This window comes from Petromyzon marinus, chromosome 50 (assembly GCF_048934315.1).
Source record: "Petromyzon marinus isolate PM22_M1 ecotype Great Lakes invasive population chromosome 50, UKy_Petmar_22M1.pri1.0, whole genome shotgun sequence".
Taxonomy (NCBI): Eukaryota; Metazoa; Chordata; class Hyperoartia; order Petromyzontiformes; family Petromyzontidae; genus Petromyzon; species Petromyzon marinus.
Window position 1 is genome coordinate 9,102,915 of NC_133716.1, and position 69,388 is coordinate 9,172,302.

The following is a 69,388-nucleotide window of genomic DNA, read 5'->3' on the forward strand; positions in this document are numbered from 1 at the left end:
GCGGTGAGGTGAGGTGGGCGGTGAGGTGAGCGGTGAGGTGAGGTGGGCGGTGAGGTGAGCGGTGAGGTGAGGTGGGCGGTGAGGTGAGCGGTGAGGTGAGATGGGCGGTGAGGTGAGCGGTGAGGTGAGGTGGGCGGTGAGGTGAGCGGTGAGGTGAGGTGGGCGGTGAGGTGAGCGGTGAGGTGAGGTGAGCGGTGAGGTGAGGTGGACGGTGAGGTGAGCGGTGAGGTGAGCGGTGAGGTGAGGTGGGCGGTGAGGTGAGCGGTGAGGTGAGGTGGGCGGTGAGGTGAGCGGTGAGGTGAGTGGTGAGCTGTGGAGAGTGGTGAGCTGAGTGGCGAGCTGAGTGGCGAGCTGAGTGGTGAGCTGGGTGGTGAGCTGGGTGGTGAGCTGAGCGGTGAGCTGAGCTGAGCGGTGAGCTGAGCTGAGCGGTGAGCTGAGCTGAGCGGTGAGGTGACCTGAGCGCTGAGGTGAGCGGAGCGGTGAGGGAGCTGAGCGGTGAGGTGAGCTGAGCGGTGAGGTGAGGTGAGCGTTGAGGTGAGCGGTGAGGTGAGCGGTGAGGTGAGCGGTGAGGTGTGAGGTGAGGTGAGGTGAGCGGTGAGGTGAGGTGAGCGGTGAGGTGAGCGGTGAGGTGAGGTGAGCGGTGAGGTGAGGTGAGCGGTGAGGTGAGGTGAGGTGAGCGGTGAGGTGAGGTGAGGGTGAGCGGTGAGGTGAGCGGTGAGGTGAGGTGAGCGGTGAGGTGAGGTGAGCGGTGAGGTGACGTGAGGTGAGCGGTGAGGTGAGGTGAGGTGAGCGGTGAGGTGAGGTGAGCGGTGAGGTGAGGTGAGGTGAGCGGTGAGGTGAGGTGAGCGGTGAGGTGAGCGGTGAGGTGAGCGGTGAGGTGAGCGGTGAGGTGAGGTGAGGTGAGCGGTGAGGTGTGAGGTGAGGTGTGAGGTGAGGTGAGCGGTGAGGTGAGGAGCGGTGAGGTGAGCGGTGAGGTGAGGTGAGCGGTGAGGTGAGGTGAGCGGTGAGGTGAGGTGAGGTGAGCGGTGAGGTGAGGTGAGGTGAGCGGTGAGGTGAGGTGAGGTGAGCGGTGAGATGAGTTGAGGTGAGCGGTGGAGGTGAGGTGAGCGGTGAGGTGAGCGGTGAGGTGAGGTGAGCGGTGAGGTGAGCGGTGAGGTGAGCGGTGAGGTGAGCGGTGAGGTGAGGTGAGAGGTGAGCGGTGAGGTGAGGTGAGGTGAGAGGTGAGCGGTGAGGTGAGGTGAGAGGTGAGGTGAGAGGTGAGGTGAGAGGTGAGCGGTGAGGTGAGCGGTGAGGTGAGCGGTGAGGTGAGCGGTGAGGTGAGGTGAGCGGTGAGGTGAGCGGTGAGGGGAGTTGAGCGGTGAGGTGAGGTGAGCGGTGAGCGGTGAGGCGAGAGGTGAGCGGTGAGGTGAGCGGTGAGGTGAGGTGAGCGGTGAGGTGAGGTGAGGGGTGAGCGGTGAGGTGAGCGGTGAGGTGAGCGGTGAGGAGAGGTGAGCGGTGAGGTGAGCGGTGAGGTGAGGTGGGCGGTGAGGTGAGCGGTGAGGTGAGGTGGGCGGTGAGGTGAGCGGTGAGGTGAGGTGGGCGGTGAGGTGAGCGGTGAGGTGAGGTGGGCGGTGAGGTGAGCGGTGAGGTGAGGTGGGCGGTGAGGTGAGCGGTGAGGTGAGGTGGGCGGTGAGGTGAGCGGTGAGGTGAGGTGGGCGGTGAGGTGAGCGGTGAGGTGAGGTGGGCGGTGAGGTGAGCGGTGAGGTGGGCGGTGAGGTGAGCGGTGAGGTGAGGTGGTCGGTGAGGTGAGCGGTGAGGTGAGGTGGGCGGTGAGGTGGGCGGTGAGGTGAGCGGTGAGGTGAGGTGGGCGGTGAGGTGAGCGGTGAGGTGAGGTGGGCGGTGAGGTGAGCGGTGAGGTGAGGTGGGCGGTGAGGTGAGCGGTGAGGTGAGGTGGGCGGTGAGGTGAGCGGTGAGGTGAGGTGGGCGGTGAGGTGAGCGGTGAGGTGAGGTGGGCGGTGAGGTGAGCGGTGAGGTGAGGTGAGCGGTGAGGTGAGGTGGGCGGTGAGGTGAGCGGTGAGGTGAGGTGGGCGGTGAGGTGAGCGGTGAGGTGAGGTGGGCGGTGAGGTGAGCGGTGAGGTGAGTGGTGAGCTGTGGAGAGTGGTGAGCTGAGTGGTGAGCTGAGTGGCGAGCTGAGTGGCGAGCTGAGTGGTGAGCTGAGTGGTGAGCTGAGTGGTGAGCTGGGTGGTGAGCTGGGTGGTGAGCTGAGCTGAGCGGTGAGCTGAGCTGAGCGGTGAGCTGAGCTGAGCGGTGAGGTGACCTGAGCGCTGAGGTGAGCGGAGTGGTGAGGTGAGCTGAGCGGTGAGGTGAGCTGAGCGGTGAGGTGAGGTGAGCGGTGAGGTGAGCGGTGAGGTGAGCGGTGAGGTGTGAGGTGAGGTGAGGTGAGCGGTGAGGTGAGGTGAGCGGTGAGGTGAGGTGAGCGGTGAGGTGAGCGGTGAGGTGAGGTGAGCGGTGAGATGAGGTGAGCGGTGAGGTGAGGTGAGGTGAGCGGTGAGGTGAGGTGAGCGGTGAGGTGAGCGGTGAGGTGAGGTGAGGTGAGCGGTGAGGTGAGGTGAGCGGTGAGGTGAGGTGAGGTGAGCGGTGAGGTGAGGTGAGCGGTGAGGTGAGGTGAGCGGTGAGGTGAGGTGAGCGGTGAGGTGAGCGGTGAGGTGAGCGGTGAGGTGAGCGGTGAGGTGAGGTGAGCGGTGAGGTGAGGTGAGGTGTGAGGTGAGGTGAGCGGTGAGGTGAGGAGCGGTGAGGTGAGCGGTGAGGTGAGGTGAGCGGTGAGGTGAGGTGAGCGGTGAGGTGAGGTGAGGTGAGCGGTGAGGTGAGGTGAGGTGAGCGGTGAGGTGAGGTGAGGTGAGCGGTGAGGTGAGGTGAGGTGAGTTGAGGTGAGCGGTGAGGTGAGGTGAGCGGTGAGGTGAGCGGTGAGGTGAGGTGAGCGGTGAGGTGAGCGGTGAGGTGAGCGGTGAGGTGAGGTGAGAGGTGAGCGGTGAGGTGAGGTGAGAGGTGAGCGGTGAGGTGAGGTGAGGGGTGAGCGGTGAGGTGAGAGGTGAGGTGAGAGGTGAGCGGTGAGGTGAGCGGTGAGGTGAGCGGTGAGGTGAGCGGTGAGGTGAGGTGAGCGGTGAGGTGAGCGGTGAGGTGAGCGGTGAGGTGAGGTGAGCGGTGAGGTGAGCGGTGAGGGGAGTTGAGCGGTGAGGTGAGGTGAACGGTGAGCGGTGAGGCGAGAGGTGAGCGGTGAGCGGTGAGGTGAAGTGAGCGGTGAGGTGAGGTGAGGGGTGAGGTGAGGTGAGCGGTGAGGTGAGCGGTGAGGTGAGCGGTGAGGTGAGCGGTGAGGTGAGCGGTGAGGTGAGCGGTGAGGTGAGCGGTGAGGTGAGGTGAGCGGTGAGGTGAGGTGAGCGGTGAGGTGAGCGGTGAGGTGAGGTGAGCGGTGAGGTGAGGTGAGCGGTGAGGTGAGCGGTGAGGTGAGGTGAGCGGTGAGGTGAGGTGAGCGGTGAGGTGAGCGGTGAGGAGAGGTGAGCGGTGAGGTGAGCGGTGAGGTGAGGTGGGCGGTGAGGTGAGCGGTGAGGTGAGGTGGGCGGTGAGGTGAGCGGTGAGGTGAGGTGGGCGGTGAGGTGAGCGGTGAGGTGAGGTGGGCGGTGAGGTGAGGTGGGCGGTGAGGTGAGCGGTGAGGTGATGTGGGCGGCGAGGTGAGCGGTGAGGTGAGGTGGGCGGTGAGGTGAGCGGTGAGGTGAGGTGGGCGGTGAGGTGAGCGGTGAGGTGAGGTGGGCGGTGAGGTGAGCGGTGAGGTGAGGTGGGCGGTGAGGTGAGCGGTGAGGTGAGGTGAGCGGTGAGGTGAGGTGGGCGGTGAGGTGAGCGGTGAGGTGGGCGGTGAGGTGAGCGGTGAGGTGAGGTGGGCGGTGAGGTGAGCGGTGAGGTGAGGTGGGCGGTGAGGTGGGCGGTGAGGTGAGCGGTGAGGTGAGGTGGGCGGTGAGGTGAGCGGTGAGGTGAGGTGGGCGGTGAGGTGAGCGGTGAGGTGAGGTGGGCGGTGAGGTGAGCGGTGAGGTGAGGTGGGCGGTGAGGTGAGCGGTGAGGTGAGCGGTGAGGTGAGGTGGGCGGTGAGGTGAGGTGGGCGGTGAGGTGAGCGGTGAGGTGAGGTGGGCGGTGAGGTGAGCGGTGAGGTGAGGTGGGCGGTGAGGTGAGCGGTGAGGTGAGGTGGGCGGTGAGGTGAGCGGTGAGGTGAGGTGGGTGGTGAGGTGAGCGGTGAGGTGAGGTGAGCGGTGAGGTGAGGTGAGCGGTGAGGTGAGGTGAGCGGTGAGGTGAGGTGAGCGGTGAGGTGAGCGGTGAGGTGAGGTGAGGTGAGCGGTGAGGTGAGGTGAGGTGAGCGGTGAGGTGAGGTGAGGTGAGCGGTGAGGTGAGGTGAGGTGAGCGGTGAGGTGAGGTGAGCGGTGAGGTGAGCGGTGAGGTGAGGTGAGCGGTGAGGTGAGGTGAGGTGAGCGGCGAGGTGAGGTGAGCGGTGAGGTGAGGTGAGCGGTGAGGTGAGGTGAGCGGTGAGGTGAGGTGAGTGGTGAGGTGAGGTGAGCGGTGAGGTGAGCGGTGAGGTGAGGTGAGCGGTGAGGTGAGGTGAGGTGAGCGGTGAGGTGAGGTGAGGTGAGCGGTGAGGTGAGATGAGGTGAGCGGTGAGGTGAGGTGAGCGGTGAGGTGAGCGGTGAGGTGAGGTGAGCGGTGAGGTGTGAGGTGAGGTGAGGTGAGCGGTGAGATGAGGTGAGCGGTGAGGTGGGGTGAGGTGAGCGGTGAGGTGAGGTGAGCGGTGAGGTGAGGTGAGCGGTGAGGTGAGGTGAGCGATGAGGTGAGGTGAGCGGTGAGGTGAGGTGAGGTGAGCGGTGAGGCGAGGTGAGCGGTGAGGCGAGGTGAGGTGAGGTGAGCGGTGAGGTGAGCGGTGAGGCGAGGAGAGGTGAGGTGAGCGGTGAGGTGAGGTGAGCGGTGAGGTGAGCGGTGAGGTGAGGTGAGCGGTGAGGTGAGGTGAGCGGTGAGGCGAGGTGAGCGGTGAGGCGAGGTGAGGTGAGGTGAGGTGAGCGGTGAGGTGAGGTGAGCGGTGAGGTGAGCGGTGAGGCGAGGTGAGTTGAGGTGAGCGGTGAGGTGAGGTGTGAGGTGAGGTGAGGTGAGCGGTGAGGTGAGGAGCGGTGAGGTGAGCGGTGAGGTGAGCGGTGAGGTGAGGTGAGCGGTGAGGTGAGGTGAGGTGAGCGGTGAGATGAGTTGAGGTGAGCGGTGAGGTGAGGTGAGCGGTGAGGTGAGCGGTGAGGTGAGCGGTGAGGTGAGGTGAGCGGTGAGGTGAGCGGTGAGGTGAGCGGTGAGGTGAGCGGTGAGGTGAGGTGAGAGGTGAGCGGTGAGGTGAGCGGTGAGGTGAGAGGTGAGCGGTGAGGTGAGAGGTGAGGTGAGAGGTGAGCGGTGAGGTGAGCGGTGAGGTGAGCGGTGAGGTGAGGTGAGCGGTGAGGTGAGCGGTGAGGTGAGCGGTGAGGGGAGTTGAGCGGTGAGGTGAGGTGAGCGGTGAAGTGAGCGGTGAGGCGAGAGGTGAGCGGTGAGGTGAGCGGTGAGGTGAGCGGTGAGGTGAGGTGAGGTGAGGGGTGAGGTGAGGTGAGCGGGGAGGTGAGCGGTGAGGTGAGCGGTGAGGTGAGCGGTGAGGTGAGCGGTGAGGTGAGGTGAGCGGTGAGGTGAGCGGTGAGGTGAGGTGAGCGGTGAGGTGAGCGGTGAGGTGAGGTGAGCGGTGAGGTGAGGTGAGCGGTGAGGTGAGCGGTGAGGTGAGGTGAGCGGTGAGGTGAGCGGTGAGGTGAGCGGTGAGGTGAGCGGTGAGGAGAGGTGAGCGGTGAGGTGAGCGGTGAGGTGAGGTGGGCGGTGAGGTGAGCGGTGAGGTGAGGTGGGCGGTGAGGTGAGCGGTGAGGTGAGGTGGGCGGTGAGGTGAGGTGGGCGGTGAGGTGAGCGGTGAGGTGATGTGGGCGGTGAGGTGAGCGGTGAGGTGAGGTGGGCGGTGAGGTGAGCGGTGAGGTGAGGTGCGCGGTGAGGTGAGCGGTGAGGTGAGGTGGGCGGTGAGGTGAGCGGTGAGGTGAGGTGGGCGGTGAGGTGAGCGGTGAGGTGGGCGGTGAGGTGAGCGGTGAGGTGAGGTGGGCGGTGAGGTGAGCGGTGAGGTGGGCGGTGAGGTGAGCGGTGAGGTGAGGTGGGCGGTGAGGTGAGCGGTGAGGTGAGGTGGGCGGTGAGGTGGGCGGTGAGGTGAGCGGTGAGGTGAGGTGAGCGGTGAGGTGAGGTGGGCGGTGAGGTGAGCGGTGAGGTGAGGTGGGCGGTGAGGTGAGCGGTGAGGTGAGGTGGGCGGTGAGGTGAGCGGTGAGGTGAGGTGGGCGGTGAGGTGAGCGGTGAGGTGAGGTAGGCGGTGAGGTGAGCGGTGAGGTGAGGTGGGCGGTGAGGTGAGCGGTGAGGTGAGGTGGGCGGTGAGGTGAGCGGTGAGGTGAGGTGGGCGGTGAGGTGGGCGGTGAGGTGGGCGGTGAGGTGAGCGGTGAGGTGAGTGGTGAGCTGTGGAGTGTGGTGAGCTGAGTGGTGAGCTGAGTGGCGAGCTGAGTGGCGAGCTGAGTGGTGAGCTGGGTGGTGAGCTGGGTGGTGAGCTGGGTGGTGAGCTGTGCGGTGAGCTGAGCTGAGCGGTGAGCTGAGCTGAGCGGTGAGCTGAGCTGAGCGGTGAGGTGACCTGAGCGCTGAGGTGAGCGGAGCGGTGAGGTGAGCTGAGCGGTGAGGTGAGCTGAGCGGTGAGGTGAGGTGAGCGGTGAGGTGAGCGGTGAGGTGAGCGGTGAGGTGTGAGGTGAGGTGAGGTGAGCAGTGAGGTGAGGTGAGCGGTGAGGTGAGCGGTGAGGTGAGGTGAGTGGTGAGGTGAGGTGAGCGGTGAGGTGAGGTGAGGTGAGCGGTGAGGTGAGGTGAGGTGAGCGGTGAGGTGAGCGGTGAGGTGAGGTGAGGTGAGCGGTGAGGTGAGGTGAGCGGTGAGGTGAGGTGAGCGGTGAGGTGAGGTGAGGTGAGCGGTGAGGTGAGGTGAGGTGAGGTGAGCGGTGAGGTGAGGTGAGCGGTGAGGTGAGCGGTGAGGTGAGCGGTGAGGCGAGGTGAGGTGAGGTGAGCGGTGAGGTGAGGTGTGAGGTGAGGTGAGCGGTGAGGTGAGGAGCGGTGAGGTGAGCGGTGAGGTGAGGTGAGCGGTGAGGTGAGGTGAGGTGAGCAGTGAGGTGAGGTGAGCGGTGAGGTGAGGTGAGGTGAGCGGTGAGATGAGTTGAGGTGAGCGGTGAGGTGAGGTGAGCGGTGAGGTGAGCGGTGAGGTGAGGTGAGCGGTGAGGTGAGCGGTGAGGTGAGCGGTGAGGTGAGCGGTGAGGTGAGCGGTGAGGTGAGCGGTGAGGTGAGCGGTGAGGTGAGGTGAGAGGTGAGCGGTGAGAGGTGAGCGGTGAGGTGAGGTGAGAGGTGAGCGGTGAGGTGAGGTGAGAGGTGAGCGGTGAGGTGAGGTGAGAGGTGAGAGGTGAGCGGTGAGGTGAGCGGTGAGGTGAGGTGATCGGTGAGGTGAGCGGTGAGGTGAGCGGTGAGGTGAGCGGTGAGGGGAGTTGAGCGGTGAAGTGAGCGGTGAGGCGAGGTGAGGTGAGGTGAGCGGTGAGGTGAGGTGAGCGGTGAGGTGAGCGGTGAGGTGAGGTGAGCGGTGAGGTGAGGTGAGCGGTGAGGCGAGGTGAGCGGTGAGGTGAGGTGAGGTGAGCGGTGAGGTGAGGTGAGCGGTGAGGTGAGCGGTGAGGCGAGGTGAGTTGAGGTGAGCGGTGAGGTGAGGTGAGGTGTGAGGTGAGGTGTGAGGTGAGGTGAGCGGTGAGGTGAGGAGCGGTGAGGTGAGCGGTGAGGTGAGCGGTGAGGTGAGGTGAGCGGTGAGGTGAGGTGAGCGGTGAGGTGAGGTGAGGTGAGCGGTGAGATGAGTGGTGAGGTGAGCGGTGAGGTGAGGTGAGCGGTGAGGTGAGCGGTGAGGTGAGGTGAGCGGCGAGGTGAGCGGTGAGGTGAGCGGTGAGGTGAGGTGAGAGGTGAGCGGTGAGGTGAGCGGTGAGGTGAGAGGTGAGCGGTGAGGTGAGCGGTGAGGTGAGAGGTGAGCGGTGAGGTGAGAGGTGAGGTGAGAGGTGAGCGGTGAGGTGAGCGGTGAGGTGAGGTGAGCGGTGAGGTGAGCGGTGAGGTGAGCGGTGAGGTGAGCGGTGAGGTGAGCGGTGAGGGGAGTTGAGCGGTGAGGTGAGGTGAGCGGTGAAGTGAGCGGTGAGGCGAGAGGTGAGCGGTGAGGTGAGCGGTGAGGTGAGGTGAGGGGTGAGGTGAGGTGAGGGGTGAGGTGAGGTGAGCGGTGAGGTGAGCGGTGAGGTGAGCGGTTAGCGGTGAGGTGAGCGGTGAGGTGAGCGGTGAGGTTAGCGGTGAGGTGAGGTGAGCGGTGAGGTGAGCGGTGAGGTGAGGTGAGCGGTGAGGTGAGCGGTGAGGTGAGGTGAGCGGTGAGGTGAGCGGTGAGGTGAGCGGTGAGGTGAGGTGAGCGGTGAGGTGAGCGGTGAGGAGAGGTGAGCGGTGAGGTGAGCGGTGAGGTGAGGTGGGCGGTGAGGTGAGCGATGAGGTGAGGTGGGCGGTGAGGTGAGCGGTGAGGTGAGGTGGGCGGTGAGGTGAGCGGTGAGGTGAGCGGTGAGGGGAGTTGAGCGGTGAGGTGAGGTGAGCGGTGAAGTGAGCGGTGATGCGAGAGGTGAGCGGTGAGGTGAGCGGTGAGGTGAGGTGAGGGGTGAGGTGAGGTGAGGGGTGAGGTGAGGTGAGCGGTGAGGTGAGCGGTGAGGTGAGCGGTGAGCGGTGAGGTGAGCGGTGAGGTGAGCGGTGAGGTGAGGTGAGCGGTGAGGTGAGCGGTGAGGTGAGGTGAGCGGTGAGGTGAGGTGAGCGGTGAGGTGAGCGGTGAGGTGAGGTGAGCGGTGAGGTGAGCGGTGAGGTGAGCGGTGAGGAGAGGTGAGCGGTGAGGTGAGCGGTGAGGTGAGGTGGGCGGTGAGGTGAGCGGTGAGGTGAGGTGGGCGGTGAGGTGAGCGGTGAGGTGAGGTGGGCGGTGAGGTGAGCGGTGAGGTGAGGTGGGCGGTGAGGTGAGGTGGGCGGTGAGGTGATCGGTGAGGTGATGTGGGCGGTGAGGTGAGCGGTGAGGTGAGGTGGGCGGTGAGGTGAGCGGTGAGGTGAGGTGCGCGGTGAGGTGAGCGGTGAGGTGAGGTGGGCGGTGAGGTGAGCGGTGAGGTGAGGTGGGCGGTGAGGTGAGCGGTGAGGTGGGCGGTGAGGTGAGCGGTGAGGTGAGGTGGGCGGTGAGGTGAGCGGTGAGGTGGGCGGTGAGGTGAGCGGTGAGGTGAGGTGGGCGGTGAGGTGAGCGGTGAGGTGAGGTGGGCGGTGAGGTGGGCGGTGAGGTGAGCGGTGAGGTGAGGTGGGCGGTGAGGTGAGCGGTGAGGTGAGGTGGGCGGTGAGGTGAGCGGTGAGGTGAGGTGGGCGGTGAGGTGAGCGGTGAGGTGAGGTGGGCGGTGAGGTGAGCGGTGAGGTGAGGTGGGCGGTGAGGTGAGCGGTGAGGTGAGGTGGGCGGTGAGGTGAGCGGTGAGGTGAGGTGGGCGGTGAGGTGAGCGGTGAGGTGAGGTGAGCGGTGAGGTGGGCGGTGAGGTGAGCGGTGAGGTGAGGTGGGCGGTGAGGTGAGCGGTGAGGTGAGTGGTGAGCTGTGGAGTGTGGTGAGCTGAGTGGTGAGCTGAGTGGCGAGCTGAGTGGCGAGCTGAGTGGCGAGCTGAGAGGTGAGCTGGGTGGTGAGCTGGGTGGTGAGCTGGGTGGTGAGCTGAGCGGTGAGCTGAGCTGAGCGGTGAGCTGAGCTGAGCGGTGAGGTGACCTGAGCGCTGAGGTGAGCGGAGCGGTGAGGTGAGCTGAGCGGTGAGGTGAGCTGAGCGGTGAGGTGAGCTGAGCGGTGAGGTGAGGTGAGCGGTGAGGTGAGCGGTGAGGTGAGCGGTGAGGTGAGCGGTGAGGTGTGAGGTGAGGTGAGGTGAGCGGTGAGGTGAGGTGAGCGGTGAGGTGAGCGGTGAGGTGAGGTGAGCGGTGAGGTGAGGTGAGCGGTGAGGTGAGGTGAGCGGTGAGGTGAGGTGAGGTGAGCGGTGAGGTGAGCGGTGAGGTGAGGTGAGGTGAGCGGTGAGGTGAGGTGAGCGGTGAGGTGAGGTGAGGTGAGCGGTGAGGTGATGTGAGGTGAGCGGTGAGGTGAGGTGAGGTGAGCGGTGAGGTGAGGTGAGGTGAGCGGTGAGGTGAGGTGAGCGGTGAGGTGAGCGGTGAGGTGAGCGGTGAGGCGAGGTGAGGTGAGGTGAGCGGTGAGGTGTGAGGTGAGGTGAGCGGTGAGGTGAGGAGCGGTGAGGTGAGCGGTGAGGTGAGGTGAGCGGTGAGGTGAGGTGAGGTGAGCGGTGAGGTGAGGTGAGGTGAGCGGTGAGGTGAGGTGAGCGGTGAGATGAGTTGAGGTGAGCGGTGAGGTGAGGTGAGCGGTGAGGTGAGCGGTGAGGTGAGGTGAGCAGTGAGGTGAGCGGTGAGGTGAGCGGTGAGGTGAGGTGAGAGGTGAGCGGTGAGGTGAGGTGAGAGGTGAGCGGTGAGGTGAGGTGAGAGGTGAGCGGTGAGGTGAGAGTTGAGGTGAGAGGTGAGCGGTGAGGTGAGCGGTGAGGTGAGCGGTGAGGTGAGGTGAGCGGTGAGGTGAGCGGTGAGGGGAGTTGAGCGGTGAGGTGAGCGGTGAGGCGAGGTGAGGTGAGGTGAGCGGTGAGGTGAGGTGAGCGGTGAGGTGAGCGGTGAGGTGAGGTGAGCGATGAGGTGAGGTGAGCGGTGAGGCGAGGTGAGTGGTGAGGCGAGGTGAGGTGAGGTGAGGTGAGCGGTGAGGTGAGGTGAGCGGTGAGGTGAGCGGTGAGGCGAGGTGAGTTGAGGTGAGCGGTGAGGTGAGCGGTGAGGTGAGGTGAGGTGTGAGGTGAGGTGAGCGGTGAGGTGAGGAGCGGTGAGGTGAGCGGTGAGGTGAGCGGTGAGGTGAGCGGTGAGGTGAGGTGAGCGGTGAGGTGAGGTGAGCGGTGAGGTGAGCGGTGAGGTGAGGTGAGCGGTGAGGTGAGCGGTGAGGTGAGCGGTGAGGTGAGGTGAGCGGTGAGGTGAGCGGTGAGGAGAGGTGAGCGGTGAGGTGAGCGGTGAGGTGAGGTGGGCGGTGAGGTGAGCGGTGAGGTGAGGTGGGCGGTGAGGTGAGCGGTGAGGTGAGGTGGGCGGTGAGGTGAGCGGTGAGGTGAGCGGTGAGGGGAGTTGAGCGGTGAGGTGAGGTGAGCGGTGAAGTGAGCGGTGATGCGACAGGTGAGCGGTGAGGTGAGCGGTGAGGTGAGGTGAGGGGTGAGGTGAGGTGAGGGGTGAGGTGAGGTGAGCGGTGAGGTGAGCGGTGAGGTGAGCGGTGAGGTGAGCGGTGAGCGGTGAGGTGAGCGGTGAGGTGAGCGGTGAGGTGAGCGGTGAGGTGAGGTGAGCGGTGAGGTGAGCGGTGAGGTGAGGTGAGCGGTGAGGTGAGGTGAGCGGTGAGGTGAGCGGTGAGGTGAGGTGAGCGGTGAGGTGAGCGGTGAGGTGAGCGGTGAGGAGAGGTGAGCGGTGAGGTGAGCGGTGAGGTGAGGTGGGCGGTGAGGTGAGCGGTGAGGTGAGGTGGGCGGTGAGGTGAGCGGTGAGGTGAGGTGGGCGGTGAGGTGAGCGGTGAGGTGATGTGGGCGGTGAGGTGAGCGGTGAGGTGAGGTGGGCGGTGAGGTGAGCGGTGAGGTGAGGTGCGCGGTGAGGTGAGCGGTGAGGTGAGGTGGGCGGTGAGGTGAGCGGTGAGGTGAGGTGGGCGGTGAGGTGAGCGGTGAGGTGGGCGGTGAGGTGAGCGGTGAGGTGAGGTGGGCGGTGAGGTGAGCGGTGAGGTGGGCGGTGAGGTGAGCGGTGAGGTGAGGTGGGCGGTGAGGTGAGCGGTGAGGTGAGGTGGGCGGTGAGGTGGGCGGTGAGGTGAGCGGTGAGGTGAGGTGGGCGGTGAGGTGAGCGGTGAGGTGAGGTGGGCGGTGAGGTGAGCGGTGAGGTGAGGTGGGCGGTGAGGTGAGCGGTGAGGTGAGGTGGGCGGTGAGGTGAGCGGTGAGGTGAGGTGGGCGGTGAGGTGAGCGGTGAGGTGAGGTGGGCGGTGAGGTGAGCGGTGAGGTGAGGTGGGCGGTGAGGTGAGCGGTGAGGTGAGGTGGGCGGTGAGGTGAGCGGTGAGGTGAGGTGAGCGGTGAGGTGGGCGGTGAGGTGAGCGGTGAGGTGAGGTGGGCGGTGAGGTGAGCGGTGAGGTGAGTGGTGAGCTGTGGAGTGTGGTGAGCTGAGTGGTGAGCTGAGTGGCGAGCTGAGTGGCGAGCTGAGTGGCGAGCTGAGAGGTGAGCTGGGTGGTGAGCTGGGTGGTGAGCTGGGTGGTGAGCTGAGCGGTGAGCTGAGCTGAGCGGTGAGCTGAGCTGAGCGGTGAGCTGAGCTGAGCGGTGAGCTGAGCTGAGCGGTGAGGTGACCTGAGCGCTGAGGTGAGCGGAGCGGTGAGGTGAGCTGAGCGGTGAGGTGAGGTGAGCTGAGCGGTGAGGTGAGCTGAGCGGTGAGGTGAGGTGAGCGGTGAGGTGAGCGGTGAGGTGAGCGGTGAGGTGAGCGGTGAGGTGAGCGGTGAGGTGTGAGGTGAGGTGAGGTGAGCGGTGAGGTGAGGTGAGCGGTGAGGTGAGCGGTGAGGTGAGGTGAGCGGTGAGGTGAGGTGAGCGGTGAGGTGAGGTGAGCGGTGAGGTGAGGTGAGGTGAGCGGTGAGGTGAGCGGTGAGGTGAGGTGAGGTGAGCGGTGAGGTGAGGTGAGCGGTGAGGTGAGGTGAGGTGAGCGGTGAGGTGAGGTGAGGTGAGCGGTGAGGTGAGGTGAGGTGAGCGGTGAGGTGAGGTGAGGTGAGCGGTGAGGTGAGGTGAGCGGTGAGGTGAGCGGTGAGGTGAGCGGTGAGGCGAGGTGAGGTGAGGTGAGCGGTGAGGTGTGAGGTGAGGTGAGCGGTGAGGTGAGGAGCGGTGAGGTGAGCGGTGAGGTGAGGTGAGCGGTGAGGTGAGGTGAGGTGAGCGGTGAGGTGAGGTGAGCGGTGAGGTGAGCGGTGAGGTGAGGTGAGCGGTGAGGTGAGCGGTGAGGTGAGGTGAGAGGTGAGCGGTGAGGTGAGGTGAGAGGTGAGCGGTGAGGTGAGGTGAGAGGTGAGCGGTGAGGTGAGGTGAGAGGTGAGCGGTGAGGTGAGAGTTGAGGTGAGAGGTGAGCGGTGAGGTGAGCGGTGAGGTGAGGTGAGCGGTGAGGTGAGGTGAGCGGTGAGGTGAGCGGTGAGGGGAGTTGAGCGGTGAGGTGAGCGGTGAGGCGAGGTGAGGTGAGGTGAGCGGTGAGGTGAGGTGAGCGGTGAGGTGAGGTGAGCGGTGAGGCGAGGTGAGCGGTGAGGCGAGGTGAGGTGAGGTGAGGTGAGCGGTGAGGTGAGGTGAGCGGTGAGGTGAGCGGTGAGGCGAGGTGAGTTGAGGTGAGCGGTGAGGTGAGGTGAGGTGTGAGGTGAGGTGAGCGGTGAGGTGAGGAGCGGTGAGGTGAGCGGTGAGGTGAGCGGTGAGGTGAGGTGAGCGGTGAGGTGAGGTGAGCGGTGAGGTGAGGTGAGGTGAGCGGTGAGGTGAGGTGAGGTGAGCGGTGAGGTGAGGTGAGGTGAGCGGTGAGGTGAGGTGAGCGGTGAGGTGAGCGGTGAGGTGAGGTGAGCGGTGAGGTGGGCGGTGAGGTGAGCGGTGAGGTGAGGTGAGAGGTGAGCGGTGAGGTGAGCGGTGAGGTGAGGTGAGCGGTGAGGTGAGGTGAGCGGTGAGGTGAGGTGAGCGGTGAGGTGAGCGGTGAGGTGAGGTGAGGTGAGCGGTGAGGTGAGGTGAGCGGTGAGGTGAGGTGAGGTGAGCGGTGAGGTGAGGTGAGGTGAGCGGTGAGGTGAGGTGAGCGGTGAGGTGAGGTGAGGTGAGCGGTGAGGTGAGGTGAGGTGAGCGGTGAGGTGAGGTGCGCGGTGAGGTGAGCGGTGAGGTGAGCGGTGAGGCGAGGTGAGGTGAGGTGAGCGGTGAGGTGTGAGGTGAGGTGAGCGGTGAGGTGAGGAGCGGTGAGGTGAGCGGTGAGGTGAGGTGAGCGGTGAGGTGAGGTGAGGTGAGGTGAGCGGTGAGGTGAGGTGAGGTGAGCGGTGAGATGAGTTGAGGTGAGCGGTGAGGTGAGGTGAGCGGTGAGGTGAGCGGTGAGGTGAGCGGTGAGGTGAGCGGTGAGGTGAGCGGTGAGGTGAGCGGTGAGGTGAGGTGAGAGGTGAGCGGTGAGGTGAGGTGAGAGGTGAGCGGTGAGGTGAGGTGAGAGGTGAGCGGTGAGGTGAGGTGAGAGGTGAGCGGTGAGGTGAGAGGTGAGGTGAGAGGTGAGGTGAGAGGTGAGCGGTGAGGTGAGCGGTGAGGTGAGCGGTGAGGTGAGGTGAGCGGTGAGGTGAGCGGTGAGGGGAGTTGAGCGGTGAGGTGAGCGGTGAGGCGAGGTGAGGTGAGCGGTGAGGTGAGGTGAGCGGTGAGGTGAGGTGAGCGGTGAGGTGAGGTGAGCGGTGAGGCGAGGTGAGCGGTGAGGCGAGGTGAGGTGAGGTGAGGTGAGCGGTGAGGTGAGGTGAGCGGTGAGGTGAGCGGTGAGGCGAGGTGAGTTGAGGTGAGCGGTGAGGTGAGGTGAGGTGTGAGGTGAGGTGAGCGGTGAGGTGAGGAGCGGTGAGGTGAGCGGTGAGGTGAGCGGTGAGGTGAGGTGAGCGGTGAGGTGAGGTGAGCGGTGAGGTGAGGTGAGGTGAGCGGTGAGATGAGTTGAGGTGAGCGGTGAGGTGAGGTGAGCGGTGAGGTGAGCGGTGAGGTAAGGTGAGCGGTGAGGTGAGCGGTGAGGTGAGGTGAGCGGTGAGGTGAGCGGTGAGGTGAGCGGTGAGGAGAGGTGAGCGGTGAGGTGAGCGGTGAGGTGAGGTGGGCGGTGAGGTGAGCGGTGAGGTGAGGTGGGCGGTGAGGTGAGCGGTGAGGTGAGGTGGGCGGTGAGGTGAGCGGTGAGGTGGGCGGTGAGGTGAGGTTGGCGGTGAGGTGAGCGGTGAGGTGATGTGGGCGGTGAGGTGAGCGGTGAGGTGAGGTGGGCGGTGAGGTGAGCGGTGAGGTGAGGTGCGCGGTGAGGTGAGCGGTGAGGTGAGGTGGGCGGTGAGGTGAGCGGTGAGGTGAGGTAGGCGGTGAGGTGAGCGGTGAGGTGGGCGGTGAGGTGAGCGGTGAGGTGAGGTGGGCGGTGAGGTGAGCGGTGAGCGGTGAGGTGAGGTGGGCGGTGAGGTGAGCGGTGAGGTGAGGTGGGCGGTGAGGTGGGCGGTGAGGTGAGCGGTGAGGTGAGGTGGGCGGTGAGGTGAGCGGTGAGGTGAGGTGAGCGGTGAGGTGAGGTGGGCGGTGAGGTGAGCGGTGAGGTGAGGTGGGCGGTGAGGTGAGCGGTGAGGTGAGGTGGGCGGTGAGGTGAGCGGTGAGGTGAGGTGGGCGGTGAGGTGAGCGGTGAGGTGAGGTGGGCGGTGAGGTGAGCGGTGAGGTGAGGTGGGCGGTGAGGTGAGCGGTGAGGTGAGGTGAGCGGTGAGGTGGGCGGTGAGGTGAGCGGTGAGGTGAGGTGGGCGGTGAGGTGAGCGGTGAGGTGAGTGGTGAGCTGTGGAGTGTGGTGAGCTGAGTGGTGAGCTGAGTGGCGAGCTGAGTGGCGAGCTGAGTGGCGAGCTGAGAGGTGAGCTGGGTGGTGAGCTGGGTGGTGAGCTGGGTGGTGAGCTGAGCGGTGAGCTGAGCTGAGCGTTGAGCTGAGCTGAGCGGTGAGCTGAGCTGAGCGGTGAGGTGACCTGAGCGCTGAGGTGAGCGGAGCGGTGAGGTGAGCTGAGCGGTGAGGTGAGCTGAGCGGTGAGGTGAGCTGAGCGGTGAGGTGAGGTGAGCGGTGAGGTGAGCGGTGAGGTGAGCGGTGAGGTGAGCGGTGAGGTGTGAGGTGAGGTGAGGTGAGCGGTGAGGTGAGGTGAGCGGTGAGGTGAGCGGTGAGGTGAGGTGAGCGGTGAGGTGAGGTGAGCGGTGAGGTGAGGTGAGCGGTGAGGTGAGGTGAGGTGAGCGGTGAGGTGAGCGGTGAGGTGAGGTGAGGTGAGCGGTGAGGTGAGGTGAGCGGTGAGGTGAGGTGAGGTGAGCGGTGAGGTGAGGTGAGGTGAGCGGTGAGGTGAGGTGAGCGGTGAGGTGAGGTGAGGTGAGCGGTGAGGTGAGGTGAGCGGTGAGGTGAGCGGTGAGGTGAGCGGTGAGGCGAGGTGAGGTGAGGTGAGCGGTGAGGTGTGAGGTGAGGTGAGCGGTGAGGTGAGGAGCGGTGAGGTGAGCGGTGAGGTGAGGTGAGCGGTGAGGTGAGGTGAGGTGAGCGGTGAGGTGAGGTGAGGTGAGCGGTGAGGTGAGGTGAGCGGTGAGATGAGTTGAGGTGAGCGGTGAGGTGAGGTGAGCGGTGAGGTGAGCGGTGAGGTGAGCGGTGAGGTGAGGTGAGCGGTGAGGTGAGCGGTGAGGTGAGCGGTGAGGTGAGGTGAGAGGTGAGCGGTGAGGTGAGGTGAGAGGTGAGCGGTGAGGTGAGGTGAGAGGTGAGCGGTGAGGTGAGGTGAGAGGTGAGCGGTGAGGTGAGAGTTGAGGTGAGAGGTGAGCGGTGAGGTGAGCGGTGAGGTGAGCGGTGAGGTGAGGTGAGCGGTGAGGTGAGCGGTGAGGGGAGTTGAGCGGTGAGGTGAGCGGTGAGGCGAGGTGAGGTGAGGTGAGCGGTGAGGTGAGGTGAGCGGTGAGGTGAGCGGTGAGGTGAGGTGAGCGGTGAGGTGAGGTGAGCGGTGAGGCGAGGTGAGCGGTGAGGCGAGGTGAGGTGAGGTGAGGTGAGCGGTGAGGTGAGGTGAGCGGTGAGGTGAGCGGTGAGGCGAGGTGAGTTGAGGTGAGCGGTGAGGTGAGGTGAGGTGTGAGGTGAGGTGAGCGGTGAGGTGAGGAGCGGTGAGGTGAGCGGTGAGGTGAGCGGTGAGGTGAGGTGAGCGGTGAGGTGAGGTGAGCGGTGAGGTGAGGTGAGGTGAGCGGTGAGATGAGTTGAGGTGAGCGGTGAGGTGAGGTGAGCGGTGAGGTGAGCGGTGAGGTGAGGTGAGCGGTGAGGTGGGCGGTGAGGTGAGCGGTGAGGTGAGGTGAGAGGTGAGCGGTGAGGTGAGCGGTGAGGTGAGGTGAGCGGTGAGGTGAGGTGAGCGGTGAGGTGAGGTGAGGTGAGCGGTGAGGTGAGCGGTGAGGTGAGGTGAGGTGAGCGGTGAGGTGAGGTGAGGTGAGCGGTGAGGTGAGGTGAGGTGAGCGGTGAGGTGAGGTGAGGTGAGCGGTGAGGTGAGGTGAGGTGAGCGGTGAGGTGAGGTGCGCGGTGAGGTGAGCGGTGAGGTGTGAGGTGAGGTGAGCGGTGAGGTGAGGAGCGGTGAGGTGAGCGGTGAGGTGAGGTGAGCGGTGAGGTGAGGTGAGGTGAGCGGTGAGGTGAGGTGAGGTGAGCGGTGAGGTGAGGTGAGGTGAGCGGTGAGATGAGTTGAGGTGAGCGGTGAGCGGTGAGGTGAGCGGTGAGGTGAGCGGTGAGGTGAGGTGAGAGGTGAGCGGTGAGGTGAGGTGAGCGGTGAGGTGAGGTGAGAGGTGAGCGGTGAGGTGAGGTGAGAGGTGAGCGGTGAGGTGAGAGGTGAGGTGAGAGGTGAGCGGTGAGGTGAGAGGTGAGGTGAGAGGTGAGCGGTGAGGTGAGCGGTGAGGTGAGCGGTGAGGTGAGGTGAGCGGTGAGGTGAGCGGTGAGGGGAGTTGAGCGGTGAGGTGAGCGGTGAGGCGAGGTGAGGTGAGCGGTGAGGTGAGGTGAGCGGTGAGGTGAGGTGAGCGGTGAGGTGAGGTGAGCGGTGAGGCGAGGTGAGGTGAGGTGAGGTGAGCGGTGAGGTGAGGTGAGCGGTGAGGTGAGCGGTGAGGCGAGGTGAGTTGAGGTGAGCGGTGAGGTGAGGAGCGGTGAGGTGAGCGGTGAGGTGAGCGGTGAGGTGAGCGGTGAGGTGAGGTGAGCGGTGAGGTGAGGTGAGCGGTGAGGTGAGGTGAGGTGAGCGGTGAGATGAGTTGAGGTGAGCGGTGAGGTGAGGTGAGCGGTGAGGTGAGCGGTGAGGTGAGGTGAGCGGTGAGGTGAGCGGTGAGGTGAGGTGAGAGGTGAGCGGTGAGGTGAGCGGTGAGGTGAGAGGTGAGCGGTGAGGTGAGCGGTGAGGTGAGAGGTGAGCGGTGAGGTGAGAGGTGAGGTGAGAGGTGAGCGGTGAGGTGAGCGGTGAGGTGAGGTGAGCGGTGAGGTGAGCGGTGAGGTGAGCGGTGAGGTGAGCGGTGAGGGGAGTTGAGCGGTGAGGTGAGGTGAGCGGTGAAGTGAGCGGTGAGGCGAGAGGTGAGCGGTGAGGTGAGCGGTGAGGTGAGATGAGGGGTGAGTTGAGGTGAGGGGTGAGGTGAGGTGAGCGGTGAGGTGAGCGGTGAGGTGAGCGGTGAGGTGAGCGGTGAGCGGTGAGGTGAGCGGTGAGGTGAGCGGTGAGGTGAGCGGTGAGGTGAGCGGTGAGGTGAGGTGAGCGGTGAGGTGAGCGGTGAGGTGAGGTGAGCGGTGAGGTGAGCGGTGAGGTGAGGTGAGCGGTGAGGTGAGCGGTGAGGTGAGCGGTGAGGTGAGCGGTGAGGTGAGGTGAGCGGTGAGGTGAGCGGTGAGGTGAGCGGTGAGGAGAGGTGAGCGGTGAGGTGAGCGGTGAGGTGAGGTGGGCGGTGAGGTGAGCGGTGAGGTGAGGTGGGCGGTGAGGTGAGCGGTGAGGTGAGGTGGGCGGTGAGGTGAGCGGTGAGGTGAGGTGGGCGGTGAGGTGAGCGGTGAGGTGAGGTGGGCGGTGAGGTGAGCGGTGAGGTGAGGTGGGCCGTGAGGTGAGCGGTGAGGTGAGGTGGGCGGTGAGGTGAGCGGTGAGGTGGGCGGTGAGGTGAGCGGTGAGGTGAGGTGGGCGGTGAGGTGAGCGGTGAGGTGAGGTGGGCGGTGAGGTGGGCGGTGAGGTGAGCGGTGAGGTGAGGTGGGCGGTGAGGTGAGCGGTGAGGTGAGGTGGGCGGTGAGGTGAGCGGTGAGGTGAGGTGGGCGGTGAGGTGAGCGGTGAGGTGAGGTGGGCGGTGAGGTGAGCAGTGAGGTGAGGTGGGCGGTGAGGTGAGCGGTGAGGTGAGGTGGGCGGTGAGGTGAGCGGTGAGGTGAGGTGAGCGGTGAGGTGAGGTGGGCGGTGAGGTGAGCGGTGAGGTGAGGTGAGCGGTGAGGTGAGGTGGGCGGTGAGGTGAGCGGTGAGGTGAGGTGGGCGGTGAGGTGGGCGGTGAGGTGAGCGGTGAGGTGAGGTGGGCGGTGAGGTGAGCGGTGAGGTGAGTGGTGAGCTGTGGAGTGTGGTGAGCTGAGTGGTGAGCTGAGTGGTGAGCTGAGTGGCGAGCTGAGTGGCGAGCTGAGTGGTGAGCTGAGTGGTGAGCTGGGTGGTGAGCTGGGTGGTGAGCTGAGCGGTGAGCTGAGCTGAGCGGTGAGCTGAGCTGAGCGGTGAGGTGACCTGAGCGCTGAGGTGAGCGGAGCGGTGAGGTGAGCTGAGCGGTGAGGTGAGCTGAGCGGTGAGGTGAGCTGAGCGGTGCGGTGAGGTGAGCGGTGAGGTGAGCGGTGAGGTGAGGTGAGCGGTGAGGTGAGCGGTGAGGTGAGCGGTGAGGTGTGAGGTGAGGTGAGGTGAGCGGTGAGGTGAGGTGAGCGGTGAGGTGAGGTGGGCGGTGAGGTGAGCGGTGAGGTGAGGTGGGCGGTGAGGTGGGCGGTGAGGTGAGCGGTGAGGTGAGGTGGGCGGTGAGGTGAGCGGTGAGGTGAGTGGTGAGCTGTGGAGTGTGGTGAGCTGAGTGGTGAGCTGAGTGGTGAGCTGAGTGGCGAGCTGAGTGGCGAGCTGAGTGGTGAGCTGAGTGGTGAGCTGGGTGGTGAGCTGGGTGGTGAGCTGAGCGGTGAGCTGAGCTGAGCGGTGAGCTGAGCTGAGCGGTGAGGTGACCTGAGCGCTGAGGTGAGCGGAGCGGTGAGGTGAGCTGAGCGGTGAGGTGAGCTGAGCGGTGAGGTGAGCTGAGCGGTGCGGTGAGGTGAGCGGTGAGGTGAGCGGTGAGGTGAGGTGAGCGGTGAGGTGAGCGGTGAGGTGAGCGGTGAGGTGTGAGGTGAGGTGAGGTGAGCGGTGAGGTGTGAGGTGAGGTGAGGTGAGCGGTGAGGTGAGGTGAGCGGTGAGGTGAGCGGTGAGGTGAGGTGAGCGGTGAGGTGAGGTGAGCGGTGAGGTGAGGTGAGGTGAGCGGTGAGGTGAGGTGAGGTGAGCGGTGAGGTGAGCGGTGAGGTGAGGTGAGGTGAGCGGTGAGGTGAGGTGAGCGGTGAGGTGAGGTGAGCGGTGAGGTGAGGTGAGGTGAGCGGTGAGGTGAGGTGAGGTGAGCGGTGAGGTGAGGTGAGCGGTGAGGTGAGGTGAGGTGAGCGGTGAGGTGAGCGGTGAGGTGAGCGGTGAGGTGAGCGGTGAGGCGAGGTGAGGTGTAAATGTGGATTCAATCTTCAACACACCGGTGGGCTAAAGTAGTGAATTATTTGTCTTTTGTCAACGTGACACCTTTTTTTGCTGATTGGCCGTGTCGGGTGGTGGAGGGTTACGACACATTTATAAATAAACGCGATCTAACCCAAAAACCGTTATTATGAATAATATTGGTCGCGAAAGCCTACGTGTTAAACAGGAGGATGGTGATCGAGCGGTCTGAATCCCTTGGTGAGTAAAACGTTTCCCAGATGTGTAACTCTGATGATGATGATGGTGGTGGGTGACGAGGCGAGGCGACGAAGACGCCGCCACTGTCGTCATCGTCACCCTCTCGACGACTCTTGGTGACTTGCGGGGCGCGTGCTGTGCGAGGAGCGGTGGTGCAGCGGTTAGCGCTACGCTGCGCCACGAACCCAGAGTTCGATTACCGCTCACGGCCTCAAATGAGTACCTGGTGCGGTGCGTAAACATCTCTGGGGAGACAAAGGCGGCCGGGCGTGGTGCTGACCACCCACACCCCCCCCCCCCTCGTGTACCATTCCGGCCTTCAATAGGTGCTGCTCGCTAACAGCACTTGCCCCTTCAGTCTGTTACAGGCTACACGGGGGATCTTTGTCGTGTGTGTGTGTGTATCAGCAGCGTTGACAATTCGCACGGATTTACGTTCATCAACGTGCACACCGACTTGACACACCGACTTGCCGTTGACGATTTAAAAGGACCGCGGTGTCGGCAAGCGCGGTGTGGCACACGCAAGGAGGCCCGAAAACGACACCAGAGCGGCCGGCAACAAACATCGCCACTCTCTTCGTATTTTGTAGAATGGATTCGAGCTTGCGTGACACACCTGTACGTGCAGTACGCGTCCCGAGTTGAGAAAGGTTACACCGTGTTTAGGAACTTGGAGGGGAAGGGAGGATGATGGTGATAATGGTTTTCCGGTTTTGGAGAAAATAAACTCGGAATGCGTCTGATCTCGGAAGCTCAGCAGGTTTGAGACTGGATGCAACTGGCATCATAGATGCATCGCCATGCATGACTGCACGGTTAAATGGGCGAGCGGGGACTACTGTATGGTTTGACAGCACGGGACAGCCCTACGTATGAATGTTGAACTTCATTCGCATCTAATGCCAACCGAGGCATGGCCATCATCACTGTTACTATTGTTATTTCTGTGTTCTTGCCACGCGCCTGGGGGGAGTGGTGATGCAGCCGTGAGTGGACCACTGCCTTGTGGACTACCTGAGTTCCAGTCCCGTCCGGACGTAGCTGATAACAAACAACATCAAGTCTGCACTTACTAACGTGGACAGTACGGTCCCTTCGCCTGATGAAGGCCACTTGTGTTGTGGCCGAAACGTCGTGATTTTTGTTTTATTTTTTACCTACGTGACTTTACGGAATAGAACCAAAGAGTGTGGTGAAGTATGGTCAAATACACCCCCCCCCCTACCACGACCCGCACGGCGTGGAGAGGAGACCATCCAGCAGTGGATTAGCAAAACGTAACCGTACATGTACATTGGGTTTTATATGGACATTTCCAGGGCTTAATCTTTCATGACATTTTCCTGGGACCCCCCCCAAATCCCCAGACAACTGCCCCCTACCTCTGACCGGGGGTGGATATTTTTTTCCGGAGCTTAGCCTGGACAGCTCCATCTGAGGGAGTGTTCTGTGTGTGTGTGGCAGATTTTACTTGGCAACTGGGCGTGTGTCCCAAGACGCCTCACGTGCCCTGTCTTGCCACGACCACACGCGCGTCAACGTTTGGCATGTTCGACATGACGCTTATCGTTCAGACCCCCTGTACTTACACTCCTGGATGGAGGCTTCGTCTCCACGCCATGTAGACCGTGGAGGTTTTTTTGACGATACTTTATCTTGTTGGTCGGTACAGGTCGGTGAAGGTTAGTGAGGATCGGGGTTGCACAGTTATCGAACACCACTGGTTTGCCAAGGCTGGGAATCGAACCGTCATTAAAAAAAACAGTCGAGCTCAGTCCAGGCTTCACAGGATGAATACAATACGTATTATTGCTCAATTACAATTTCGACTGTCCGTTTAATATCCCACATATGTAATATGTTTGTACGGTTTTAGGGTACAAATTGTTTGGCAATTGTTAGAATACACGTACATTGTTATCGATGGAAGTTTTATTCATGAAAGGTCAGTCTTAAAATACAAAAATGCCCTTTATATTTACTTTTAGAAAACGCATTTAAAGAAAAAAACCACTATGAGCCACGGCACTGCATAAAGACATTTGCGAGTTATGTCAAACTGCACAGTGTCGTCTCGCCAGACACACTGAAATGGGATTATTTTGGTTCAGGTTAAAGCCTGAAATGCTCGTCTGTGAAAAGCCCTGCTTTTCTTATAATACATTGAATACATGCACGGTCATATGCCCTATGCTCTTAGTTTACAGATGTGAATGGGTCCTGGTGGTTTCAGATTTTCCCTGACACCGGCGGTAACCGGAGATGTGTCCCGTTCACCTGAAATGCACGCTGTTTAGATTTTTTGTTATATTATTTCTTCAGTGCTGCCAGACCTATACAAACAAGACAATATAGTTTTCCACATTTTCAAACTGATATATTTTTTTGGCATAATCGTGTGTTGTACAATTGTGCCTAAAATGTGCAGGTAAATATATTGCAATACAGTAGCATCTATAATATACAGGTAAATATGCCGTATGACATTATATGAGGGATTGGCCAAAACATTTCATTTAGCTCTTCTAATGCATTACTGTATAGCCTTTGATAAAATGGCCCAAAATGCACAGATCTCATCAATGCTGAGTGGGGTTGAACCTGGATAGTGCCTGGATGGGTGGCCATGTGCATGTCAGTTTCTTGTAAGTGGCTTACGTGTAGGGGAAGCAGAGGGCAGTGTAGTGAAATTCATGACATCGCTCTTTACTTCTCGGCTCGACTAACCCACGTTGACTACTAGTGCGTTGAAGTATGGGCAGCTAATCCCAGCAGCTCACGTGGCACGGTGAGGCCCTCATCCTGCACTGGATAACAAAAATTACCAAACATATGCAAGGTTTTATATTACTTGATACACTAGTAAAGAATACCGGTTTACCAAAAGATATTCCGAAACTTGCTGGCCATTGTTTAAATAACACTTACTTCTTATGGAGAGGGGATTTCTTTAAACAAAAGGAAGGAGCAGCAATGGGTTCTCCTTTATCCCCTGCTATAGCAAATTTGTACATGGAAAACTTTGAAATAAGAGCACTTGCCTCGAGCACATTAAAACCATCCTTTTGGTTTAGATATGTGGATGACACTTTGGTTGTCTGGCCACATGGTAAAGATACACTTAATGATTTTCTAAATCATCTCAATGCACAAAATCCGGCCATCCAGTTCACCATGGAAATGGAGGTGAATAACACACTCCCATTCCTAGATATTTTGCTTGGACATGGCTTAAACGGTAAAATAACACACAGCGTTTACAGAAAGCAAACGCACACTGATGCCTATCTGAATGCAGAATCACATCATCATCCAGCTCAGAAATCCTCTCTTATCAAGACGCTCATACATCGGGCTAAAACAGTGTCAGATGGTGAGTCTAGTGAGAGAGATTAAGCACGTTAAAGACGCACTACGACAGAATGGCTACAATAATGCTCAAATTAACAGAGCACTGAATGCCAAATCACGATCGCAAAGCAATACTGCTGAAAGCGACCAGATTGTTAAAACAATAAAAATTCCATACATCTCAGGAGTAACTGACAAATTAGCCCGCGTTTTGCAAAAGCAAAACATTACAGTAAGATTTGGTACAGTACACAAAATTCAAAAACTAGTATCTTGCACTAAAGACGCATTACCTAAACTATCAACAGAAGGTGTATATCGGATTAATTGTTCATGTGGCAGCTGCTACATTGGGCAGACGGGACGTAACATCAGTGTAAGACTAAAAGAACATCAGAGAAATATTAAATTATCTCAAACACAACTCTCGGCAGTGGCAGAATATGCTTGTCAACAAGGACACTCAATTGATTTTGAAAATGTTGCAGTGGTGTGTAAAACTAATTATTACTGGCAAAGACTAATTAGAGAATCCATTGAAATTGAGAGGAACAAGAACAACTTTAATCGCTCTGACAACTACCGGCTTAGTGCGGCCTGGAAGCGTATTATTAAATAATACACATTACATTTTGATTTAAAGAATTACTAATCTACAACTCATTACAAATCATAACCAATGACTGATTACTAATCGATTATATAATTACAATACCCCCCTCCGCCTCTAATCTCTGCACCTGATATGAGTTAAGTGATGACGTCACCCTGCTGCTCTATATAAAACCGGGAGCAAGCGAGGGCTTTACCATTCTGGCGAATTGCTTGATGATGCTGGAAGTATTTACCAGCGAAACGTCGTACTCAAACTGTAAATGTGGATTCACTCTTCAACACACCGGTGGGCTAAAGTAGTGAATTATTTGTCTTTTGTCAACGTGACACCTTTTTTTGCTGATTGGCCGTGTCGGGTGGTGGAGGGTTACGACACATTTATAAATAAACGCGATCTAACCCAAAAACCGTTATTATGAATAATATTGGTCGCGAAAGCCTACGTGTTAAACAGGAGGAGGATGGTGATCGAGCGGTCTGAATCCCTTGGTGAGTAAAACGTTTCCCAGATGTGTAACTCTGATGATGATGGTGGTGGTGGGTGACGAGGCGAGGCGACGAAGACGCCGCCACTGTCGTCATCGTCACCCTCTCGACGACTCTTGGTGACTTGCGGGGCGCGTGCTGTGCGAGGAGCGGTGGTGCAGCGGTTAGCGCTACGCTGCGCCACGAACCCAGAGTTCGATTACCGCTCACAGCCTCAAATGAGTACCTGGTGCGGTGCGTAAACATCATCACTGGGGAGACAAAGGCGGCCGGGCGTGGTGCTGACCACCCACACCCCCCCCCCTCGTGTACCATTCCGGCCTTCAATAGGTGCTGCTCGCTAACAGCACTTGCCCCTTCAGTCTGTTACAGGCTACACGGGGGATCTTTGTCGTGTGTGTGTGTGTGTATCAGCAGCGTTGACAAATCGCACGGATTTACGTTCATCAACGTGCACACCGACTTGACACACCGACTTGCCGTTGACGATTTAAAAGGACCGCGGTGTCGGCAAGCGCGGTGTGGCACACGCAAGGAGGCCCGAAAACGACACCAGAGCGGCCGGCAACAAACATTGCCACTCTTTTCGTATTTTGTAGAATGGATGCGAGCTTGCGTGACACACCTGTACGTGCAGTACGCGTCCCGAGTTGAGAAAGGTTACACCGTGTTTAGGAACTTGGAGGGGAAGGGAGGATGATGGTGATAATGGTTTTCCGGTTTTGGAGAAAATAAACTCGGAATGCGTCTGATCTCGGAAGCTCAGCAGGTTTGAGACTGGATGCAACTGGCATCATAGATGCATCGCCATGCATGACTGCACGGTTAAATGGGCGAGCGGGGACTACTGTATGGTTTGACAGCACGGGACAGCCCTACGTATGAATGTTGAACTTCATTCGCATCTAATGCCAACCGAGGCATGGCCATCATCACTGTTACTATTGTTATTTCTGTGTTCTTGCCACGTGCCTGGGGGGGAGTGGTGATGCAGCCGTGAGTGGACCACTGCCTTGTGGACTACCTGAGTTCCAGTCCCGTCCGGACGTAGCTGATAACAAACAACATCAAGTCTGCACTTACTAACGTGGACAGTACGGTCCCTTCGCCTGATGAAGGCCACTTGTGTTGTGGCCGAAACGTCGTGATTTTTGTTGTTTTATTTTTTACCTACGTGACTTTACGGAATAGAACCAAAGAGTGTGGTGAAGTATGGTCAAATACACCCCCCCCCCCTACCACGACCCGCACGGCGTGGAGAGACCATCCAGCAGTGGATTAGCAAAACGTAACCGTACATGTACATTGGGTTTTATATGGACATTTCCAGGGCTTAATCTTTCATGACATTTTCCTGGGACCCCCCCCAAATCCCCAGACAACTGCCCCCTACCTCTGACAGGGGGTGGATATTTTTTTCCGGAGCTTAGCCTGGACAGCTCCATCTGAGGGAGTGTTCTGTGTGTGTGTGGCAGATTTTACTTGGCAACTGGGCGTGTGTCCCAAGACGCCTCACGTGCCCTGTCTTGCCACGACCACACGCGCGTCAACGTTTGGCATGTTCGACATGACGCTTATCGTTCAGACCCCCTGTACTTACACTCCTGGATGGAGGCTTCGTCTCCACGCCATGTAGACCGTGGAGGTTTTTTTGACGATACTTTATCTTGTTGGTCGGTACAGGTCGGTGAAGGTTAGTGAGGATCGGGGTTGCACAGTTATCGAACACCACTGGTTTGCCAAGGCTGGGAATCGAACCGTCATTAAAAAAAACAGTCGAGCTCAGTCCAGGCTTCACAGGATGAATACAATACGTATTATTGCTCAATTACAATTTCGACTGTCCGTTTAATATCCCACATATGTAATATGTTTGTACGGTTTTAGGGTACAAATTGTTTGGCAATTGTTAGAATACACGTACATTGTTATCGATGGAAGTTTTATTCATGAAAGGTCAGTCTTAAAATACAAAAATGCCCTTTATATTTACTTTTAGAAAACGCATTTAAAGAAAAAAACCACTATGAGCCACGGCACTGCATAAAGACATTTGCGAGTTATGTCAAACTGCACAGTGTCGTCTCGCCAGACACACTGAAATGGGATTATTTTGGTTCAGGTTAAAGCCTGAAATGCTCGTCTGTGAAAAGCCCTGCTTTTCTTATAATACATTGAATACATGCACGGTCATATGCCCTATGCTCTTAGTTTACAGATGTGAATGGGTCCTGGTGGTTTCAGATTTTCCCTGACACCGGCGGTAACCGGAGATGTGTCCCGTTCACCTGAAATGCACGCTGTTTAGATTTTTTGTTATATTATTTCTTCAGTGCTGCCAGACCTATACAAACAAGACAATATAGTTTTCCACATTTTCAAACTGATATATATTTTTTTGGCATAATCGTGTGTTGTACAATTGTGCCTAAAATGTGCAGGTAAATATATTGCAATACAGTAGCATCTATAATATACAGGTAAATATGCCGTATGACATTATATGAGGGATTGGCCAAAACATTTCATTTAGCTCTTCTAATGCATTACTGTATAGCCTTTGATAAAATGGCCCAAAATGCACAGATCTCATCAATGCTGAGTGGGGTTGAACCTGGATAGTGCCTGGATGGGTGGCCATGTGCATGTCAGTTTCTTGTAAGTGGCTTACGTGTAGGGGAAGCAGAGGGCAGTGTAGTGAAATTCATGACATCGCTCTTTACTTCTCGGCTCGACTAACCCACGTTGACTACTAGTGCGTTGAAGTATGGGCAGCTAATCCCAGCAGCTCACGTGGCACGGTGAGGCCCTCATCCTGCACTGGATAACAAAAATGACCAAACATATACAAGGTTTTATATTACTTGATACACTAGTAAAGAATACCGGTTTACCAAAAGATATTCCGAAACTTGCTGGCCATTGTTTAAATAACACTTACTTCTTATGGAGAGGGGATTTCTTTAAACAAAAGGAAGGAGCAGCAATGGGTTCTCCTTTATCCCCTGCTATAGCAAATTTGTACATGGAAAACTTTGAAATAAGAGCACTTGCCTCGAGCACATTAAAACCATCCTTTTGGTTTAGATATGTGGATGACACTTTGGTTGTCTGGCCACATGGTAAAGATACACTTAATGATTTTCTAAATAATCTCAATGCACAAAACCCGGCTATCCATTTCACCATGGAAATGGAGGTGAATAACACACTCCCATTCCTAGATATTTTGCTTGGACATGGCTTAAACGGTAAAATAACACGCAGCGTTTACAGAAAGCAAACGCACACTGATGCCTATCTGAATGCAGAATCACATCATCATCCAGCTCAGAAATCCTCTCTTATCAAGACGCTCATACATCGGGCTAAAACAGTGTCAGATGGTGAAAGTCTAGTGAGAGAGATTAAGCACGTTAAAGACGCACTACGACAGAATGGCTACAATAATGCTCAAATTAACAGAGCACTGAATGCCAAATCACGATCGCAAAGCAATACTGCTGAAAGCGACCAGATTGTTAAAACAATAAAAATTCCATACATCTCAGGAGTAACTGACAAATTAGCCCTTGTTTTGCAAAAGCAAAACATTACAGTAAGATTTGGTACAGTACACAAAATTCAAAAACTAGTATCTTGCACTAAAGGCGCATTACCTAAATTATCAACAGAAGGTGTCTATCGGATTAATTGTTTATGTGGCAGCTGCTACATTGGGCAGACGGGACGTAACATCAGTGTAAGACTAAAAGAACATCAGAGAAATATTAAATTATCTCAAACACAACTGCCGGCAGTGGCAGAACATGCTTGTCAACAAGGACACTCAATTGATTTTGACAATGTTGCAGTGGTGTGTAAAACTAATTATTACTGGCAAAGACTAATTAGAGAATCCATTGAAATTGAGAGGAACAAGAATAACTTTAATCGCTTTGACAGCTAAAGGTTTAGTGCGGCCTGGAAGCGTATTATTAAATAATACACATTACATTTTGATTAAAGAATTACTAATCTACAACTCATTACTAATCATAACCAATGACTGATTACTAATCGATTATAATTACAATACCCCCCTCCGCCTCTAATCACTGCACCTGATATGAGTTAAGTGATGACGTCACCCTGCTGTTCTATATAAAACCGGGAGCAAGCGAGGGCTTTACCATTCTGGCGAATTGCCGATGATGTTGGATGTATTTACCAGCGAAACGTCGTACTGAAACTGTAAATGTGGATTCACTCTTCAACACACCGGTGGGCTAAAGTAGTGAATTATTTGTCTTTTGTCAACGTGACACTTTTTTTGCTGATTGGCCGTGTCGGGTGGTGGAGGGTTACGACACATTTATAAATAAACGCGATCTAACCCAAAAACCTTTATTATGAATATTGGTCGCGAAAGCCTACGTGTTAAAGAGAAATTACATATCCAAGGTAAATAACAACAGTGTTGGTAATGACCATTGGTGGTAGTAAAACAATAAAGACAAGATATTGAAATTGCCAGAGAGGGCCTCCCAAAGCTATGAACTACTATTTATTTTACCAGGTAAGGCCAACTGAGCAATATAGCCATTTGTTTTCAGATGTGACCTGCTATCACAAAATAGCTCAAATGAAGTGTTTCTAATTGTGGAGGGGGAAAACCGGAGGGACCAGGATAAAAATCCACACGACCACAGGGAGAGAGGCATGCAAACTCCAAATATCCAGCAGGCGTCAGGGTCGGGATCCTGTATGCCAGGTGCGAGAGTTAAATCTCACCTCCGTGGTGCATATTACCAACCCCGGGATCCCATCTAATCTAATCCAGTGCCAGTTGAGCTAATCGGAAGATTACTAGTTAACGTCCATGGATGGTGGTTAACTTAGCCCATTATCCCCTCAGGAAAGCTGAAATAAGTACTGCCTTTGGCTCCGCCACAGGAATGTGGAACTTCCACCACTGGCTTAGGGCTGCAAGCAGACGATGAGCTAAAGGAAATAACTTCACTTAATTTACTCATACCATGAGTGTGGTGAGCGGCATGTGGGGCTCATAGCGATAGCGTGGGGAGTGTGGTGAGTTGAGTGTGGTGAGCTTTGGAGTCTGGGGAGCGTGGTGAGCTGTGGAGTGTGGTGTGTTGAGTGTGGTGAGTTGTGTGGTGAGCGGTGGGGTGTGGTGAGCTGTGGAGTGTTGAGTTGTGAAGTGTGGTGAGTTGTGTGGTGAGCTGTGAAGTGTGGTGAGTTGTGTGGTGAGCTGTGGAGTGTGGTGAGTTGTGTGGTGAGCTGTGAAGTGTGGTGAGTTGTGTGGTGAGCTGTGGAGTGTGGTAAGTTGTGTTGTGAACTTTGGAGTGTGGTGAGCTGAGTGTGGTGACCTGTGGAGTGTTGTGAGCTGTGGAATGTGGTGAGCTGAGTGTGGTAAGTTGTGTTGTGAGCTGTGGAGTGTGGTGAGCTGTGGAGTGTGGTGAGCTGTGGAGTCTGGTGAGCTGTAGAGTGTGGTGAGCTATAGAGTGTGGTATCTGTGCTTCTGTATCGCTGTGTATCTCCGTGTCTGTAACGTGGTAGTATCTCTGTGTCTGCGTGTATCTGCACAGACCAATTGCTCGTGGTTGCCAGGGCTCCTCTTTACTGCTAGTCCAACTTCGAGAGCGCTTGATTGAATATTTCTGCAGTCGTGTCCAGGTTATAGCGGACCTGAAATTCACAACTCACGTGATGACCGCGGCTTCTGTGACAACCCCATAGCCTTAATTATGAGTTTTATTTTTAAAAACATTGTAAACCATAGGATTTTAACACAGGTGTGTAAATAAAGCAGTGAACCAACCATGAAGAAATATCACAAGTGATTTTCTTCGGAAATAAATATTTATTGTAGTAGATAATAAATGAACATGTTTTTGTTATTATTATATATATTTTTTTCCCCCCAGTTTTATAACAGTTCTATCCCGATTTCGCTATTGCCGCCGAATCCAGCTTGGCAGGCTGGGAAGACTCCAAGGGCTCGTTGTCTTCGCTGGGCCACCGCCGTCTTGGACACGTCTTCTTCCGGTCATCATGCTGCCAGCGAAGTCTTTCATCTTGCGGGGCCTCCCAGCGTCCTCCTTGCTGACGAGAAGCGTGCGGATAACCATCACCTGGGTTTGCACGCGGGACAAAGTCGCATTCTACTTCAGCTGCTGCAATCGTTCGGAGTTACGCACAGACCTGTGTATATTTATACTACAGAACTGTGATCAGAATCACCGTCAGCTTCACAATGACAACTGTAACAATAGGCTCACGTGAATGCAGAACCATTTATGGATAGGGGAGGAATCCAGGGATGGAATGGACAGATATGTACACAGCTCAATTTCCAATCCAACCCAAAATTTATACGCATGGCATCTGATTAGCATTTTTCAGTTTCAGATCACGATAATCGAACTTGTATCTTCAAGAATGTGTGATGTATAATGTGTGATGCAGGAATGTACAATGCAATACCCAGTCAAACAATATTTGTTTCAATCTTGATTTGAAGCGTTCGTGACTGCAGGAATCCATTTTCTTTGGTTCTTTTGGTAAAAGTCACGTAGGTAGAAAAACAATAGATCACGAAGTTTCGATCGCAACACAAGCAATCGTCATCAGGTGGTCTTGCTGTGGTTGTCCCACCTGATGACGATTGCTTGTGTTGCGATCGAAACGTCGTGATCTATTATTTTTCTACCTACGTGACTTTACCGAAAGAACCGAAGAGTATAATAAATATTCTTAGCTCTTTCGGTAAAGTCACGTTGAAGGGAAACAATAAAATAATAAAATATATATAAGTATATATATTATTGTTTATATATTACATATTTTATTGTTTCCCTTCAACGTGACTTTATAAAATAATAAAATATATATAAATATATATTATTGTTTATATATTAAACAATATATTACAATAATATATTATATATATTCACGGGGAAACATTTATTATACTTCTTTTGTTCTTTCGGTAAGTCACGTAGAATGAGAATAAAATAATAAATTGATCAAATAAAATAACACAATAATATTCTCACGACGTTTCGGCCATAGCGGGAAATAGAGCCGCGGGAAAACAATAAAATATATAATATATAAACAATAATATATATTTCTATATATTTTATTATTTTATAAAGTCACGTTGAAGGGAAACAATAAAATATATAATATATAAACAATAATATATTTATATATATTTTTATTATTTTATTGTTTCCCTTCAACGTGACTTTACCGAAAGAGCTAAGAATATGAATTACTGCAGTCACGAAAGCTTTAAATCAAAAGTATAATAAATATCGATTTAAAGCTTTCGTGACTGCAATGATTCATCTTCTTTGGTTCTTTCGGTAAAATCACGTAGAATGAGAATAAAATAATAAATTGATAAAATAAAATAACACAATAATATTCTCACGACGTTTCGGCCCCGCGGCTCTGTTTCCCGCTATGGCCGAAACGTCGTGAGAATATTATTGTGTTATTTTATCAATTTATTATTTTATTCTCATTCTACGTGACTTTACCGAAAGAACAAAAGAAGTATAATAAATGTTTCCCCGTGATCGTTTCTCACTGGGACTCATCGGTGGATCGCGAGCAACGAGCGTTGTGTTGTCGGCTGTGTGCGCCCCCAGTGTTGCGACTCACCCCACGCGGGTTCCTCCTTTGGAAATAGCGGGCCTTGGAATTGTAGACAAACGCCTTCCGCACCAATTGTGGGCTCAGGCCGCCATCACGCGGCTTCTGTTCTCAGAGCAACAGCCAAGATGCACAATAAGAGGCACACACACGCACTCCCGTTAACGATGTGGAATCTCTGGCATGCAAAAAAACTCTTCACGCTCCGTATTTCCAAATGGAGTTCAGAAACATTACTCGACGTACAGGTACGAACATTATTTATGCTAGCTCGTTGATTCCTAATTTGCTCGTATTATAAAACGTAAGAGGTGTTTCTTGAATAATTACACAACACTGCTCTGAGCAACACTTTACAACGAACTTTCCCTGCACACTTCTGAATCACGCCGTGCTGCGCGTCTGGCCATGATTTTAAACAAACGGAGCTCCGGGCATGCGCTCTGTCCGTCCCTCTCCCTGAACCGGATCTAATGACTAGCCAGGTGAAGTATGGCCAAAACTCCCCACCATCCCAGTCCGCACCCACATCACCCTCCGCGGCCAGAGGGACACAACGACTAAGTCACGATGTGTCACGTCGCCTCATCTGCTCACTAGCTAATGCGCCTGTCCGATGCCGTGCCAGCAACATCCGAATAGAGACCTGTTATAGGCCTCGCACATTCTCCTGCAGGCCCCGCGGCTCTGTTTGCCGCTACAACTTGCTGACCCGCCCATACTGGACGTCTGTGAAAGACTAAAACAGCCTCATAGCTTATCGGACTGCTCCAGTCTCAAGAGAGATTCTGACGCTGTTCAGGTCCCCCGTACCTGCCTCCAAAACGGGGTTGGGTTGGTTCGGGTGGTGGTGGTTGTAGAGGGGGAGTGTGCAGGGGAGGTAGCGGAGGGGGGTAGCGGAGGGGGGTAGCGGTGGGGATAGTGGGGGGGGGTAGTGAGGGGTAGTGGGGGGGTAGCAGAGGGGGTAGTGGGGGGGGGGTAGCGGGGGCGCAGGGGAGTAGCGGGGGAGGCGGCCTCAAATCGACCAAAATGCCCTCCGGGATCGATCTACTGTATACAAATTTGATATTAACTTATTTTAAAGTTGACCGCTACCCCCACGCTAAAGTGTTATTTGACTGTTGTAGTGCGGCGGTGCGATGAACGTACCTTGCGTGCCCAAATCCACGCGATCACTTGCACTGCACTGAATCCCGTGCTGATTACGGAGATGACGGTCGACAAGAGGCTATGTCGGTGCTGCTCTCGCGGCTCCGGCGGTGGTTGAATGTCGCACGGCCTCTGCTCGGCGGGGACGTCTTCTCTCTCGTTGCTGCCCGGTATCGATTGGCTCGGAAAATCGGTCGAAGCAAAGTCGGCATATGCCATGGGGGCATTGCCACCAAGATCATCGGGATTTCCAAGAGGAGCAGCACTGCCACCAAGATCATCGGGATTTCCAAGAAGAGCAGCACTGCCACAAAGATCATCGGGATTTCCAAGAAGAGCAGCATTGCCACCGAGATCATCGGGATTTCCAAGAAGAGCAGCACTGCCACCAAGATCATCGGGATTTCCAAGAAGAGCAGCATTGCCACCAAGATCATCGGGATTTCCAAGAAGAGCAGCATTGCCACCAAGATCATCGGGATTTCCAAGACTAGCAGCATTGCCACCCAGGTTATCGAGATATCCAATCAGGGAATTAACCCCCAGGTGATCGCTCACCTTTAGTATGGAGGGTGGCAGCCAGATGGCCGGCTCCATCACCCCTTGCCAAGTGACAAATCCGACTAAAGACGCCATCGTGAGCATCACTTGGTACGGGTTGCATCTGGACACATCCATCTTTGCCGTTCGATCGCGATCACAACAGCAGAGAGCGGCTGCACTGCTCCTCCTCGTAAGACTCGACTGTGGCCCACGTGTTCAACCACGTGGGGTGGTCACGTGGCCCACTGGTTCGTAACGACAGTCCACGGTTGGAACCCAACGGGCCGCCCCGTAGCCATGGCAACGGGAGGTTGTCCACTCCACTGGCGAGTGTCTGTGATCTATTATTATAAAAATAATAGATCACAACGTTTCGATCGCAACACAAGCGGTCATCCTTAGGAGGAAAAAATAATCCAGCAGTTGAACTGCTGAACGAGCAGTTCCACTGTTTCAACCTTGTTGTAACAGCTCTTAAAACAAGGTTGTAACAGCTCTCTCGCTGTTACAACAAGGTTATAACCTTTATCACCTTGTTGTAACAGCTCTCTCGCTGTTACAACAAGGTTATAACCTTTATCACCTTGTTGTAACAGCTCTCTCGCTGTTTTTTTCCGCCTGAGAACGGCCGCTTGTGTTGCGATCGAAACGTCGTGATCTATTATTATTATTTTGTTTCTACCTACGCGACTGTACCGAAAGAACCAGAGAGTAATGGCCCATTGATTTACATATTTTTTAAAATCAAGATCATCCTAGTATTGTGTGTGCACCCATTCCGTTTTCGTTCTCTTTGTCACCAACGACCGTGAATGGAGACTGAACACGCAACAATGGTGCCAAGTGAACAACGTTAATACGCATTCACAAAGAGAATTGATACTTTCTCAATAAAGATGGAATTCCGCACACACATTGGAATGATGTTGCCGTGGTGTTGTTCGTTCCCGCATTCGACTGGCAAATGCGGTGGTTGCCAGTTCGATCTCGCAGCGCAGCAGTTGATCCTCACCCCGCCTCTGTCAGCCCCAAAAGTTTGAATGGTAAACGCCACTGAGTGAACGGGCAGGTCATGTCTGCTGGGGTACAGTGTGGAGGAGACTTCTTCAACACGTCCCGCCAGCGTGAACGGGTAGGGCCACGCAGCTTTACACATCAACAATCGGCTGCGCAAACCACTCACTGATCCAGGGTCGAGGCTCAAGCCTGCTTTGCTTCTGATATTTGATGATATAAAGTTGTGAAAATAATTAAAGGTGATATTCTTTGGGTCTTTCGGGAAAGTCACGTTGATAGGTTCAAAGGAAATAACCAAAAATTTACATTATTAAAACTACGACGTTTCGATCGCAACACAAGCGTGATGACGAACGCTTGTGTTGCGATCGAAACGTGGTAGTTGTTATTTGTTGTTATTTTCTTTTAACCTATCTCCGTGACTTTACCGAAAGACCCAAAGAATATGAATTCCTGCAGTCACGAAAGCATTAAGTGAACAATAAAAGGTAATTGAAACAAACTGAGCTATAAAGGTATTTTTCAGAAGCGACCTATCACGAATGATAGTTCAAGAAAGTGGCCGATCACGTGGACATGTGTAGCAGCTAAATTCTCTAAACGCACGTTTATAAATTGTGTTAAGAACACTGAAAGACATTAGTCTACCCAATGGTGATGATGGCCATGATCAGGATGGCATTAGGTGCGAAAGTAGTGGTCCCCGCTCGCCTATTTAACCGTGCAGTCATGCATTGTGTTGAGTCTATGATGCCAGTAGTATCCAGGCTTAAACCTGCTGAGCGTGGTGAGCTGTGGAGTGTGGTGAGCTGTGGAGTGTGGTGAGCAGTGGAGTGTGGTGAGCTAAGAGTGGTGAGCTGTGGAATGTGGTGAGCTGAGTGTGGTGAGCTGTGGAATGTGGTGAGCTGAGTGTGGTGAGTTGTGTTGTGAGCTTTGGAATGTGGTGAGCTGAGTGTGGTGAGTTGTGTTGGGAGCTGTGTAGAGTGTGGTGAGCTGTGGAGTGTGGTGAGCAGTGGAGTGTGGTGAGCAGTGGAGTGTGGTGAGCTGAGTGGTGAGTTGTGGAAAGTGGTGAGCTCTGGAGTGTGGTGAGCTTAGTGTGGTGAGCTGTGGAGTGTGGTGAGCTGAGTGTGGTGAGCTGTGGAATGTGGTGAGCTGAGTGTGGTGAGCTGTGGAATGTGGTGAGCTGAGTGTGGTGAGTTGTGTTGTGAGCTTTGGAATGTGGTGAGCTGAGTGTGGTGAGTTGTGTTGGGAGCTGTGTAGAGTGTGGTGAGCTGTGGAGTGCTGTGATCAGGGGAGTGTGGTGAGCAGTGGAGTGTGGTGAGCTGAGTGGTGAGTTGTGGAAAGTGGTGAGCTGTGGAGTGTGGTGAGCTTAGTGTGGTGAGCTGTGGTGAGCTGTGGAGTGTGGTGAGCTGAGTGGTGAGCTGTGGAGTGTGGTGAGCTGAGTGGTGAGCTGTGGAGTGTGGTGAGCTGAGTGATGAGCTGAGTGGTGAGCTGAGTGGTGACCTGTGTGGTGAGCTGTGGTGAGCTGAGCGGTGAGCTGAGTGGTGGGCTGAGTGGTGAGCTGAGTGGTGAGCTGAGGAGTGTGGTAAGCTGAGTGGTGAGCTGAGTGGTGAGCTGAGTGGTGGGCTGAGTGGTGAGCTGAGTGGTGAGCTGTGGAGTGTGGTACGCTGAGTGGTGAGCTGAGTGGTGAGCTGTGTGGTGAGCTGAGTGGTGGTGGGCCTGCTCGAGGCCCCCTGTAAGGGCGGAGAGGGGAGGAGGGTGCCCTGCGTCTCGTCGCCACGGCAACCCGCGCTGTCGCGCTCAGCCAAACAACGCGCCCGCTGCCTCCACTCACTCTCAGCCGGAGACTCAAAAAGTTCACTTCTTGCTGTTTTTAATTAACCATTATTGTTATTATCATCGTCGTCGTCATCGATCAATCGAAGGAAATCCTCTCACTGAGTGTCAGATGGTGAGAGTCTAGTGAGAGAGATTAAGCACGTTAAAGACGCACTACGACAGAATGGCTACAATAATGCTCAAATTAACAGAGCACTGAACGCCAAATCACGATCGCAAAGCAATACTGCTGAAAGCGACCAGATTGTTAAAACAATAAAAATTCCATATATCTCAGGAATAACTGACAAATTAGCCCGCGTTTTGCAAAAGCAAAACATTACAGTAAGATTTGGTACAGTACACAAAATTCAAAAACTAGTATCTTGCACTAAAGACGCATTACCTAAACTATCAACAGAAGGTGTATATCGGATTAATTGTTCATGTGGCAGCTGCTACATTGGGCAGACGGGACGTAACATCAGTGTAAGACTAAAAGAACATCAGAGAAATATTAAATTATGAATAATATTGGTCGCGAAAGCCTACGTGTTAAACAAGAGGAGGATGGTGATCGAGCGGTCTGAATCCCTTGGTGAGTAAAACGTTTCCCAGATGTGTAACTCTGATGATGATGGTGGTGGGTGACGAGGCGAGGCGACGAAGACGCCGCCACTGTCGTCATCGTCACCCTCTCGACGACTCTTGGTGACTTGCGGGGCGCGTGCTGTGCGAGGAGCGGTGGTGCAGCGGTTAGCGCTACGCTGCGCCACGAACCCAGAGTTCGATTACCGCTCACGGCCTCAAATGAGTACCTGGTGCGGTGCGTAAACATTATCACTGGGGAGACAAAGGCGGCCGGGCGTGGTGCTGACCACCCACACCCCCCCCCCTCGTGTACCATTCCGGCCTTCAATAGGTGCTGCTCGCTAACAGCACTTGCCCCTTCAGTCTGTTACAGGCTACACGGGGGATCTTTGTCGTGTGTGTGTGTGTATCAGCAGCGTTGACAATTCGCACGGATTTACGTTCATCAACGTGCACACCGACTTGACACACCGACTTGCCGTTGACGATTTAAAAGGACCGCGGTGTCGGCAAGCGCGGTGTGGCACACGCAAGGAGGCCCGAAAACGACACCAGAGCGGCCGGCAACAAACATCGCCACTCTCTTCGTATTTTGTAGAATGGATGCGAGCTTGCGTGACACACCTGTACGTGCAGTACGCGTCCCGAGTTGAGAAAGGTTACACCGTGTTTAGGAACTTGGAGGGGAAGGGAGGATGATGGTGATAATGGTTTTCCGGTTTTGGAGAAAATAAACTCGGAATGCGTCTGATCTCGGAAGCTCAGCAGGTTTGAGACTGGATGCAACTGGCATCATAGATGCATCGCCATGCATGACTGCACGGTTAAATGGGCGAGCGGGGACTACTGTATGGTTTGACAGCACGGGACAGCCCTACGTATGAATGTTGAACTTCATTCGCATCTAATGCCAACCGAGGCATGGCCATCATCACTGTTACTATTGTTATTTCTGTGTTCTTGCCACGTGCCTGGGGGGGAGTGGTGATGCAGCCGTGAGTGGACCACTTCCTTGTGGACTACCTGAGTTCCAGTCCCGTCCGGACGTAGCTGATAACAAACAACATCAAGTCTGCACTTACTAACGTGGACAGTAGGGTCCCTTCGCCTGATGAAGGCCACTTGTGTTGTGGCCGAAACGTCGTGATTTTTGTTGTTTTATTTTTTACCTACGTGACTTTACGGAATAGAACCAAAGAGTGTGGTGAAGTATGGTCAAATACACCCCCCCCCTACCACGACCCGCACGGCGTGGAGAGGAGACCATCCAGCAGTGGATTAGCAAAACGTAACCGTACATGTACATTGGGTTTTATATGGACATTTCCAGGGCTTAATCTTTCATGACATTTTCCTGGGACCCCCCCCAAATCCCCAGACAACTGCCCCCTACCTCTGACAGGGGGTGGATATTTTTTTCCGGAGCTTAGCCTGGACAGCTCCATCTGAGGGAGTGTTCTGTGTGTGTGTGGCAGATTTTACTTGGCAACTGGGCGTGTGTCCCAAGACGCCTCACGTGCCCTGTCTTGCCACGACCACACGCGCGTCAACGTTTGGCATGTTCGACATGACGCTTATCGTTCAGACCCCCTGTACTTACACTCCTGGATGGAGGCTTCGTCTCCACGCCATGTAGACCGTGGAGGTTTTTTTGACGATACTTTATCTTGTTGGTCGGTACAGGTCGGTGAAGGTTAGTGAGGATCGGGGTTGCACAGTTATCGAACACCACTGGTTTGCCAAGGCTGGGAATCGAACCGTCATTAAAAAAAACAGTCGAGCTCAGTCCAGGCTTCACAGGATGAATACAATACGTATTATTGCTCAATTACAATTTCGACTGTCCGTTTAATATCCCACATATGTAATATGTTTGTACGGTTTTAGGGTACAAATTGTTTGGCAATTGTTAGAATACACGTACATTGTTATCGATGGAAGTTTTATTCATGAAAGGTCAGTCTTAAAATACAAAAATGCCCTTTATATTTACTTTTAGAAAACGCATTTAAAGAAAAAAACCACTATGAGCCACGGCACTGCATAAAGACATTTGCGAGTTATGTCAAACTGCACAGTGTCGTCTCGCCAGACACACTGAAATGGGATTATTTTGGTTCAGGTTAAAGCCTGAAATGCTCGTCTGTGAAAAGCCCTGCTTTTCTTATAATACATTGAATACATGCACGGTCATATGCCCTATGCTCTTAGTTTACAGATGTGAATGGGTCCTGGTGGTTTCAGATTTTCCCTGACACCGGCGGTAACCGGAGATGTGTCCCGTTCACCTGAAATGCACGCTGTTTAGATTTTTTGTTATATTATTTCTTCAGTGCTGCCAGACCTATACAAACAAGACAATATAGTTTTCCACATTTTCAAACTGATATATTTTTTGGCATAATCGTGTGTTGTACAATTGTGCCTAAAATGTGCAGGTAAATATATTGCAATACAGTAGCATCTATAATATACAGGTAAATATGCCGTATGACATTATATGAGGGATTGGCCAAAACATTTCATTTAGCTCTTCTAATGCATTACTGTATAGCCTTTGATAAAATGGCCCAAAATGCACAGATCTCATCAATGCTGAGTGGGGTTGAACCTGGATAGTGCCTGGATGGGTGGCCATGTGCATGTCAGTTTCTTGTAAGTGGCTTACGTGTAGGGGAAGCAGAGGGCAGTGTAGTGAAATTCATGACATCGCTCTTTACTTCTCGGCTCGACTAACCCACGTTGACTACTAGTGCGTTGAAGTATGGGCAGCTAATCCCAGCAGCTCACGTGGCACGGTGAGGCCCTCATCCTGCACTGGATAACAAAAATTACCAAACATATGCAAGGTTTTATATTACTTGATACACTAGTAAAGAATACCGGTTTACCAAAAGATATTCCGAAACTTGCTGGCCATTGTTTAAATAACACTTACTTCTTATGGAGAGGGGATTTCTTTAAACAAAAGGAAGGAGCAGCAATGGGTTCTCCTTTATCCCCTGCTATAGCAAATTTGTACATGGAAAACTTTGAAATAAGAGCACTTGCCTCGAGCACATTAAAACCATCCTTTTGGTTTAGATATGTGGATGACACTTTGGTTGTCTGGCCACATGGTAAAGATACACTTAATGATTTTCTAAATCATCTCAATGCACAAAATCCGGCCATCCAGTTCACCATGGAAATGGAGGTGAATAACACACTCCCATTCCTAGATATTTTGCTTGGACATGGCTTAAACGGTAAAATAACACACAGCGTTTACAGAAAGCAAACGCACACTGATGCCTATCTGAATGCAGAATCACATCATCATCCAGCTCAGAAATCCTCTCTTATCAAGACGCTCATACATCAGGCTAAAACAGTGTCAGATGGTGAGTCTAGTGAGAGAGATTAAGCACGTTAAAGACGCACTACGACAGAATGGCTACAATAATGCTCAAATTAACAGAGCACTGAATGCCAAATCACGATCGCAAAGCAATACTGCTGAAAGCGACCAGATTGTTAAAACAATAAAAATTCCATACATCTCAGGAGTAACTGACAAATTAGCCCGTGTTTTGCAAAAGCAAAACATTACAGTAAGATTTGGTACAGTACACAAAATTCAAAAACTAGTATCTTGCACTAAAGAAGCATTACCTAAATTATCAACAGAAGGTGTATATCGGATTAATTGTTTATGTGGCAGCTGCTACATTGGGCAGACGGGACGTAACATCAGTGTAAGACTAAAAGAACATCAGAGAAATATTAAATTATCTCAAACACAACTGTCGGCAGTGGCAGAACATGCTTGTCAACAAGGACACTCAATTGATTTTGACAATGTTGCAGTGGTGTGTAAAACTAATTATTACTGGCAAAGACTAATTAGAGAACTCATTACTAATCATAACCAATGACTGATTACTAATCGATTATATAATTACAATACCCCCCCTCCGCCTCTAATCACTGCACCTGATATGAGTTAAGTGATGACGTCACCCTGCTGCTCTATATAAAACCGGGAGCAAGCGAGGGCTTTACCATTCTGGAAAATTGCCCGATGATGCTGGATGTATTTACCAGCGAAACGTCGTACTCAAACTGTAAATGTGGATTCACTCTTCAACACACCGGTGGGCTAAATTAGTGAATTATTTGTCTTTTGTCAACGTGATACTTTTTTTGCTGATTGGCCGTGTCGGGTGGTGGAGGGTTACGACACATTTATAAATAAACGCGATCTAACCCAAAAACCGTTATTATGAATAATATTGGTCGCGAAAGCCTACGTGTTAAACAGGAGGAGGATGGTGATCGAGCGGTCTGAATCCCTTGGTGAGTAAAACGTTTCCCAGATGTGTAACTCTGATGATGATGATGGTGGTGGGTGACGAGGCGAGGCGACGAAGACGCCGCCACTGTCGTCATCGTCACCCTCTCGACGACTCTTGGTGACTTGCGGGGCGCGTGCTGTGCGAGGAGCGGTGGTGCAGCGGTTAGCGCTACGCTGCGCCACGAACCCAGAGTTCGATTACCGCTCACGGCCTCAAATGAGTACCTGGTGCGGTGCGTAAACATCATCACTGGGGAGACAAAGGCGGCCGGGCGTGGTGCTGACCACCCACACCCCCCCCCTCGTGTACCATTCCGGCCTTCAATAGGTGCTGCTCGCTAACAGCACTTGCCCCTTCAGTCTGTTACAGGCTACACGGGGGATCTTTGTCGTGTGTGTGTGTGTATCAGCAGCGTTGACAATTCGCACGGATTTACGTTCATCAACGTGCACACCTACTTGACACACCGACTTGCCGTTGACGATTTAAAAGGACCGCGGTGTCGGCAAGCGCGGTGTGGCACACGCAAGGAGGCCCGAAAACGACACCAGAGCGGCCGGCAACAAACATCGCCACTCTCTTCGTATTTTGTAGAATGGATGCGAGCTTGCGTGACACACCTGTACGTGCAGTACGCGTCCCGAGTTGAGAAAGGTTACACCGTGTTTAGGAACTTGGAGGGGAAGGGAGGATGATGGTGATAATGGTTTTCCGGTTTTGGAGAAAATAAACTCGGAATGCGTCTGATCTCGGAAGCTCAGCAGGTTTGAGACTGGATGCAACTGGCATCATAGATGCATCGCCATGCATGACTGCACGGTTAAATGGGCGAGCGGGGACTACTGTATGGTTTGACAGCACGGGACAGCCCTACGTATGAATGTTGAACTTCATTCGCATCTAATGCCAACCGAGGCATGGCCATCATCACTGTTACTATTGTTATTTCTGTGTTCTTGCCACGTGCCTGGGGGGGAGTGGTGATGCAGCCGTGAGTGGACCACTGCCTTGTGGACTACCTGAGTTCCAGTCCCGTCCGGACGTAGCTGATAACAAACAACATCAAGTCTGCACTTACTAACGTGGACAGTACGGTCCCTTCGCCTGATGAAGGCCACTTGTGTTGTGGCCGAAACGTCGTGATTTTTGTTGTTTTATTTTTTACCTACGTGACTTTACGGAATATAACCAAAGAGTGTGGTGAAGTATGGTCAAATACACCCCCCCCCTACCACGACCCGCACGGCGTGGAGAGGAGACCATCCAGCAGTGGATTAGCAAAACGTAACCGTACATGTACATTGGGTTTTATATGGACATTTCCAGGGCTTAATCTTTCATGACATTTTCCTGGGACCCCCCCCAAATCCCCAGACAACTGCCCCCTACCTCTGACAGGGGGTGGATATTTTTTTCCGGAGCTTAGCCTGGACAGCTCCATCTGAGGGAGTGTTCTGTGTGTGTGTGGCAGATTTTACTTGGCAACTGGGCGTGTGTCCCAAGACGCCTCACGTGCCCTGTCTTGCCACGACCACACGCGCGTCAACGTTTGGCATGTTCGACATGACGCTTATCGTTCAGACCCCCTGTACTTACACTCCTGGATGGAGGCTTCGTCTCCACGCCATGTAGACCGTGGAGGTTTTTTTGACGATACTTTATCTTGTTGGTCGGTACAGGTCGGTGAAGGTTAGTGAGGATCGGGGTTGCACAGTTATCGAACACCACTGGTTTGCCAAGGCTGGGAATCGAACCGTCATTAAAAAAAACAGTCGAGCTCAGTCCAGGCTTCACAGGATGAATACAATACGTATTATTGCTCAATTACAATTTCGACTGTCCGTTTAATATCCCACATATGTAATGTTTGTACGGTTTTAGGGTACAAATTGTTTGGCAATTGTTAGAATACACGTACATTGTTATCGATGGAAGTTTTATTCATGAAAGGTCAGTCTTAAAATACAAAAATGCCCTTTATATTTACTTTTAGAAAACGCATTTAAAGAAAAAAACCACTATGAGCCACGGCACTGCATAAAGACATTTGCGAGTTATGTCAAACTGCACAGTGTCGTCTCGCCAGACACACTGAAATGGGATTATTTTGGTTCAGGTTAAAGCCTGAAATGCTCGTCTGTGAAAAGCCCTGCTTTTCTTATAATACATTGAATACATGCACGGTCATATGCCCTATGCTCTTAGTTTACAGATGTGAATGGGTCCTGGTGGTTTCAGATTTTCCCTGACACCGGCGGTAACCGGAGATGTGTCCCGTTCACCTGAAATGCACGCTGTTTAGATTTTTTGTTATATTATTTCTTCAGTGCTGCCAGACCTATACAAACAAGCCAATATAGTTTTCCACATTTTCAAACTGATATATTTTTTTGGCATAATCGTGTGTTGTACAATTGTGCCTAAAATGTGCAGGTAAATATATTGCAATACAGTAGCATCTATAATATACAGGTAAATATGCCGTATGACATTATATGAGGGATTGGCCAAAACATTTCATTTAGCTCTTCTAATGCATTACTGTATAGCCTTTGATAAAATGGCCCAAAATGCACAGATCTCATCAATGCTGAGTGGGGTTGAACCTGGATAGTGCCTGGATGGGTGGCCATGTGCATGTCAGTTTCTTGTAAGTGGCTTACGTGTAGGGGAAGCAGAGGGCAGTGTAGTGAAATTCATGACATCGCTCTTTACTTCTCGGCTCGACTAACCCACGTTGACTACTAGTGCGTTGAAGTATGGGCAGCTAATCCCAGCAGCTCACGTGGCACGGTGAGGCCCTCATCCTGCACTGGATAACAAAAATGACCAAACATATGCAAGGTTTTATATTACTTGATACACTAGTAAAGAATACCGGTTTACCAAAAGATATTCCGAAACTTGCTGGCCATTGTTTAAATAACACTTACTTCTTATGGAGAGGGGATTTCTTTAAACAAAAGGAAGGAGCAGCAATGGGTTCTCCTTTATCCCCTGCTATAGCAAATTTGTACATGGAAAACTTTGAAATAAGAGCACTTGCCTCGAGCACATTAAAACCATCCTTTTGGTTTAGATATGTGGATGACACTTTGGTTGTCTGGCCACATGGTAAAGATACACTTAATGATTTTCTAAATCATCTCAATGCACAAAATCCGGCCATCCAGTTCACCATGGAAATGGAGGTGAATAACACACTCCCATTCCTAGATATTTTGCTTGGACATGGCTTAAACGGTAAAATAACACACAGCGTTTACAGAAAGCAAACGCACACTGATGCCTATCTGAATGCAGAATCACATCATCATCCAGCTCAGAAATCCTCTCTTATCAAGACGCTCATACATCAGGCTAAAACAGTGTCAGATGGTGAGTCTAGTGAGAGAGATTAAGCACGTTAAAGACGCACTACGACAGAATGGCTACAATAATGCTCAAATTAACAGAGCACTGAATGCCAAATCACGATCGCAAAGCAATACTGCTGAAAGCGACCAGATTGTTAAAACAATAAAAATTCCATACATCTCAGGAGTAACTGACAAATTAGCCCGTGTTTTGCAAAAGCAAAACATTACAGTAAGATTTGGTACAGTACACAAAATTCAAAAACTAGTATCTTGCACTAAAGAAGCATTACCTAAATTATCAACAGAAGGTGTATATCGGATTAATTGTTTATGTGGCAGCTGCTACATTGGGCAGACGGGACGTAACATCAGTGTAAGACTAAAAGAACATCAGAGAAATATTAAATTATCTCAAACACAACTGTCGGCAGTGGCAGAACATGCTTGTCAACAAGGACACTCAATTGATTTTGACAATGTTGCAGTGGTGTGTAAAACTAATTATTACTGGCAAAGACTAATTAGAGAACTCATTACTAATCATAACCAATGACTGATTACTAATCGATTATATAATTACAATACCCCCCCTCCGCCTCTAATCACTGCACCTGATATGAGTTAAGTGATGACGTCACCCTGCTGCTCTATATAAAACCGGGAGCAAGCGAGGGCTTTACCATTCTGGAAAATTGCCCGATGATGCTGGATGTATTTACCAGCGAAACGTCGTACTCAAACTGTAAATGTGGATTCACTCTTCAACACACCGGTGGGCTAAATTAGTGAATTATTTGTCTTTTGTCAACGTGATACTTTTTTTGCTGATTGGCCGTGTCGGGTGGTGGAGGGTTACGACACATTTATAAATAAACGCGATCTAACCCAAAAACCGTTATTATGAATAATATTGGTCGCGAAAGCCTACGTGTTAAACAGGAGGAGGATGGTGATCGAGCGGTCTGAATCCCTTGGTGAGTAAAACGTTTCCCAGATGTGTAACTCTGATGATGATGATGGTGGTGGGTGACGAGGCGAGGCGACGAAGACGCCGTCACTGTCGTCATCGTCACCCTCTCGACGACTCTTGGTGACTTGCGGGGCGCGTGCTGTGCGAGGAGCGGTGGTGCAGCGGTTAGCGCTACGCTGCGCCACGAACCCAGAGTTCGATTACCGCTCACGGCCTCAAATGAGTACCTGGTGCGGTGCGTAAACATCATCACTGGGGAGACAAAGGCGGCCGGGCGTGGTGCTGACCACCCACACCCCCCCCCTCGTGTACCATTCCGGCCTTCAATAGGTGCTGCTCGCTAACAGCACTTGCCCCTTCAGTCTGTTACAGGCTACACGGGGGATCTTTGTCGTGTGTGTGTGTGTATCAGCAGCGTTGACAATTCGCACGGATTTACGTTCATCAACGTGCACACCTACTTGACACACCGACTTGCCGTTGACGATTTAAAAGGACCGCGGTGTCGGCAAGCGCGGTGTGGCACACGCAAGGAGGCCCGAAAACGACACCAGAGCGGCCGGCAACAAACATCGCCACTCTCTTCGTATTTTGTAGAATGGATGCGAGCTTGCGTGACACACCTGTACGTGCAGTACGCGTCCCGAGTTGAGAAAGGTTACACCGTGTTTAGGAACTTGGAGGGGAAGGGAGGATGATGGTGATAATGGTTTTCCGGTTTTGGAGAAAATAAACTCGGAATGCGTCTGATCTCGGAAGCTCAGCAGGTTTGAGACTGGATGCAACTGGCATCATAGATGCATCGCCATGCATGACTGCACGGTTAAATGGGCGAGCGGGGACTACTGTATGGTTTGACAGCACGGGACAGCCCTACGTATGAATGTTGAACTTCATTCGCATCTAATGCCAACCGAGGCATGGCCATCATCACTGTTACTATTGTTATTTCTGTGTTCTTGCCACGTGCCTGGGGGGGAGTGGTGATGCAGCCGTGAGTGGACCACTGCCTTGTGGACTACCTGAGTTCCAGTCCCGTCCGGACGTAGCTGATAACAAACAACATCAAGTCTGCACTTACTAACGTGGACAGTACGGTCCCTTCGCCTGATGAAGGCCACTTGTGTTGTGGCCGAAACGTCGTGATTTTTGTTGTTTTATTTTTTACCTACGTGACTTTACGGAATATAACCAAAGAGTGTGGTGAAGTATGGTCAAATACACCCCCCCCCCCTACCACGACCCGCACGGCGTGGAGAGGAGACCATCCAGCAGTGGATTAGCAAAACGTAACCGTACATGTACATTGGGTTTTATATGGACATTTCCAGGGCTTAATCTTTCATGACATTTTCCTGGGACCCCCCCCAAATCCCCAGACAACTGCCCCCTACCTCTGACAGGGGGTGGATATTTTTTTCCGGAGCTTAGCCTGGACAGCTCCATCTGAGGGAGTGTTCTGTGTGTGTGTGGCAGATTTTACTTGGCAACTGGGCGTGTGTCCCAAGACGCCTCACGTGCCCTGTCTTGCCACGACCACACGCGCGTCAACGTTTGGCATGTTCGACATGACGCTTATCGTTCAGACCCCCTGTACTTACACTCCTGGATGGAGGCTTCGTCTCCACGCCATGTAGACCGTGGAGGTTTTTTTGACGATACTTTATCTTGTTGGTCGGTACAGGTCGGTGAAGGTTAGTGAGGATCGGGGTTGCACAGTTATCGAACACCACTGGTTTGCCAAGGCTGGGAATCGAACCGTCATTAAAAAAAACAGTCGAGCTCAGTCCAGGCTTCACAGGATGAATACAATACGTATTATTGCTCAATTACAATTTCGACTGTCCGTTTAATATCCCACATATGTAATGTTTGTACGGTTTTAGGGTACAAATTGTTTGGCAATTGTTAGAATACACGTACATTGTTATCGATGGAAGTTTTATTCATGAAAGGTCAGTCTTAAAATACAAAAATGCCCTTTATATTTACTTTTAGAAAACGCATTTAAAGAAAAAAACCACTATGAGCCACGGCACTGCATAAAGACATTTGCGAGTTATGTCAAACTGCACAGTGTCGTCTCGCCAGACACACTGAAATGGGATTATTTTGGTTCAGGTTAAAGCCTGAAATGCTCGTCTGTGAAAAGCCCTGCTTTTCTTATAATACATTGAATACATGCACGGTCATATGCCCTATGCTCTTAGTTTACAGATGTGAATGGGTCCTGGTGGTTTCAGATTTTCCCTGACACCGGCGGTAACCGGAGATGTGTCCCGTTCACCTGAAATGCACGCTGTTTAGATTTTTTGTTATATTATTTCTTCAGTGCTGCCAGACCTATACAAACAAGCCAATATAGTTTTCCACATTTTCAAACTGATATATTTTTTTGGCATAATCGTGTGTTGTACAATTGTGCCTAAAATGTGCAGGTAAATATATTGCAATACAGTAGCATCTATAATATACAGGTAAATATGCCGTATGACATTATATGAGGGATTGGCCAAAACATTTCATTTAGCTCTTCTAATGCATTACTGTATAGCCTTTGATAAAATGGCCCAAAATGCACAGATCTCATCAATGCTGAGTGGGGTTGAACCTGGATAGTGCCTGGATGGGTGGCCATGTGCATGTCAGTTTCTTGTAAGTGGCTTACGTGTAGGGGAAGCAGAGGGCAGTGTAGTGAAATTCATGACATCGCTCTTTACTTCTCGGCTCGACTAACCCACGTTGACTACTAGTGCGTTGAAGTATGGGCAGCTAATCCCAGCAGCTCACGTGGCACGGTGAGGCCCTCATCCTGCACTGGATAACAAAAATGACCAAACATATACAAGGTTTTATATTACTTGATACACTAGTAAAGAATACCGGTTTACCAAAAGATATTCCGAAACTTGCTGGCCATTGTTTAAATAACACTTACTTCTTATGGAGAGGGGATTTCTTTAAACAAAAGGAAGGAGCAGCAATGGGTTCTCCTTTATCCCCTGCTATAGCAAATTTGTACATGGAAAACTTTGAAATAAGAGCACTTGCCTCGAGCACATTAAAACCATCCTTTTGGTTTAGATATGTGGATGACACTTTGGTTGTCTGGCCACATGGTAAAGATACACTTAATGATTTTCTAAATAATCTCAATGCACAAAACCAGGCTATCCATTTCACCATGGAAATGGAGGTGAATAACACACTCCCATTCCTAGATATTTTGCTTGGACATGGCTTAAACGGTAAAATAACACACAGCGTTTACAGAAAGCAAACGCACACTGATGCCTATCTGAATGCAGAATCACATCATCATCCAGCTCAGAAATCCTCTCTTATCAAGACGCTCATACATCGGGCTAAAACAGTGTCAGATGGTGAGAGTCTAGTGAGAGAGATTAAGCACGTTAAAGACGCACTACGACAGAATGGCTACAATAATGCTCAAATTAACAGAGCACTGAATGCCAAATCACGATCGCAAAGCAATACTGCTGAAAGCGACCAGATTGTTAAAACAATAAAAATTCCATACATCTCAGGAGTAACTGACAAATTAGCCCTTGTTTTGTAAAAGCAAAACATTACAGTAAGATTTGGTACAGTACACAAAATTCAAAAACTAGTATCTTGCACTAAAGGCGCATTACCTAAATTATCAACAGAAGGTGTCTATCGGATTAATTGTTTATGTGGCAGCTGCTACATTGGGCAGACGGGACGTAACATCAGTGTAAGACTAAAAGAACATCAGAGAAATATTAAATTATCTCAAACACAACTGTTGGCAGTGGCAGAACATGCTTGTCAACAAGGACACTCAATTGATTTTGACAATGTTGCAGTGGTGTGTAAAACTAATTATTACTGGCAAAGACTAATTAGAGAATCCATTGAAATTGAGAGGTTTAGTGAGCGGTGAGGTGAGCGGTGAGGTGAGGTCAGCGGTGAGGTGAGCGGTGAGGTGAGGTGGGCGGTGAGGTGAGCGGTGAGGTGAGGTGGGCGGTGAGGTGAGCGGTGAGGTGAGGTGAGCGGCATGTGGGGCTCATAGCGATAGCGTGGGGAGTGTGGTGAGTTGAGTGTGGTGAGCTTTGGAGTCTGGGGAGCTGTGGAGTGTGGTGAGCTGTGGAGTGTGGTGTGTTGAGTGTGGTGAGTTGTGTGGTGAGCGGTGGGGTGTGGTGAGCTGTGGAGTGTTGAGTTGTGAAGTGTGGTGAGTTGTGTGGTGAGCTGTGAAGTGTGGTGAGTTGTGTGGTGAGCTGTGGAGTGTGGTGAGCTAAGAGTGGTGAGCTGTGGAGTGTGGTGAGTTGTGGAGTGTTGTGAGCTGTGGAGTGTGGTGAGCTGAGTGTGGTAAGTTGTTGTGAACTTTGGAGTGTGGTGAGCTGTGGAGTGTGGTGAGCTGTGGAGTGTGGTGAGCTGTAAAGTGTGGCGAGCTATAGAGTGTGGTATCTGTGCTTCTGTATCGCTGTGTATCTCCGTGTCTGTAACGTGGTAGTATCTCTGTGTCTGCGTGTATCTGCACAGACCAATTGCTCGTGGTTGCCAGGGCTCCTCTTTACTGATAGTCCAACTTCGAGAGCGCTTGATTGAATATTTCTGCAGTCGTGTCCAGGTTATAGCGGACCTGAAATTCACAACTCACGTGATGACCGCGGCTTCTGTGACAACCCCATAGCCTTAATTATGAGTTTTATTTTTAAAAACATTGTAAACCATAGGATTTTAACACAGGTGTGTAAATAAAGCAGTGAACCAACCAAGAAGAAATATCACAAGTGATTTTCTTCGGAAATAAATATTTATTGTAGTAGATAATAAATGAACATGTTTTTGTTATTATTATTTTTTTTTCCCCCAGTTTTATAACAGTTCTATCCCGATTTCGCTATTGCCGCCGAATCCAGCTTGGCAGGCTGGGAAGACTCCAAGGGCTCGTTGTCTTCGCTGGGCCACCGCCGTCTTGGACACGTCTTCTTCCGGTCATCACGCTGCCAGCGAAGTCTTTCATCTTGCGGGGCCTCCCAGCGTCCTCCTTGCTGACGAGAAGCGTGCGGATAACCATCACCTGGGTTTGCACGCGGGACAAAGTCGCGTTCTATTTCAGCTGCTGCAATCGTACGGAGTTACGCACAGACCTGTGTATATTTCTACTACAGAACTGTGATCAGAATCACCGTCAGCTTCACAATGACAACTGTAACAATAGGCTCACGTGAATGCAGAACCATTTATGGATAGGGGAGGAATCCAGGGATGGAATGGACAGATATGTACACAGCTCAATTTCCAATCCAACCCAAAATTTATACGCATGGCATATCTTCAAGAATGTGTGATGTATAATGTATGATGCAGGAATGTACAATGCAATACCCAGTCAAACAATATTTGTTTCAATCTTGATTTGAAGCTTTCGTGACTGCAGGAATCCATTTTCTTTGGTTCTTTCGGTAAAAGTCACGTAGATAGAAAAACAATAGATCACGAAGTTTCGATCGCAACACAAGCAATCGTCATCAGGTGGTCTTGCTGTGGTTGTCCCACCTGATGACGATTGCTTGTGTTGCGATCGAAACGTCGTGGTCTATTATTTTTCTACCTACGTGACTTTACCGAAAGAACCAAAGAGTATAATAAATATTCTTAGCTCTTTCGGTAAAGTCACGTTGAAGGGAAACAAGAAAATAATAAAATATATATAAATATATTGTTCTTCTTTGGTTCTTTCGATAAAGTCACGTAGAATGAGAATAAAATAATAAATTGATAAAATAAAATAACACAATAATATTTTCACAACGTTTCGGCCACAACACAAGCGGCCTTCATCAGGTGAAGGGACGAGACTGTCTGGTAGGACAGCGCTGGAGTGAAAGAGCCACGTTCAGATTACGGCTTTTAAGCTGTGTGAGAGGAACAAAGCGCCTTGACAAAGGAATTAGCATATAATTTAGCATTGAAATGGCTGAATGATTAGCTTGTAACTGCTCACAGAAATAGCTACGTTAAAGTCAGACCATACACATTCACCGAGGCACTTAGTACAAATCAAACAGGAGAATTTAGCATTGAAATAACTAGGCGAATTTAGCATTGAAATAACTGAGTGATTAGCTAGTGACTGGTCACAGAAATGACTGTTGAAGTCAAGGCCTACACATCTGAGCTATTCACAGTACTATATAGTGAACCAATAAAAACTAAAATATAAATTACCTTAATGTTATCAATAAACTCTATATTCTCCAATCAGCTAAGCTACCAACAATAAGTCGTTATATATCACAATGCTATATGGCGAAAAAATGGGTGGATTCTTACCCTCAACTTTAGCAATTTATTATTGTATTCTCATTCTACGTGACTTTACCGAAAGAACCAAAGAAGATGAATCATTGCAGTCACGAAAGCGTTAAATCGAAAAATATATTGTTGTTTATATATTATATATTTTATTGTTTCCCTTCAACGTGACTTTATAAAATAATAAAATATATATAAATATATATTATTGTTTATATATTATATATTTTATTGTTTCCCTTCAACGTGACTTTATAAAATAATAAAATATATAGAAATATATATTATTGTTTATATATTAAACAATAATATATTATATATATTCACGGGGAAACATTTATTATACTTCTTTTGTTCTTTCGGTAAAGTCACATAGAATGAGAATAAAATAATAAATTGATAAAATAAAATAACACAATAATATTCTCACGACGTTTCGGCCATAGCGGGAAACAGAGCCACGGGGCCGAAACGTCGTGAGAATATTATTGTGTTATTTTATTTTATCAATTTATTATTTTATTCTCATTCTACGTGACTTTACCAAAATAACCAAAGAAGATGAATCATTGCAGTCACGAAAGCTTTAAATCGAAATTTATTATACTTTTGATTTAAAGCTTTCGTGACTGCAGTAATTCATATGCTTAGCTCTTTCGGTAAAGTCACGTTGAAGGGAAACAATAAAATATATAATATATAAACAATAATATATATTTTATTATTTTATAAAGTCACGTTGAAGGGAAACAATAAAATATATAATATATAAATATATATAAATATATTATATATAAATATATATTTATATTATATATATTTTATTGTTTCCCTTCAACGTGACTTTATAAAATAATAAAATATATAATATATAAATATATATAAATATATTATTGTTTATATATTTTATTATATTTTATAAAGTCACGTTGAAGGGAAACAATAAAATATATAATATATAAATATATATAAATATATTATTGTTTATATATTATATATTTTATTGTTTCCCTTCAACGTGACTTTACCGAAAGAGCTAAGAATATGAATTACTGCAGTCACGAAAGCTTTAAATCAAAAGTATAATAAATTTCGATTTAAAGCTTTCGTGACTGCAATGATTCATCTTCTTTGGTTCTTTCGGTAAAGTCACGTAGAATGAGAATAAAATAATAAATTGATAAAATAACACAATAATATTCTCACGACGTTTCGGCCCCGCGGCTCTGTTTCCCGCTATGGCCGAAACGTCGTGAGAATATTATTGTGTTATTTTATTTTATCAATTTATTATTTTATTCTCATTCTACGTGACTTTACCGAAAGAACAAAAGAAGTATAATAAATGTTTCCCCGTGATCGTTTCTCACTGGGACTCATCGGTGGATCGCGAGCAACGAGCGTTGTGTTGTCGGCTGTGTGCGCCCCCAGTGTTGCGACTCACCCCACGCGGGTTCCTCCTTTGGAAATAGCGGGCCTTGGAATTGTTGACAAACGCCTTCCGCACCAATTGTGGGCTCAGGCCGCCATCACGCGGCTTCTGTTCTCAGAGCAACAGCCAAGATGCACAATAAGAGGCACACACACGCACTCCCGTTAACGATGTGGAATCTCTGGCATGCAAAAAAAACTCTTCACGCTCCGTATTTCCAAATGGAGTTCAGAAACATTACTCGACGTACAGGTACGAACATTATTTATGCTAGCTCGTTGATTCCTAATTTGCTCGTATTATAAAACGTAAGAGGTGTTTCTTGAATAATTACACAACACTGCTCTGAGCAACACTTTACAACGAACTTTCCCTGCACACTTCTGAATCACGCCGTGCTGCGCGTCTGGCCATGATTTTAAACAAACGGAGCTCCGGGCATGCGCTCTGTCCGTCCCTCTCCCTGAACCGGATCTAATGACTAGCCAGGTGAAGTATGGCCAAAACTCCCCACCATCCCAGTCCGCACCCACATCACCCTCCGCGGCCAGAGGGACACAACGACTAAGTCACGATGTGTCACGTCGCCTCATCTGCTCACTAGCTAATGCGCCTGTCCGATGCCGTGCCAGCAACATCCGAATAGAGACCTGTTATAGGCCTCGCACATTCTCCTGCAGGCCCCGCGGCTCTGTTTGCCGCTACAACTTGCTGACCCGCCCATACTGGACGTCTGTGAAAGACTAAAACAGCCTCATAGCTTATCGGACTGCTCCAGTCTCAAGAGAGATTCTGACGCTGTTCAGGTCCCCCGTACCTGCCTCCAAAACGGGGTTGGGTTGGTTCGGGTGGTGGTGGTTGTAGAGGGGGAGTGTGCAGGGGAGGTAGCGGAGGGGGGCAGCGGAGAGGGGTAGCGGAGGGGGGTAGCGGTGGGGATAGTGGGGGGGGGGTAGTGAGGGGTAGTGGGGGGGTAGCAGAGGGGGTAGTGGGGGGTAGCGGGGGCGCAGGGGAGTAGCGGGGGAGGCGGCCTCAAATCGACCAAAATGCCCTCCGGGATCGATCTACTGTATACAAATTTGATATTAACTTATTTTAAAGTTGACCGCTACCCCCACGCTAACGTGTTATTTGACTGTTGTAGTGCGGCGGTGCGATGAACGTACCTTGCGTGCCCAAATCCACGCGATCACTTGCACTGCACTGAATCCCGTGCTGATTGCGGAGATGACGGTCGACAAGAGGCTATGTCGGTGCTGCTCTCGCGGCTCCGGCGGTGGTTGAATGTCGCACGGCCTCTGCTCGGCGGGGACGTCTTCTCTCTCGTTGCTGTCCGGTATCGATTGGCTCGGAAAATCGGTCGAAGCAAAGTCGGCATATGCCATGGGGGCATTGCCACCAAGATCATCGGGATTTCCAAGAGGAGCAGCACTGCCACCAAGATCATCGGGATTTCCAAGAAGAGCAGCACTGCCACCAAGATCATCGGGATTTCCAAGAAGAGCAGCACTGCCACCAAGATCATCGGGATTTCCAAGAAGAGCAGCATTGCCACCAAGATCATCGGGATTTCCAAGAGGAGCAACATTGCCACCAAGATCATCGGGATTTCCAAGACTAGCAGCATTGCCACCCAGGTTATCGAGATATCCAATCAGGGAATTAACCCCCAGGTGATCGCTCACCTTTAGTATGGAGGGTGGCAGCCAGATGGCCGGCTCCATCACCCCTTGCCAAGTGACAAATCCGACTAAAGACGCCATCGTGAGCATCACTTGGTACGGGTTGCATCTGGACACATCCATCTTTGCCGTTCGATCGCGATCACAACAGCAGAGAGCGGCTGCACTGCTCCTCCTCGTAAGACTCGACTGTGGCCCACGTGTTCAACCACGTGGGGTGGTCACGTGGCCCACTGGTTCGTAACGACAGTCCACGGTTGGAACCCAACGGGCCGCCCCGTAGCCATGGCAACGGGAGGTTGTCCACTCCACTGGCGAGTGTCTGTGATCTATTATTATAAAAATAATAATAGATCACAACGTTTCGATCGCAACACAAGCGGTCATCCTTAGGAGGAAAAAATAATCCAGCAGTTGAACTGCTGAACGAGCAGTTCCACTGTTTCAACCTTGTTGTAACAGCTCTTAAAACAAGGTTGTAACAGCTCTCTCGCTGTTACAACAAGGTTATAACCTTTATCACCTTGTTGTAACAGCTCTCTCGCTGTTACAACAAGGTTATAACCTTTATCACCTTGTTGTAACAGCTCTCTCGCTGTTACAACAAGGTTATAACCTTTATCACCTTGTTGTAACAGCTCTCTCGCTGTTACAACAAGGTTATAACCTTTATCACCTTGTTGTAACAGCTCTCTCGCTGTTTTTTTCCGCCTGAGAACGGCTGCTTGTGTTGCGATCGAAACGTCGTGATCTATTATTATTATTTTGTTTCTACCTACGCGACTGTACCGAAAGAACCAGAGAGTAATGGCCCATTGATTTACATATTTTTTAAAATCAAGATCATCCTAGTATTGTGTGTGCACCCCTTCCGTTTTCGTTCTCTTTGTCACCAACGACCGTGAATGGAGACTGAACACGCAACAATGGTGCCAAGTGAACAACGTTAATACGCATTCACAAAGAGAATTGATACTTTCTCAATAAAGATGGAATTCCGCACACACATTGGAATGATGTTGCCGTGGTGTTGTTCGTTCCCGCATTCGACTGGCAAATGCGGTGGTTGCCAGTTCGATCTCGCAGCCCAGCAGTTGATCCTCACCCCGCCTCTGTCAGCCCCAAAAGTTTGAATGGTAAACGCCACTGAGTGAACGGGCAGGTCATGTCTGCTGGGGTACAGTGTGGAGGAGACTTCTTCAACACGTCCCGCCAGCGTGAACGGGTAGGGCCACGCAGCTTTACACATCAACAATCGGCTGCGCAAACCACTCACTGATCCAGGGTCGAGGCTCAAGCCTGCTTTGCTTCTGATATTTGATGATATAAAGTTGTGAAAATAATTAAAGGTGATATTCTTTGGGTCTTTCGGGAAAGTCACGTTGATAGGTTCAAAGGAAATAACCAAAAATTTACATTATTAAAACTACGACGTTTCGATCGCAACACAAGCGTGATGACGAACGCTTGTGTTGCGATCGAAACGTGGTAGTTGTTATTTGTTGTTATTTTCTTTTAACCTATCTCCGTGACTTTACCGAAAGACCCAAAGAATATGAATTCCTGCAGTCACGAAAGCATTAAGTGAACAATAAAAGGTAATTGAAACAAACTGAGCTATAAAGGTATTTTTCAGAAGCGACCTGACTATCACGAATGAAAGTTCAAGAAAGTGGCCGATCACGTGGACATGTGTAGCAGCTAAATTCTCTAAACGCACGTTTATAAATTGTGTTAAGAACACTGAAAGACATTAGTCTACCCAATGGTGATGATGGCCATGATCAGGATGGCATTAGGTGCGAAAGTAGTGGTCCCCGCTCGCCTATTTAACCGTGCAGTCATGCATTGTGTTGAGTCTATGATGCCAGTAGTATCCAGGCTTAAACCTGCTGAGCGTGGTGAGCTGTGGAGTGTGGTGAGCAGTGGAATGTGGTGAGCTGTGGAATGTGGTGAGCTGAGTGTGGTGAGTTGTGTTGTGAGCTTTGGAATGTGGTGAGCTGATGTGATGAGTTGTGTTGGGAGCTGTGTAGAGTGTGGTGAGCTGTGGAGTGTGGTGAGCAGTGGAGTGTGGTGAGCAGTGGAGTGTGGTGAGCTGAGTGGTGAGTTGTGGAAAGTGGTGAGCTGTGGAGTGTGGTGAGCTTAGTGTGGTGAGCTGTGGTGAGCTGTGGAGTGTGGTGAGCTGAGTGGTGAGCTGTGAAGTGTGGTGAGCTTAGTGTGGTGAGCTGTGGAGTGTGGTGAGCTGAGTGGTGAGCTGAGTGTGGTGAGCTGAGTGGTGAGCTGTGGAGTGTGGTGAGCTGAGTGGTGAGCTGAGTGGTGAGCTGTGTGGTGAGTTGTGGAGTGTGGTGAGCTGTGGAGTGTGGTGAGCTGAGTGATGAGCTGTGGAGTGTGGTGAGCTGAGTGGTGAGCTGAGTGGTGAGCTGAGTGGCGAGCTGAGTGGCGAGCTGAGTGGTGAGCTGAGTGGTGAGCTGGGTAGTGAGCTGGGTGGTGAGCTGGGTGGTGAGCTGAGCGGTGAGCTGAGCTGAGCGGTGAGGTGAGCTGAGCGGTGAGGTGAGCTGAGCGGTGAGGTGAGGTGAGCGGTGAGGTGAGGTGAGCGGTGAGGTGAGCGGTGAGGTGAGGTGAGCGGTGAGGTGAGGTGAGCGGTGAGGTGAGGTGAGCGGTGAGGTGAGGTGAGCGGTGAGGTGAGGTGAGGTGAGCGGTGAGGTGAGCGGTGCGGTGAGGTGAGGTGAGCGGTGAGGTGAGGTGAGGTGAGCGGTGAGGTGAGGTGAGGTGAGCGGTGAGGTGAGGTGAGGTGAGCGGTGAGGTGAGGTGAGGTGAGCGGTGAGGTGAGGTGGGCGGTGAGGTGAGCGGTGAGGTGAGGTGGGCGGTGAGGTGAGGTGGGCGGTGAGGTGAGCGGTGAGGTGATGTGGGCGGCGAGGTGAGCGGTGAGGTGAGGTGGGCGGTGAGGTGAGCGGTGAGGTGAGGTGGGCGGTGAGGTGAGCGGTGAGGTGAGGTGGGCGGTGAGGTGAGCGGTGAGGTGAGGTGGGCGGTGAGGTGAGCGGTGAGGTGAGGTGGGCGGTGAGGTGAGCGGTGAGGTGAGGTGGGCGGTGAGGTGAGCGGTGAGGTGGGCGGTGAGGTGAGCGGTGAGGTGAGGTGGGCGGTGAGGTGAGCGGTGAGGTGAGGTGGGCGGTGAGGTGGGCGGTGAGGTGAGCGGTGAGGTGAGGTGGGCGGTGAGGTGAGCGGTGAGGTGAGGTGGGCGGTGAGGTGAGCGGTGAGGTGAGGTGGGCGGTGAGGTGAGCGGTGAGGTGAGGTGGGCGGTGAGGTGAGCGGTGAGGTGAGCGGTGAGGTGAGGTGGGCGGTGAGGTGAGCGGTGAGGTGAGGTGGGCGGTGAGGTGAGCGGTGAGGTGAGGTGGGCGGTGAGGTGAGCGGTGAGGTGAGGTGGGCGGTGAGGTGAGGGGTGAGGTGAGGTGGGCGGTGAGGTGAGCGGTGAGGTGAGGTGGGTGGTGAGGTGAGCGGTGAGGTGAGGTGAGCGGTGAGGTGAGGTGAGTGGTGAGGTGAGGTGAGCGGTGAGGTGAGCGGTGAGGTGAGGTGAGGTGAGCGGTGAGGTGAGGTGAGGTGAGCGGTGAGGTGAGGTGAGCGGTGAGGTGAGCGGTGAGGTGAGGTGAGCGGTGAGGTGAGGTGAGGTGAGCGGTGAGGTGAGGTGAGCGGTGAGGTGAGGTGAGCGGTGAGGTGAGGTGAGCGGTGAGGTGAGGTGAGCGGTGAGGTGAGGTGAGCGGTGAGGTGAGGTGAGCGGTGAGGTGAGCGGTGAGGTGAGGTGAGCGGTGAGGTGAGGTGAGGTGAGCGGTGAGGTGAGGTGAGCGGTGAGGTGAGGTGAGGTGAGCGGTGAGGTGAGATGAGGTGAGCGGTGAGGTGAGGTGAGCGGTGAGGTGAGCGGTGAGGTGAGGTGAGCGGTGAGGTGTGAGGTGAGGTGAGCGGTGAGGTGAGCGGTGAGGTGGGGTGAGGTGAGCGGTGAGGTGAGGTGAGCGGTGAGGTGAGGTGAGCGGTGAGGTGAGGTGAGCGATGAGGTGAGGTGAGCGGTGAGGTGAGGTGAGGTGAGCGTTGAGGCGAGGTGAGCGGTGAGGCGAGGTGAGGTGAGGTGAGCGGTGAGGTGAGGTGAGCGGTGAGGTGAGCGGTGAGGCGAGGTGAGATGAGGTGAGCGGTGAGGTGAGGTGAGCGGTGAGGTGAGGTGAGCGGTGAGGCGAGGTGAGCGGTGAGGCGAGGTGAGGTGAGGTGAGGTGAGCGGTGAGGTGAGGTGAGCGGTGAGGTGAGCGGTGAGGCGAGGTGAGTTGAGGTGAGCGGTGAGGTGAGGTGAGGTGTGAGGTGAGGTGAGCGGTGAGGTGAGCGGTGAGGTGAGCGGTGAGGTGAGCGGTGAGGTGAGGTGAGCGGTGAGGTGAGGTGAGCGGTGAGGTGAGGTGAGGTGAGCGGTGAGTTGAGTTGAGGTGAGCGGTGAGGTGAGGTGAGCGGTGAGGTGAGCGGTGAGGTGAGGTGAGCGGTGAGGTGAGCGGTGAGGTGAGCGGTGAGGTGAGCGGTGAGGTGAGGTGAGAGGTGAGCGGTGAGGTGAGCGGTGAGGTGAGAGGTGAGCGGTGAGGTGAGCGGTGAGGTGAGAGGTGAGCGGTGAGGTGAGAGGTGAGGTGAGAGGTGAGCGGTGAGGTGAGCGGTGAGGTGAGCGGTGAGGTGAGGTGAGCGGTGAGGTGAGCGGTGAGGGGAGTTGAGCGGTGAGCTGAGGTGAGCGGTGAAGTGAGCGGTGAGGCGAGAGGTGAGCGGTGAGGTGAGCGGTGAGGTGAGGTGAGGGGTGAGGTGAGGTGAGGTGAGCGGTGAGGTGAGCGGTGAGGTGAGCGGTGAGGTGAGCGGTGAGGTGAGGTGAGCGGTGAGGTGAGCGGTGAGGTGAGGTGAGCGGTGAGGTGAGGTGAGCGGTGAGGTGAGCGGTGAGGTGAGGTGAGCGGTGAGGTGAGCGGTGAGGTGAGCGGTGAGGAGAGGTGAGCGGTGAGGTGAGCGGTGAGGTGAGGTGGGCGGTGAGGTGAGCGGTGAGGTGAGGTGGGCGGTGAGGTGAGCGGTGAGGTGAGGTGGGCGGTGAGGTGAGCGGTGAGGTGAGGTGGGCGGTGAGGTGAGGTGGGCGGTGAGGTGAGCGGTGAGGTGATGTGGGCGGTGAGGTGAGCGGTGAGGTGAGGTGGGCAGTGAGGTGAGCGGTGAGGTGAGGTGCGCGGTGAGGTGAGCGGTGAGGTGAGGTGGGCGGTGAGGTGAGCGGTGAGGTGAGGTGGGCGGTGAGGTGAGCGGTGAGGTGGGCGGTGAGGTGAGCGGTGAGGTGAGGTGGGCGGTGAGGTGAGCGGTGAGGTGGGCGGTGAGGTGAGCGGTGAGGTGAGGTGGGCGGTGAGGTGAGCGGTGAGGTGAGGTGGGCGGTGAGGTGGGCGGTGAGGTGAGCGGTGAGGTGAGGTGGGCGGTGAGGTGAGCGGTGAGGTGAGGTGAGCGGTGAGGTGAGCGGTGAGGTGAGGTGGGCGGTGAGGTGAGCGGTGAGGTGAGGTGGGCGGTGAGGTGAGCGGTGAGGTGAGGTGGGCGGTGAGGTGAGCGGTGAGGTGAGGTGGGCGGTGAGGTGAGCGGTGAGGTGAGGTGGGCGGTGAGGTGAGCGGTGAGGTGAGGTGGGCGGTGAGGTGAGCGGTGAGGTGAGGTGGGCGGTGAGGTGGGCGGTGAGGTGAGCGGTGAGGTGAGTGGTGAGCTGTGGAGTGTGGTGAGCTGAGTGGTGAGCTGAGTGGCGAGCTGAGTGGCGAGCTGAGTGGCGAGCTGAGTGGCGAGCTGAGTGGTGAGCTGGGTGGTGAGCTGGGTGGTGAGCTGGGTGGTGAGCTGAGCGGTGAGCTGAGCGGTGAGCTGAGCTGAGCGGTGAGCTGAGCTGAGCGGTGAGGTGACCTGAGCGCTGAGGTGAGCGGAGCGGTGAGGTGAGCTGAGCGGTGAGGTGAGCTGAGCGGTGAGGTGAGCGGTGAGGTGAGCGGTGAGGTGTGAGGTGAGGTGAGGTGAGCGGTGAGGTGAGGTGAGCGGTGAGGTGAGCGGTGAGGTGAGGTGAGCGGTGAGGTGAGGTGAGCGGTGAGGTGAGGTGAGGTGAGCGGTGAGGTGAGGTGAGGTGAGCGGTGAGGTGAGCGGTGAGGTGAGGTGAGGTGAGCGGTGAGGTGAGGTGAGCGGTGAGGTGAGGTGAGGTGAGCGGTGAGGTGAGGTGAGGTGAGCGGTGAGGTGAGGTGAGGTGAGCGGTGAGGTGAGCGGTGAGGTGAGCGGTGAGGCGAGGTGAGGTGAGGTGAGCGGTGAGGTGAGGTGTTAGGTGAGGTGAGCGGTGAGGTGAGGAGCGGTGAGGTGAGCGGTGAGGTGAGGTGAGCGGTGAGGTGAGGTGAGCGGTGAGGTGAGGTGAGGTGAGCGGTGAGGTGAGGTGAGGTGAGCGGTGAGATGAGTTGAGGTGAGCGGTGAGGTGAGGTGAGGTGAGCGGTGAGGTGAGCGGTGAGGTGAGCGGTGAGGTGAGGTGAGAGGTGAGCGGTGAGGTGAGGTGAGAGGTGAGCGGTGAGGTGAGGTGAGAGGTGAGCGGTGAGGTGAGGTGAGAGGTGAGCGGTGAGGTGAGGTGAGAGGTGAGCGGTGAGGTGAGAGGTGAGGTGAGAGGTGAGCGGTGAGGTGAGCGGTGAGGTGAGCGGTGAGGTGAGGTGAGCGGTGAGGTGAGCGGTGAGGGGAGTTGAGCGGTGAGGTGAGCGGTGAGGCGAGGTGAGGTGAGGTGAGCGGTGAGGTGAGGTGAGCGGTGAGGTGAGCGGTGAGGTGAGGTGAGCGGTGAGGTGAGGTGAGCGGTGAGGCGAGGTGAGCGGTGAGGTGAGGTGAGGTGAGCGGTGAGGTGAGGTGAGCGGTGAGGTGAGCGGTGAGGCGAGGTGAGTTGAGGTGAGCGGTGAGGTGAGGTGAGGTGTGAGGTGAGGTGAGCGGTGAGGTGAGGAGCGGTGAGGTGAGCGGTGAGGTGAGCGGTGAGGTGAGGTGAGCGGTGAGGTGAGGTGAGCGGTGAGATGAGTTGAGGTGAGCGGTGAGGTGAGGTGAGCGGTGAGGTGAGCGGTGAGGTGAGGTGAGCGGTGAGGTGAGCGGTGAGGTGAGGTGGGCGGTGAGGTGAGCGGTGAGGTGAGGTGGGCGGTGAGGTGAGCGGTGAGGTGGGCGGTGAGGTGAGCGGTGAGGTGAGGTGGGCGGTGAGGTGAGCGGTGAGGTGGGCGGTGAGGTGAGCGGTGAGGTGAGGTGGGCGGTGAGGTGAGCGGTGAGGTGAGGTGGGCGGTGAGGTGGGCGGTGAGGTGAGCGGTGAGGTGAGGTGGGCGGTGAGGTGAGCGGTGAGGTGAGGTGGGCGGTGAGGTGAGCGGTGAGGTGAGGTGGGCGGTGAGGTGAGCGGTGAGGTGAGGTGGGCGGTGAGGTGAGCGGTGAGGTGAGGTGGGCGGTGAGGTGAGCGGTGAGGTGAGGTGGGCGGTGAGGTGAGCGGTGAGGTGAGGTGGGCGGTGAGGTGAGCGGTGAGGTGAGGTGGGCGGTGAGGTGAGCGGTGAGGTGAGGTGGGCGGTGAGGTGGGCGGTGAGGTGAGCGGTGAGGTGAGTGGTGAGCTGTGGAGTGTGGTGAGCTGAGTGGCGAGCTGATTGGCGAGCTGAGTGGCGAGCTGAGTGGCGAGCTGAGTGGTGAGCTGGGTGGTGAGCTGGGTGGTGAGCTGGGTGGTGAGCTGAGCGGTGAGCTGAGCGGTGAGCTGAGCTGAGCGGTGAGCTGAGCTGAGCGGTGAGGTGACCTGAGCGCTGAGGTGAGCGGAGCGGTGAGGTGAGCTGAGCGGTGAGGTGAGCTGAGCGGTGAGGTGAGCGGTGAGGTGAGCGGTGAGGTGTGAGGTGAGGTGAGGTGAGCGGTGAGGTGAGGTGAGCGGTGAGGTGAGCGGTGAGGTGAGGTGAGCGGTGAGGTGAGGTGAGCGGTGAGGTGAGGTGAGGTGAGCGGTGAGGTGAGGTGAGGTGAGCGGTGAGGTGAGCGGTGAGGTGAGGTGAGGTGAGCGGTGAGGTGAGGTGAGCGGTGAGGTGAGGTGAGGTGAGCGGTGAGGTGAGGTGAGGTGAGCGGTGCGGTGAGGTGAGGTGAGCGGTGAGGTGAGCGGTGAGGTGAGCGGTGAGGCGAGGTGAGGTGAGGTGAGCGGTGAGGTGAGGTGTTAGGTGAGGTGAGCGGTGAGGTGAGGAGCGGTGAGGTGAGCGGTGAGGTGAGGTGAGCGGTGAGGTGAGGTGAGCGGTGAGGTGAGGTGAGGTGAGCGGTGAGGTGAGGTGAGGTGAGCGGTGAGATGAGTTGAGGTGAGCGGTGAGGTGAGGTGAGCGGTGAGGTGAGCGGTGAGGTGAGGTGAGCGGTGAGGTGAGCGGTGAGGTGAGCGGTGAGGTGAGGTGAGAGGTGAGCGGTGAGGTGAGGTGAGAGGTGAGCGGTGAGGTGAGCAGTGAGGTGAGCGGTGAGGTGAGGTGAGCGGTGAGGTGAGCGGTGAGGGGAGTTGAGCGGTGAGGTGAGCGGTGAGGCGAGGTGAGGTGAGGTGAGCGGTGAGGTGAGGTGAGCGGTGAGGTGAGCGGTGAGGTGAGGTGAGCGGTGAGGTGAGGTGAGCGGTGAGGCGAGGTGAGCGGTGAGGTGAGGTGAGGTGAGCGGTGAGGTGAGGTGAGCGGTGAGGTGAGCGGTGAGGCGAGGTGAGTTGAGGTGAGCGGTGAGGTGAGGTGAGGTGTGAGGTGAGGTGAGCGGTGAGGTGAGGAGCGGTGAGGTGAGCGGTGAGGTGAGCGGTGAGGTGAGGTGAGCGGTGAGGTGAGGTGAGCGGTGAGGTGAGGTGAGGTGAGCGGTGAGATGAGTTGAGGTGAGCGGTGAGGTGAGGTGAGCGGTGAGGTGAGCGGTGAGGTGAGGTGAGCGGTGAGGTGAGCGGTGAGGTGAGGTGGGCGGTGAGGTGAGCGGTGAGGTGAGGTGGGCGGTGAGGTGTGCGGTGAGGTGGGCGGTGAGGTGAGCGGTGAGGTGAGGTGGGCGGTGAGGTGAGCGGTGAGGTGGGCGGTGAGGTGAGCGGTGAGGTGAGGTGGGCGGTGAGGTGAGCGGTGAGGTGAGGTGGGCGGTGAGGTGGGCGGTGAGGTGAGCGGTGAGGTGAGGTGGGCGGTGAGGTGAGCGGTGAGGTGAGGTGGGCGGTGAGGTGAGCGGTGAGGTGAGGTGGGCGGTGAGGTGAGCGGTGAGGTGAGGTGGGCGGTGAGGTGAGCGGTGAGGTGAGGTGGGCGGTGAGGTGAGCGGTGAGGTGAGGTGGGCGGTGAGGTGAGCGGTGAGGTGAGGTGGGCGGTGAGGTGAGCGGTGAGGTGAGGTGGGCGGTGAGGTGAGCGGTGAGGTGAGGTGGGCGGTGAGGTGGGCGGTGAGGTGAGCGGTGAGGTGAGTGGTGAGCTGTGGAGTGTGGTGAGCTGAGTGGTGAGCTGAGTGGCGAGCTGAGTGGCGAGCTGAGTGGCGAGCTGAGTGGCGAGCTGAGTGGTGAGCTGGGTGGTGAGCTGGGTGGTGAGCTGGGTGGTGAGCTGAGCGGTGAGCTGAGCGGTGAGCTGAGCTGAGCGGTGAGCTGAGCTGAGCGGTGAGGTGACCTGAGCGCTGAGGTGAGCGGAGCAGTGAGGTGAGCTGAGCGGTGAGGTGAGCTGAGCGGTGAGGTGAGCGGTGAGGTGAGCGGTGAGGTGTGAGGTGAGGTGAGGTGAGCGGTGAGGTGAGGTGAGCGGTGAGGTGAGCGGTGAGGTGAGGTGAGCGGTGAGGTGAGGTGAGCGGTGAGGTGAGGTGAGGTGAGCGGTGAGGTGAGGTGAGGTGAGCGGTGAGGTGAGCGGTGAGGTGAGCGGTGAGGTGAGGTGAGGTGAGCGGTGAGGTGAGGTGAGCGGTGAGGTGAGGTGAGGTGAGCGGTGAGGTGAGGTGAGGTGAGCGGTGAGGTGAGGTGAGGTGAGCGGTGAGGTGAGCGGTGAGGTGAGCGGTGAGGCGAGGTGAGGTGAGGTGAGCGGTGAGGTGAGGTGTTAGGTGAGGTGAGCGGTGAGGTGAGGAGCGGTGAGGTGAGCGGTGAGGTGAGGTGAGCGGTGAGGTGAGGTGAGCGGTGAGGTGAGGTGAGGTGAGCGGTGAGGTGAGGTGAGGTGAGCGGTGAGATGAGTTGAGGTGAGCGGTGAGGTGAGGTGAGCGGTGAGGTGAGCGGTGAGGTGAGGTGAGCGGTAAGGTGAGCGGTGAGGTGAGCGGTGAGGTGAGGTGAGAGGTGAGCGGTGAGGTGAGGTGAGAGGTGAGCGGTGAGGTGAGGTGAGAGGTGAGCGGTGAGGTGAGGTGAGAGGTGAGCGGTGAGGTGAGGTGAGAGGTGAGCGGTGAGGTGAGAGGTGAGGTGAGAGGTGAGCGGTGAGGTGAGCGGTGAGGTGAGCGGTGAGGTGAGGTGAGCGGTGAGGTGAGCGGTGAGGGGAGTTGAGCGGTGAGGTGAGCGGTGAGGCGAGGTGAGGTGAGGTGAGCGGTGAGGTGAGGTGAGCGGTGAGGTGAGCGGTGAGGTGAGGTGAGCGGTGAGGTGAGGTGAGCGGTGAGGCGAGGTGAGCGGTGAGGTGAGGTGAGGTGAGCGGTGAGGTGAGGTGAGCGGTGAGGTGAGCGGTGAGGCGAGGTGAGTTGAGGTGAGCGGTGAGGTGAGGTGAGGTGTGAGGTGAGGTGAGCGGTGAGGTGAGGAGCGGTGAGGTGAGCGGTGAGGTGAGCGGTGAGGTGAGGTGAGCGGTGAGGTGAGGTGAGCGGTGAGGTGAGGTGAGGTGAGCGGTGAGATGAGTTGAGGTGAGCGGTGAGGTGAGGTGAGCGGTGAGGTGAGCGGTGAGGTGAGGTGAGCGGTGAGGTGAGCGGTGAGGTGAGCGGTGAGGTGAGGTGAGAGGTGAGCGGTGAGGTGAGCGGTGAGGTGAGAGGTGAGCGGTGAGGTGAGCGGTGAGGTGAGAGGTGAGCGGTGAGGTGAGAGGTGAGGTGAGAGGTGAGCGGTGAGGTGAGCGGTGAGGTGAGGTGAGCGGTGAGGTGAGCGGTGAGGTGAGCGGTGAGGTGAGCGGTGAGGGGAGTTGAGCGGTGAGGTGAGGTGAGCGGTGAAGTGAGCGGTGAGGCGAGAGGTGAGCGGTGAGGTGAGCGGTGAGGTGAGGTGAGGGGTGAGGTGAGGTGAGGGGTGAGGTGAGGTGAGCGGTGAGGTGAGCGGTGAGGTGAGCGGTGAGGTGAGCGGTGAGGTGAGGTGAGCGGTGAGGTGAGCGGTGAGGTGAGGTGAGCGGTGAGGTGAGCGGTGAGGTGAGCGGTGAGGTGAGCGGTGAGGTGAGGTGAGCGGTGAGGTGAGCGGTGAGGTGAGCGGTGAGGTGAGGTGAGCGGTGAGGTGAGCGGTGAGGTGAGCGGTGAGGAGAGGTGAGCGGTGAGGTGAGCGGTGAGGTGAGGTGAGGTGAGCGGTGAGGTGAGGTGAGCGGTGAGGTGAGGTGAGGTGAGCGGTGAGGTGAGGTGAGGTGAGCGGTGAGGTGAGGTGAGGTGAGCGGTGAGGTGAGGTGAGGTGAGCGGTGAGGTGAGGTGAGCGGTGAGGTGAGCGGTGAGGCGAGGTGAGGTGAGGTGAGCGGTGAGGTGAGGTGTGAGGTGAGGTGAGCGGTGAGGTGAGGAGCGGTGAGGTGAGCGGTGAGGTGAGGTGAGCGGTGAGGTGAGGTGAGCGGTGAGGTGAGGTGAGGTGAGCGGTGAGGTGAGGTGAGGTGAGCGGTGAGATGAGTTGAGGTGAGCGGTGAGGTGAGGTGAGCGGTGAGGTGAGCGGTGAGGTGAGGTGAGCGGTGAGGTGAGCGGTGAGGTGAGCGGTGAGGTGAGGTGAGAGGTGAGCGGTGAGGTGAGGTGAGAGGTGAGCGGTGAGGTGAGGTGAGAGGTGAGCGGTGAGGTGAGGTGAGAGGTGAGCGGTGAGGTGAGAGGTGAGGTGAGAGGTGAGCGGTGAGGTGAGCGGTGAGGTGAGCGGTGAGGTGAGGTGAGCGGTGAGGTGAGCGGTGAGGGGAGTTGAGCGGTGAGGTGAGCGGTGAGGCGAGGTGAGGTGAGGTGAGCGGTGAGGTGAGGTGAGCGGTGAGGTGAGCGGTGAGGTGAGGTGAGCGGTGAGGTGAGGTGAGCGGTGAGGCGAGGTGAGCGGTGAGGTGAGGTGAGGTGAGCGGTGAGGTGAGGTGAGCGGTGAGGTGAGCGGTGAGGCGAGGTGAGTTGAGGTGAGCGGTGAGGTGAGGTGAGGTGTGAGGTGAGGTGAGCGGTGAGGTGAGGAGCGGTGAGGTGAGCGGTGAGGTGAGCGGTGAGGTGAGGTGAGCGGTGAGGTGAGGTGAGCGGTGAGGTGAGGTGAGGTGAGCGGTGAGATGAGTTGAGGTGAGCGGTGAGGTGAGGTGAGCGGTGAGGTGAGCGGTGAGGTGAGGTGAGCGGTGAGGTGAGCGGTGAGGTGAGCGGTGAGGTGAGGTGAGAGGTGAGCGGTGAGGTGAGCGGTGAGGTGAGAGGTGAGCGGTGAGGTGAGCGGTGAGGTGAGAGGTGAGCGGTGAGGTGAGAGGTGAGGTGAGAGGTGAGCGGTGAGGTGAGCGGTGAGGTGAGGTGAGCGGTGAGGTGAGCGGTGAGGTGAGCGGTGAGGTGAGCGGTGAGGGGAGTTGAGCGGTGAGGTGAGGTGAGCGGTGAAGTGAGCGGTGAGGCGAGAGGTGAGCGGTGAGGTGAGCGGTGAGGTGAGGGGTGAGGTGAGGTGAGGGGTGAGGTGAGGTGAGCGGTGAGGTGAGCGGTGAGGTGAGCGGTGAGGTGAGGTGAGCGGTGAGGTGAGCGGTGAGGTGAGGTGAGCGGTGAGGTGAGGTGAGCGGTGAGGTGAGCGGTGAGGTGAGCGGTGAGGTGAGCGGTGAGGTGAGGTGAGCGGTGAGGTGAGCGGTGAGGTGAGCGGTGAGGTGAGGTGAGCGGTGAGGTGAGCGGTGAGGTGAGCGGTGAGGAGAGGTGAGCGGTGAGGTGAGCGGTGAGGTGAGGTGGGCGGTGAGGTGAGCGGTGAGGTGAGGTGGGCGGTGAGGTGAGCGGTGAGGTGAGCGGTGAGGAGAGGTGAGCGGTGAGGTGAGCGGTGAGGTGAGGTGAGGTGAGCGGTGAGGTGAGGTGAGCGGTGAGGTGAGGTGAGGTGAGCGGTGAGGTGAGGTGAGGTGAGCGGTGAGGTGAGGTGAGGTGAGCGGTGAGGTGAGGTGAGGTGAGCGGTGAGGTGAGGTGAGCGGTGAGGTGAGCGGTG